Consider the following 71,096-nt stretch of genomic DNA (forward strand, 5'->3'; position numbering starts at 1 on the left):
CCCGTGGTTCACAGGTGGATACGGTGGTGGCATCGACGGCAGTAGCAACATTGATAGCATCGACGGCAGTGGCGGTAGCAGCGACGGCAGCGGCGGCAGTGGAAGCAGCAACAGCGGCAGTGATGGCAGCGACGGCAACAGCGACGACGATGGTAGTGACGACGGAGGTGGTGATGGTAGCGGTGGAGGCTCAGGGTGTGGGAGATGCCGGATCCGGAGAAGATTTGAAGAGGTGCAGACGGTCGGCAGTTGAAGAAGTTTAGGGATTGAGATGAGACAGAATAAAGCGTATTCATGGAACAGAGGGCTCTGATACCATGTTGAAAAACAGAAAAAAAAATAGAAGAAAAGATGAAGACGAGGATTTCAAAAGAAGAAGGAATACTTCTCTAGGACCAAAAGGGTCCTTTTTATTAATTTTCAGGGGCTCAATTTATGAATTATACAAATATATTTCTCTCTAATTAGAAGATTATATTCCTAATCAGAGGGATCTACAGCTCATTTTAACAGCTCATTTCATCAGGGCTCAATTTAGGAATTATACAAACATATTTCTCTCTAATTAGAAGATTGCATTCCTAATCAGAGAGATCTACAACTCATTTCAACACTAAAAGATACCTGAATTGAGGTAGGAGGTAATTGAACCTATTCCAAATCCAGCTGAGCCTGCCATCGCAGCTGGAATTAAGAAATAAGATAATTTCTTATGCTCTCCTCATTCATAATACAGATCCCTTGGTGATCAGTAATCTGGGTAATGCGGTTGTACCTCCTTCTCAGCATCGTGGCCCGATGAAAGAACCTCGTGTTAGCATCACCCTCTTGCAGCCAAGTCAATCTTGATTTTTGTCTCCAGAAAACCTCTTGGAGATGGAGGTTCTTATGATACTATCTTAAAAGCCATAGCAACTGTTGATGTTCCTGCGAAGAAAGGCCGCCCAGGTACTCTTCCTTCTCCCGTAACTTAAATAACATCTCATTTAACTCCTGTCCTTTCTTGAAAATATTGGCCATGAATCCTTTCCACTTCCGAAGGGCTTTTCTGGTTTGAGCAAGAAGCTTGGTCAGTTTATCCACAGGAGAATTGTCCCCATGAGTCAACCAGGCCCGACGGATCCTTTTCTGAATTCCCTCCGCATACATCCAGATTTTTTCAAATCTAAAAGGAGGCTTCCTCCTACTGCAAGTGGCTGATGCTGTAAGTAGCTATGGCTGATGATCCGAACCAAATCTAGTCAAATGCTGAATTCGAAATTCTGAAAATAAATCTAACCAGCTCTCCGAAGCAAAAGCACGATCCAATCTTTCCCACACTCTGTCTAACCCCAACCAATTGTTACACCAAATGTAGGTGGGGTGTCACGCCTCCGATTCGAGATTGTGAATCGAGGGTCATGGCAACCGCCGCATACTCATAGAAAACTCTTCCCATAAGTATGCAAGGCATCTTATCATACTATCATAAAACAACAGCGGAATAATTAGTCAATAATTTAAATCCAAAATATAACGATCTAAATTTTTTTCTTTAATGTCTCAATAAATTCAACAACAATTCAAAGGCTTTACATCAAATTCAATAAGCCTTTCAATCGCAAATAAAAGTATAAAGATTCTGCTTCTGATCACTCTTCCATTCATATCTTGTATCATCTTAATTCCTCAACATCTGTAAAAACAGTAAAATAGGAGGTAATGAGCTCGACAACCCAGTAAGCAATGATCACTTCTCAACAGATTTCATCAGGAATTTAAGTAAATAATCATTTATAGAAATAAGCATTAAGTAAATAATCATTTATAGAAATAAGCATATAGAGTTTATCAATTCGAAATCAATTTCAATTATGTAACATAATTCATGCCAAATTCATTTCTTTTTAAAAAATTCAAGTTTCTTTCAAGATTTCAATTTCTTTCATTCTTAAATTCTTTTCGTCAACCATGAGCTATGACCACATTTTCTCTATGGCAGGATCATAATACCGCGTATCTGCTTGCGGTAGGCTGCGAATCATCTGACAGCCATGTCCTTTGGAACTATTGGTCTCGCTGGCGGTTTGTCGCTGGTCTCTCTGGCGACATGTCGCTGGTCTCGCTGGCGACATAAACCCTCAAGACAATCAATTGCCAACGTATATGCCCCCGTTGGCAGGGTCCTTTACATAATCAGATTGTCAATTCATAATGTTTCTTATATCATAATTCTTCATAAATCATATTTCATATTCTAATTTCAATAATAAAACATATAATCATGTAGTATTCGAAATAAATCAATATAATGCATCATGGAATCAATATTTCAATCATGCTTCATCATAACATTTCAAATAAGATATTTTGATAACAAAATACCATTCATCCAATTCATGCATCGTTTCACAAATCATGTCAGAAAAATATATTATAATTTATCGATAAATCTAGAAAAAGTGAAACATTACTTGCCTCGAATATATTCCAATAAATCCACATAATTCTATAAATTTTCTTCCAAAAATTCTGTTCGTAGATCATATTGCGATATCCCATGATCAAACATCCACAATCCTATACAGAATCAATTTCAATAATTAGAAAGAATACGAACACCATATTTCAACGGTTTAGATTGGGTCCGATCATCTAATTTCATCTAATCAAAATCTAATTAGGACCTAAACGATCCAAAATTTGACTATCAGATCAAATCGGATTCGAAGTGATAGGATCGAAGTTTCTTCATCGATTTCATAAAATCAAGTGGAGAGAGAATTCATGAGGTACCATTCGAATTGATCAGGTGACACAATCCAACATTACGATTGATCCAATATCTCGATTGGTGAAATCAACATGATCAAATCAAGTCATGGTTAGATCAAAATCATGGATGATCAAATCTAAAGATTCGTGGTCTGATCAAGGTGGGTGCTAATACGCTGTCTGACAACCATGGATCAGTGTTCTTCATTAGAATCAGATCAAGACTATTAAAAGAAATTTCTTCATTCACTAACCTTTTTAGAGAGAGAATCAATCAAGAGAGAGAATATTTTAGAGAGAGAAAATTCTAGAGAGAGAAAACTCATCTTGAATTCTTCAGACAATATGATTCAACAAATTCGATCGATCAGATCAAATCATACTGAAATTATCATGTGGACAATTCAATAAGATCACGAAAAATAGAATCTTAAAATACATGATCTGATCAAAGTGGATGTCGGTGTACCGTCCGACAATCACAGATCAAAAATCCATCACGAGGATCATTTAAATTCATCATCATTCTTCTCAAAATTCTAGAAAATCTTAGGAGAGAGAAATAATCTAGAGAGAGGATTTTAGAGATAGAAAGTAGAGAGAGAAAGTCCAATTCTAGAGAGAGAAAATACTAATTCAAGCTGAAGAGAGAGAGAAACTCTCTTTCTCATATTTTATTATTTATATCATTATTTAATAAATTTTTTTTCTTTTCTTTTCTTTTCTCTCTCTTTTTTTTTTCTTTTTCTTCACAGAAGAGAGGAGAGAAAATCCTATTATTATTATTATATTATTATTATATTATTTTTCTTCTTCTTTTTCCTTTTTTTTTTCCTTTTTCTTTTTTTTTCTTTTTTTTTCTTTTCCTTCTTTTTCTTTTCTTTTTCTTTTCTTTTCCTTCTTCTTCTTCTTTCTTCTTCTTTTCTTTTCCCGTGGTTTCATTTGGGCCGAAACAGGGGACCGTGAGGTCCCCTCGTTGGCTGGCCGGCCGACGGCGCAGCCGGCATGGGGCGGCCGTTGGCAGAAGGGGAGACGATCTGACGGCAAGAGGAGGCCAAACCGGTGGTCGGTGGTGACCACCGGCGTCGGAAAAAATGGCAAAAAAGAAGGTTCTTCCGCAATAAAATCCGACGACTCCGGTCGCCGGCGAGTGTGCACATCGGCACGGGAAGGAGGGGGAGAAGAGAGGAAGGGGAGGAGGCTTACCTCCGATGCCGGCGAAGCTTTTTCGGCGAGAAATTGGACGGCACAGGGATGGTCTTCCGTGGTGGATTTTCCGGCGATTGCCGCCGATTGAGCTTAGGATTTTCGGTGGAAAGGAGAGAGGAGAGATCTCCTCCTTAAATAGGACCGGAGGGAAATCGTTTCCGACTCCGATTGGAAGCCGGCGAGAGGAGGGAGTCTTCTCCCCTGTTTTCTTTCTTTTTTTTTTTTTTTTTTTTGGACTTTGTTATATGGGCTGGGATTTGTTATCGGGCTGGGCCATCACATGGGGCCTTGAAAACTCAAATCAATAACACCGAATCGCCTAAGAAAACAACGGAACTCCTGAATCCACCATGTGCAATTGAATGACTTCCCTCCAGCATTAAGAATACAATTGAAGTCACCAACGATCACAATAGGAAGGTTCAGAGTCATAACCGACAAAATCTGTTCCCAAAGTGTTCTACACTCAACACCACAGGTGCTGGCATAGATGACACCCAACATCCATTGTGGGCCAACAGATGGTGTGAAAACTCCGAAAGCTACTTGTCGATTAGTATGAACAAAATTAATCTGACCAACATTCAGCTTCCAAGCCACGATAATTCCACATGAGAGACCTCTGGACGGAATCAAGTAGACCCCCCACCTAGGGCCCATTAATCTTTGAACCCGACCAATAGCATTCTCAGACAACCTTGTTTCTAAGAAACAACAAACATCCGGATTATACTCTCATCAAAGCCTTAGAATAATTGATGAAAGGGGGCTTAGCTGCCCCCCCTGCAATTCCAAGCCAAAATCCTCATTGAGATGTATGAGGCCTATTAGAATCTCCAACACCAACAGACTGACAACCAGAGAGCTGTTGGGTAGAACGGCCCCCGGAAACAGACAAAGATACTCGATCCCCTGTAAGGGGTTGCACCTGCAGACTATCTCCCCCTCGCCCCAAACACCCAATAACAGCCTTTAATTTAGAAGAGGAGAAATTATGAGTACCTGAAAAATCAGATGATTCCACCATCCCTTGAGGTTGCTCACATTGCTCTTTGACCTTCTGAAGGCATAGTACTTCAAGCACCTACAGGACGCCAGACTTCTTTAACACAAAAATCTTGCGTAACCTGAGGTTTATTTGGAGAATAAAGCACCAACTGCCTGCCCTTATCATTAGAGACATCATCCTGCTCCCTAATCAACGCCTTTGTTTGTGGAGGGGATTGAGATCCAGAAGAACTTCTTTTTGACTGAATTTTTGATGGAGATCTTTTGCGCTTTTCTTTGGATGCACCTGATATAGACGACTCAGCTTTAGCCAATGATGAAGGTCCTAAGTCCATGGGTTGCCCAGTAGATTCTTCTTCTTCGTGCGTGAGTGGCGCAAACCGGGAACCCTTTCCATGAACTGGGGTCTGCTCTGGAGATTGATGCTTATTTGGAGATGCCCTCTTCGAAGTTTTCCGTTGTTGCATCCAGGAAGCAGAGCCTTGACCCTCAGGATGCGGAGGAGTGGGCGACCTCCGTGAGCCCCATGCAGCCTGAGGATCCACCGGCACTCTCAAGGCACGTATCCATGGACCATATACCAACTTAGCCCGAGCACTATCTTGTCCCTTTGAGCACACACGTCTCAGAGTCAAGGACAAGCCGACCACATATATAACACAGTTCGGATAAATCCTCATATATAAACTCCTGCCAGATAATCTCATCTCCAACCAGAATTCTAGTACCTGGACAAATTATTTGGTATATATCAATCATTACACAGGCCCATGCAAACGGCAACCTGGAAGAAGATTCAGTCCATCCATCCAGAAACAAAGGTTCTCCTGCTGCCGCAACAATCTTGAAAATTTTTTCCTTTTCCCAGAGCTCCAACGGTAGATCAGGCAGCCTTACCCAGACACGGGCTTGCCGGATGCCATCACGCCTAGGCTTGAAGTTCGGACTCCATTTCTCCAAAGCCAGTTCACGGCTCTCCAAAAACCTGTGAATGGCGGTTTGGAGATATGAACTGGCACAGCCCGTCTCAAGAGGGCCGGACTGGCATGCAAGCCATGCCGTGCCTGGCCTATAGGTCGTCGGGTCTGAGCCGCGGGTCAGAAATTTTAGTCCAATTTGACTCCCTTCTTATGGGCCATATCAGGTACACTCCGTCACTATAGCTGACGGGTCATGTCTGCCCATCTTCTATCGGGCTTGGCCGTGTCCTAGGCGGCCCGATCTGTTGCTCATCCCTACGACTTTCAGGATTAGATGGCCGGGTTTGGAAGGAATATCATATTAAATGTGCATTAATTGAGTTGGATTCAGTCATTATTAGATTAAATTGGCACATACAAGTTCCTGCAATTGACATCGTAACGATCCATCCGCTTGACCAGTAGCAGGTCATGGTTGCACAATATTTGAATTAGATTTGGGTTAAGATCTGATAATTAACTTGCCTGAATGAGCGGTCTTATCCGCATCCCGACTTATCAAATACAATTTGTATTAGCCTTAAGCCACCAGACGCAACGTGTACCGTGGAAGGTCATGCTGAAGTATTCTGGCTTTCATTTTATGATTGCCTGGGCGCCAGCAACGAGTGTTTTATCTCTAGTCGTTCGTTGGAAATTCTAAGACCTGACTCAATTATCCAAATTCGCGTCCTATCAGAGGCTCAGAGTAGTTAACAGACTGGGAACGTGAGACAAGTCGAGACCTGATCCACTTTCCTTCCCTCGGATCCACCAAGCGCTACCGAGTCGGTACGAATCTACTCACCACCCAAACAGTCCGTCTTTGGAGGCCAATATCCGTGCGGATACTGGTATGCTAGTACCACCATTCCACGAACCGAGCCAAAGCCGCATCCCCAACCACCGAGACCCGCGCGCCAGGTGTCCCTCCCCATCGCAAGGCTGCGAATACGCGCGCCATTTGTACGGAGCTGGTATGCTTGGTACGCTGCGCACCTACTCACGCCCAACGCCAAAGGAGCGGAGAAACCAAGACCAAAGGAATGGCTGAGGTCGGTCGGGCGATAATAATAGGAGCCACGAGTGCAAGAACTGGCTCTGAATCCCCAAGCGTGGCTCGTCCCAACATGCGAAAAAATATTTCTTGCAACGGTGATATTATATTAAATTTATAATAAATTAATAAAAATTTTTATATTTCATCAATTATCATATATTACATCAATTTTCGTAGATAATATTTCACATTATTTCATATATTTTATTTATTTTTAATTTTTTATTAATTTGTTACAACGGTGATGTGGTATCACCGTTGCAACGAATATTTTCTCCCAACATGCACGAACCTTTGCATGCCGCCTTTCTCCGTTCACCTGCATTGCCTCGTTCTGTCGTTCACATGTATTGCACGAACCCGCGCACCCCTCCCCCCGAGGAATTATTGCATGCACCAAATACAAGTGAACCAAGGCAAATCCCAAAGGATATGCACGATGGAGAGCGTGCAATCGAGAATCGGTGAAATACAAGTAGCATGGCTTGTTATCCACCGTGGAAGGGATTTGCTCGGTCCAATCGCACCTGGTGCATGCAATACGTGGGCCCTCCCCCACACCACCCACCCCCACAACCCCACCTCCTTTACAGGAACCCCCCATCTTAATCGCCTCCTCGCTTTCCTCGTTCTCACACTTTCACCCATCCCTACTACTGCTCCTTTCCTTCTGATCCTTGTATCTACTCTTATCTGTGATTTTCTCTATCCGAGAGAAAAGGAAAAAAAGGGAAAAATGCCTACTGTTTGCACCGAGCAGCATCAGCAGCAGCTACTCTACTATGGAAAAAGCGCTCTGCTTGATCTTGATGCCCCTCCAAGAAAGCTCCTCCATCGCCCTGGCCTCACCATTTACGTCCCCGACGATGACCAAGACAGAGAATCGAAGCAGGAGTTAGACGAAGAGCAAGAAGGCGAGGAAGAACAAGAAGAAGAAGTGGATACTTACTCATGCGACGATTTCCGAATGCACGAGTTCAAGGTGCGTAGGTGCATGCGGGGGCGGAGACCGAACTTCCGGCGGTCGGGGGCGTGCCCCCGCAGGGATGCCTGCGAGTGGGCGCATGGGGTGTCCGAGTGCTGGCTCCACCCCGCCCGCTACCGCACCATGCCCTGCAAGGACAGCCGCCGCTGCCGCCGCAAGGTCTGCTTCTTCGCCCACTCCCCTCGCCAGTTCCGCCTCCTCCCCTCCCTCGCCACGGCCAACGCCACCACTCCCATCCCCTCCCCTGGTTCGCTTCGCAAGCCCTCAAGTTGTGCCATTTGGCCCACCGCCTCGTCACCAACTTCGACGCTCAGGGGTTTCTCTCCACCTCTATTTCCACCGATTCCCCCATCTGGTAGACCGCTGCAGCCCTCTAGATGTACTACTGCTGGCAATAACAATAACAAGAATACTATTACTGCTAGTAGTACTTACAAGGGGTGCGGAGTGTTGTTTTATAGTGGAGTGATGGGCTACGATTCACTGTACGAGGATCTGATGAGTTCCTTGGAAGCGATGGAGCGTTCTGGAGCTATTGCTGCTGCTATTGGGATTAATGGAAATAGCGGTCGCTCCTCTTCGAGTTTCTCTACTTCGAGTTTTACCGGCCAGATGGAGGAGAAGGATTTGGTGGAGCGGCAGAGGAGCGACAGCAGTGGACTGGATCAGGAATGGGTAGTGTTGCAGCCCATCGTAAACGGGATAATCGGATGGAAGCCGAGTTGTTGCTTCTGGACGTTGAACTGTAAAAAACTTACAAAAACAATTTTTTTATTAAAAATTACCTGATGAAAAATCTTTCAATATCTAAATTAGTCTGAAAAAAAAAATAATCAGTGAACCAAAATGAAAGTTCAAAAATTTATAATTAGCAAAATATTAATTACTTGATCCACCGTAACTTACCTCTTTATATAGAACTAGAAAAGTCGTTACTGTGTAACTTCCATCCCTGAATATTCGGAACATAAAAGTTATAAAATTTAGTGAGTGATTACTTCATTAACCGCTATTATGATCGAATTATGAACTACTCGTGGGCGACTATTACGCTCCACATTCGCATGTAGTTAATACTCGTACCGAATAACCATCGCTTGATCTTCAGATGTATGGGATTTAAATAGTCGGCATGACGTCAAGTATGCCATCTGTCGAGTGCTAACTTGTTGCTAATCACAAGTCGAACCAAATCGATCAAATATCGAATATATACCGAATGATCGTCGATCAATCATCGATTGTATGTTGGATCAAATTGATAGAATGCCGATTTTGTTAGATTCTATCACTCTGAATGCCGATGATCAAATTCCGTCGATCTAAATTAGTTTGATCCATAATATAGTACTTAATCAACTGAATTTATAACTAAATCGATGTGGAAATGAGAAAGTGAGATAATTAACCTTCACCTATTTAATCGCATTTAGTCGGTGGAGAGCTGAGGGGGAAAGATAGTCGGCTGGGAGACGGGAATCTATCCCAACAGGTAGATCAGCCGCTGACGTAGTAACTGGTGATGATGTAATCACAGTTGTTGGATCGGTGCGATTTATGGTGTACGCCGTACAGGAATGGGTTTTTTTCTTTTTTTTTTGGATGCAAGTGGGAGGCGTCATCTTCACGAATGGGGTGAATATCTTAGTTTTGTTTTGTTTTCTTCGTTGTTTTCGTTTACTTTCTGGGGACTTTTATGCGGGGCCGGAGGGTTTCTGTGCCGTGTGTCGCCCCTATGCTCTGTTTTGGAAGAAGGGGAAATACCAGCAAGTTTGGAGAAAACGGCAGAAGAAACGGAGAGTTATCGTCCAAAATGGCCGAGTCCATTCTCGAAGGTTACTCCACTACCTCTCAAGTCGTCGTACTACAAATTAGACGGTCATTAATTTGAGTCTTATCCAGGATAGAGTGACGCACAATGGTCATAACAGAAAACAACAGAGATAAGTTCCCATCAAATAAATAAATAAAATGCTAAGTTGCTGACAGAATTCAATACTCATAAACATATGCAACGCCAAAGCAAGAGATGAAGCAGCAGCCAGAAAGAGAGGGGGTTGAAAGACCGAACGCATCATACACGTGGAGAACTTAAGAGTAGGGTAAGTGAATTATGAGAGAACTTATATACAAAACAGTTACAATTAAGGTGCATGTGGCCACATCGATCTATTTAGAATCTGGAGGTTCTGAGCCTAAGTAATTATAATGCACCCTACTTGTCTCTCTTAAAAAAAAAAAAAAAATTATTCTATAAGTAAAAGGTATATGTGATGTACATGAGTAAAAGAAAAACGAAAACACAGAAAATTAAGGACATAAGCAGAGGTGGAAATGGTTTCCGAACCCATGTTTGTTCTTCATTCTATTCTTGAATTATCATTGGTTGAGAAATAATTTAAGTCATAAAATTCTAAAAATTTTTAATTGTGACAATTATTCTATTTTCTTTCCTTTTATGTTGGTGGGTCCAGCAATGTGGACTTTTTTTTTCGGTAAGAAAGAAAAAAAAAATGCGTACATTTGTAATAAGATCGTGGATGGACTCACTTGGGTCTTTGTTTGAATTTGGCCAGAGACCGAAACCTTGGACATAATATTTGCACGAAATCTTTATTGCAATGCGAGTTTAACGTGCTTCTTCGACTTGTACAAGCATTGGACAATCTGATGAGGTCTCATTAGGGGCGGCACAACGTATGGCAATACGTGGGGTCAGGTTGGTTTTGGGCCAAGTTCAGATCAAAAACTTACTAAGCTCATAACAACTATTTATACTCCGTTTAAAAAAAATAGATCCATTCCAAGAATTATCTTGGAGGATTGCTAAATTGGATCATCCATCTGCTTGACATAAGAGCATAATAGATTGGATAAAAGCCTTTGGACACAGTTTAATAAGGCCCACTGAACTTCAAGTTAAAAGACTCAATCTTTGAAAATATCCAACTTGATATTATGCTTGGATTGGTTACTGTTGGGTATAAAATATCTTCCAACCGAAGTTCGTGACAGGAGTGACCCTCCGGAGATTCTACCGACTTCCGACCTTCGGCGACATCTCTCCGAACATCTCTGGCGGCCGAGCCTCCGCAACACTCCCAAGATTTGCCGACGGATAAGCCCCCACCAGCGTCGACCGAATTGTTCGCGATGGACGGACTCCACCCAAGTTTCCACGATGATCGACCACCTTCTAGGCTTCGTCCGGACCTCACCCTCGACTTCAATTGCAGGTAGACTCCGTCCGGACTCCTACAGGAGCCGGACTCTGTCCCTGACTCCAACTGCAGGAAGACTTCGTCCGGACCCCTACGGGAGCCGGACCTCGCCCTCGACTCCAACTGCAGGAAGACTCCGTCCGGACTCCTACGGAAGCCGGACCTCGCCCCCGACTTCAATTGCAGGAAGACTCCGTCCGGACTCCTACGGGAGCCGAACTCCATCCCCGACATCAATTGCAGGAAGACTCCGTCCGGACTCCTACGGGAGCCGGACCTCGCCCTCGACTTCAATTGCAGGAAAACTCCGTCCGGACTCCTACGGGAGCCGGACTTCGTCCCCGACTTCAATTGCAGGAAGACTCCGTCCGGACTCCTATGGGAGCCGGACTCCGTCCCCGACTTCAATTGCAGGAAGACTCCGTCCAGATTCCTACGGGAGCCGGACTTCGCCCCCGACTTCGGTTGCAGGTAGACTCCATCCGGACTCCTACAGGAGTCAGACTTCGTCCCCGACTTCGGTTGCAGGTAGACTCCGTCCGGACTCCTACGGGAGCCGGACTCCATCCCCGACTCCAACTGCAGGAAGACTCCGTCCGGACTCCTACGGGAGCCGGACCTCGCCCTCGACTCCAACTGCAGGAAGACTCCGTCCGGACTCCTACGAGAGCCGGACCTCGCCCTCGAATTCAATTGCAGGAAGACTCCGTCCGGACTCCTACGGGAGCCGGACTCCGTCTCCGACTTCAATTGTAGGAAGACTCCGTCCGGACTCCTACGGAAGTCGGACTCCGTCCCTGACTTCAATTGCAGGAAGATTCCGTCCGGATTCCTACGGGAGACGGACTTCGCCTCCGACTTCGGTTGCAAGTAGACTCTGTCCGGACTCCTATAGGAGTTGGACTTCGTCCCCGACTTCGGTTGCAGGTAGACTCCGTCCGGACTCCTACGGGAGCCGGATTCCATCCCCGACTCCAACTGCAGGAAGACTCCGTCTGGACTCCTACGGGAGCCGGACCTCGCCCTCGACTCCAACTGCAGGAAGACTCCGTCCAGACTCCTACGGGAGCCGGACCTCGCCCTCGACTTCAATTGCAGGAAGACTCCGTCCGGACTCCTACGGGAGCCGGACTCCGTCCCCGACTTCAATTGCAGAAAGACTCTGTCCGGACTCCTACGGGAGCCGGACTCCGTCCCCGACTTCAATTGCAGGAAGACTCCGTCCGGATTCTTACGGGAGCTGGACTTCGCCCCTGACTTCGGTTGCAGGCAGACTCCGTCCGGACTCCTACAGGAGCCGGACCTCATCCCCGACTTCGGTTGCAGGTAGACTCCGTCCGGACTCCTACGGGAGCCGGACTCCGTCCCCGACTCCAATTGCAGGAAGACTCCGTCCGGACTCCTACGGGAGCCGGACCTCGCCCTCGACTTCAATTGCAGGAAGACTCCGTCCGGACTCCTACGGGAGCCGGACTCCGTCCCCGACTCCAACTGCAAGAAGACTTCGTCCGGACCCCTACGGGAGCCAGACTTCGTCCCCGACTTCGACTACGGGAAGACTTCGTCGGGGCTCCTACGGGAGCCGGACTCCGAGCCCCTACTGTAAGCGACCCACTACGAGTTTCCGCTGCGAGCGATCTGCTTCAAATTTCTGCCATGAGCGGTCCGTGTCGGATTCCCACCATGAGCCCTCACCCAAACTTCTATTATGGACAAATTCCTTTCGGATTTCTGCTGCAGACAGGCCTTGGCCGAGACTCCTCGACAAACGATCCCCATTCGGGCTTCTACGGAGATCGGACTCCGATCGAATTTCTATAAGCAGGCAAATGCCGTGCTCACGTAACCCAGTAACTGGACCCCTCCGATGGACGAACCTCTCCAGCACCATCCGACACCCACCGTCGGTCGACCCTCGGCCAAAGTTTGCGCGAAATCGGGCTACGCCTGTGGGAAGCCTCTGACCGAGCTCCTACGGCGAGTGGTCCTCGTTTGCCGCTTCAACCCCCAAGGCACCCAACAGGATTTGCAGCATCCGAGCTCCTCTCAGGTGGGTAGCTAGACACCTCTCTCCGCCAGATACCCCAACCGAACTTCGGCCGACAGGCCTGGACCCCCTGGCAGGCCGCAGTAACAGCCACGACCCTGCTCCACTTCCTGCAACGGGTTCCGCGCGGCTCCATCACTCCCTGACAGGCCGCAGTAACGACCACGACTCTGCTCCACTTCCTGCGACGGATTCCACACGGCTCCATCACCCCCTGGCATGCCGCAGTAACGGCCGCGATTCTGCTCCACTTCCTACGGCGGATACCGTACAGTTTCTCCATCCTCTGACAAGTCGCGACAACGGACGCCGCTCCACTCCCCACAACAGGCTCCACATGGCAGGCCACAGTAATGGCCACGATTCCGCTCCACTACTCTTCGTAACAGACCCCTCCTGGCTCCGAACGGCCCACTGACAGACGGTTACAAAACGTCACCATCAGCCTATTGCACCCTCCGCCTATAAAAAGGGGGACCCCAGATACGTTATGCTCTAAGCTCTAATTTTTATCCCAAAAACTCTGCTAAAATTTTCGTTCGAGCACTCCATTCTTGTTGAGACAGAGAACTGACTTGAGCGTCGGAGGGTCTTGCCGGAGCAACCCCAACTCTGGTTTAGACTTCTTTTGCAGGTCCCGACGGTGACGGCGACTCCCTCGACTCCAGCTTCTCCGACGCAGACGAATTTTTGCACCAACAGGATTGGCGCTAGAAGAAGGGCTGTGTCTTCGCAGTACCCTTGTTCTTAAAGGAGCGCTCAGCGGGACCACCTCTGGTCACCTTTTCCGACATCCTCTCCTCCTTCCCTCACTAGGTCTTCGCCCGATGCCTCCCCGCAGAGCGTCCACGCGGTGATCTACGGCCTCCGCGGCTAGATCTCAGGCTCCGGCCTCACCGTCAGTTTCCCAGCCTCCTCCCCCTCCTCCGGCAACGGTGGTTGGCGCGGAGCAATTCGACCTACTGGTGCAGCAGGTCAGAGGCCTCACTGAAGCCGTGCAGGCCATACAACAGCAACAGCAGCCGCAGGCATCAGCGCGGCTGGAGAGAGCGTCACCAGAACTCCAGCATCCGGCGGTAGGACGGGCCACTTGGGCCAGCCGCCCCGTCTTTCTCAGAAAGACGAATCCGAGGGTGGAAAGCCCTCAGTCGGATCACGATTCCACCCCCGAAAGATCTCTACCTCCATTCTATCAGAAGACCCTCGAGACCCGTAGTCGAGAGGATTTCCTGGACCGGAGGCTCCAGGAGATGAACCGACGGATCGAAGAACTCCGCCACGCTCCCCCCGCTCATGGTGAGGACATTTGTACTGACCCTCCCTTTTCTCAAATGATCATACAGGAACCGATCCTGCCAAACTTCAAGCTCCCTTAATTTGAAAGCTACGACGGGACTTCGGACCCAGTGGACCACCTGAAGGCCTTTCGGACAATGATGCTGCTTCACGACGTGCCCGACGCCATTCTATGCTGAGCCTTCCCATCCACCTTGAAGGGAGCGGCGAGAAACTGGTACTCGACGCTGAAGTCGGGTACCATCTTTTCCTTTGATCAGATGAGCCACCAGTTTGTGGCTCATTTTGTTAGCAGCCGGCATCCCCGGAAGGGTTCGGAGTCCCTCATCAACATCAAGCAGAGGGAGGAGGAGTCCATTCGGACCTACATCAACCGTTTCAACGTCGCCGCGTTGGAGGTCCGAAACTTGGACCAATCAGTCGTGATGGCCGCTCTGAAAGGCGGCCTTCAGAAGAACGACCTTTTATTCTCCCTGGAAAAGAAGTATCCCAGAAATTTTGCTGATCTGTTGGCTCGGGCCGAAGGGTACGCCCGAGCAGAAGAAGCTTTCAAAATGAAGGATGAGGAGATCGTGAGAGAGCGGCAGGCGGAAGACTCGAGCAAGCCCGCAATTGAAAAAGGGCCGAGGGAAACTCGGCCACGATCCCGAACTCCTCTCGGGCACAAGCGCGCCCAGACTCCTCCCCGGGCACGTAGGCAGAGAAGCCCGGAGCGCCGGGTTCGGCGGAGCTCTCCCCCAGGAAGGTTCCGCAGCTATGCCCCCCTCAATGCATCGAAGGCCCAGGTGCTGATGGAAGTCAGGGAGCAGCTCCCGAGGCCCGAAAGGATGCGCACGCACCCTGAAAAATGCAATCCTAATAAATTCTGCCTCTACCATCGTGACCACGATCACGACATGGAGGAATGCATCCAGCTCCGAGATGAGATCGAGGAGCTCATCCGACGAGGTCGACTTAATAGGTTCATTCGGTGCCGGCCTGAGGATAGAGAAGATCGGCCAAGGGCCCTGCCGCGGCCTGAGCTGCCAAGGAGAGAAGAGCAGCCCAGAGATCGGCCCCCAATCAGAATCATCAACTCCATCTCTGGAGAACCTTGACAGGAAGCAGACCTTCCACAGCCCTAGGGTTTGAAAACTTGTAAATGTACAACGAACGACCCTACTTTAAATCAAGATTTCTTTCAGATCTGCACATCTTTTCTTTTTTGGCATGGACTTGTAACGACAGGGGACGACCCCGTCGGACAACAAAAATAAATCCCAATGTGGGCAACGTCGAAGGTCCGATTATTTGTAGATCGGATGGGGGGAGAGGCCATACAGCGTCCTTATGCGCCCCCACAGCCATGTTAGGGACAGGAGGAGAACCTCGTCCTAACATGAGCAAGGTCGAAGGCCCGGTTATTTGTAGACCGGATGGGGGGAGAGGCCATACAGCGCCCTTATGCACCCCCACAGCCATGTTAGGGATAGGAAGAGAACCTCCCCCTAACATGAGCAAGGTCGAAGGCCCGATTATTTGTAGACCGGATGGGAGAAGAGGCCATACAGCGCCCTTATGCGTCCCCACAGCCATGTTAGGGACAGGAGGAGAACCTCGTCCTAACATGAGCAATGTCGAAGGCCCGATTATTTATAGACCGGATGGGGAGAGAGGCCATACAGTGCCCTTATGCATCCCCACAGCCATGTTAGGGACAGGAGGAGAACCTCGCCCTAACATGAGCAAGGTCGAAGGTCTGATTGTTTGTAGACCGGATGGGGGGAGAGGCCATACAGTGCCCATATGTGCCCCCACAGCCCCGTTAGGAACAGAAGGAGAACCTCGTCCTAACCTGAGCTGAAACCGATCACACCAGAAATAGGAGAAGAACCTCGTCTCGACACCAATTAAGGCCCGGCCATTCGAGACCCGGCAAGAAAGAAGAAGGAGGAAAATGTGAAGGAACAGCGGCGGGCTACCCCAACGAAAAATGAAGGCCGAACTCCACTAAAAGCACAAAGGACCTCATCTCCATGAAGAGGAAGGAAGAGAAAGTAAGATCTACGGTCACGAGCAAAAAGGCAAATCGACATGGCGGTGTCTAGGAACCTCCAAGCAGCGTCGACGCCGAACCAATCAAAAGCACAAGAAACTCGGTAATGACGACCTAATATAAGGATGAACAAGGAACCTTCGAACAACATCTACCTCGCACGGGACAAAAATGAAAGAAGTCCGGTGCACGACAATTCAACACGACGTACGGGTAAGGTAGCAAAGACCTTTTCATTTCATTAGCAAAATGTGCGTTACAGGGCCTTGAAGACCGAAAAAAAAAAAAAAAGAAGACAAAAACAAAAAACAACAACAATGACAACAACCACTGCGACAACAAACAGACAAGTGGCAAAAAAAGACACTTAGAGGGACGAGGGACAAAAAGAGCCCTAAGGGGGCCCGGCTTCCTCCGACTTCAAACTTTCGGCTTCGACTCTCATCAGAGAGTGTCTTAAGCTCTCGACTTCTTCTTCCAATTTCTTCTCTCTCATTAGTATTTTCGTATATCTCTGATGAAGCCACTGGCTTTCATTCTCCGCCTCTCGACGTCTTTTTCTTAGGACCTCAGATTCTGCCTCTACGTCCTTGACTGCCCGCTGCTCGTATACCAGCTGAATCTTCAATTACTGCAGTTCGACCTTCTCCTCCCTAAGGGCGACAGATAGCTCCTCTACGGTTCTTCTCAGGGATTGGAGTTCATCGGAATCCCGAACGGAAGCAAACTGAGCCCCTTCAGCTAGCTGCCTTTGAAGGCGAGCAACCTCGTCGGTCGCCATCCTGAGCTTCCCCCTGTATTCGTCCACCTGCCTGCTCCAGCCGGTTCGATATGCGTCATAGCTCGCCTCGACATCCTGGAGCTGTTGCTGAAGGTCGGAGAACTTCTTCGACCATTCCCGATCGCAGTCGGCCCGAGTCGGAAGCCGGGACGAGCTTCCTTCCAACTGGCTAATCCTCTCCTGCGCAGCCGACAGCTCCACTCTAAGAGAGCTGATCCTGGCAGCTTGAGCCCAAGATCGGTCGCTAGCGCACTTTTTGTGTTCCTCGAGCTCCTTCTCGAAGTTCGCTTTCCTCCTGCTGTACTCCAAGATCCCCTTCACGTGGAGGTTCCGAAAGCGGGTGGCCTCCGTGGTAGCTTCAGAGTGGCTCTCCCTCAACCTGCGAAGCTCGCCATCCATCTCTTTCGACCTTTTTGTTAAATGATGAACTTTCTTCTTCAGACGCTGGATCGCGGACTTCAGTGGAATCCCCTGTGGCAGGGGAAGCACTTCGGCAGGACACTGCCATCGGGAGACAAAAGCGTCAAGGTGCATCTCATGGCATAAAGCAAAAAAAAAAAGAGAAGGAGTAGAGTGGAGAAGCCCTCCAGAAGGAGAAACCCAATTTTATTAATTGAATGTTTCTTGAAGACAAGCGACAAAGGAAAAATCGCAATAAAAGAAAAATACAAGGTCAGAGGTCTCAGACCTCTGAATTAGGAGTTGGGGAGCTCGGTGTTCCTAGAAGGAGGGCTGCGGTGGCGGTAGCAATGGGAGAGGGACCGGCTTCATCTTCGGACGCCTCGTCCAAGAAGCCGAGGTCGAGCTCGAAAAATTTCTTGGCCACTTTCTCCTGGCAGAGCTCTAATCCTTTGATGAATGCCTCTTGGCCGAACTTGACGTTCAGGTCCCTCATCTCTGCAGAGGCCTTGAACTCCTCCACTGCTAGAGCCCTGGCCTCCGAGACCAGGACCAGGATCTGCTCCACCAAATTTGCAACCTCGGCCTCCGCCTTCCTCACCGCCTCCTCCGAGATCTGCTTTTCTTTCTCCAGGGCCTGCTTTTCTTTCTCCAGGGCCTCTTGGAAGGTGACCACCTCGGCTGCCTTCTCTTTGAGGCGAGCAACTTCGGTCCGGTGACTCTCCTCCGCCTGGATGGCGTCCCTCCTTGCCCGGTTCGTCGCCTCGATATTGGCAAGGAGCTGGTGCCCGATCTGCAAGGGTGGCTAGGAGGTCAGAACGAATGTTGAGAAGCTAATTAAATGAAGGCGCGAGGGGAAGGGGGAAGGTAAATCTATTTACCTCGAGAAAGGACCCTAGGGAGTTCCAAACCCGCTGTTCGAGATCGGCGCGATCAATCCTCTGGACGACCTCGGGCAGAATGCAGCCATCAATCAGCCGCTTTATCAAGTCCCTGTCATTGAAGGGATTCTCCTCCGGCTCTTCTTCGGAACCGTGGGACTCTTCGATGGCGATCCGACGGCTACTCACCCTGCGGGCCACCGACTTCCTTCTCCTCCCCCTCTCGACCCCGGGTGCCTCCGCGGAACGGACCTCCGAAATGGGAACCTTAGTGGGGAGACTCCTTGAAGAGGCCCGGGGAGCCAGAGGTTCGGCATCCGAAGGAACGTCGACTGCGAAGGCTACCTGGGCAGGAGTGGCTGAGCTCGTCTCCTCCGTTCTTGCCTTCTTAGCCGATCCGGAGGCCGCGACGCCTTTCCTTTTGTGGGCCTTGAGACCCTTGACGAGCATCCGTGCTGCTTCGGCGTCCATTCCTAAAAAAAAAAAAAAGAAAGAAGAAGAGAAAAGAGAAAAGATCAATGATGGGGTGAAAGAGGAAGAAGTGGCACAAAAAAAAAAGAGAGAGAGAAAAAAAGAGGAAGAGCAGGAGAAAAGAAGAGGAAAGGAAAGATGAGATACTCGCAGGATCCAGGAGACTCAAGCCGATATTGAACAAAAACTGCTCCTTCAGGAGGTTGGGAAGGGAAGGAGCCGAATAACCAAGAAGCCTCCGGGCAGCCTGAAGGTCGTCCTCCCCCAGGCTAGGAGCCCGACGGACAGAGTCTCTTAGGGAGCCCCAAGGGGGCAATCCCAGCCTCAAGGTCGGGCAATGGACGAAGAGGTACTTTCCCTTCCAGTTATGGATTGAAGAAGGGGCACCTTTCAACAACTCCTTCTTGCCAAACTGGGGGGAGAAATACCACCAGTCCTTTGTCAAGGGGTGACGCTTGAAGGTGTAAAAATGCCTAAATAAAGAAAGAGATGGCTGAACTTCGACTACGTGGCAAAGGGAGAGGAACCATACCTAAAATCTAAAGGAATTTGGCGCAACTGAAGCTAAAGAAATGTCTAAAAAATGGAAAAGGACGACGACGAAGGGCGGAAGCGGAAGCCAGAGTCCGGCACAGAAAGCCTCTTGATACAGGCAGAAACGGCCAGGTGGGGGGTGGTAGCCCGGTCGGAGGGACTAGGAAGCTCCAGATCATACTCCGGAGGAACTCCATACTAAATCCTTATCAGTAGAAGTTCATCCGGAGTCAGAGAATAAGGAATGGCATCCGGCGCAAAAATCGGACGAGGCCCAGCCCTAGATGTGGGCTCGTCTACAGTGTGGGGGTTCTGGGGGCTGAGGTGGATGAACTCCTAGAACCACTAGAGGCGGAGGTGCCAGAAGACATTTCGAACAGAGACCCTAAAGATCCTGAAGAAATCAGGTGGGGCAAGAGGCGAAAGGTTTACGGGGGACCCAACCAGAGGAATGCGGCAGAAGGAAGATGGAGGGAAAAGGACACCAAGATGGCAAGAGGAGAAACGAAAGTTTCGAGACTAACCTAGATCGCTTCGAAGGATGCAGAGGGGCGAGGACAGGGATGACTCGAAGGACGCTTAAGGCCAAGGTGGACGCCAAAGAGGGTCAGGGCTCTCGGAGAGAAGGCAGACACCGACAGAGCTCTCAGACAGAATGAGACTCCTGAAGGCAGAAAGGCGGGTTTAAATAGACCCTGGGATCCGGCGCTATAATGATCGCGGATCTCCCCAGGCCGGCCCACGCTCGCCACGTGTCCCACTCGCCACCGCAGGCGGCTAAAAGCGACTGATGGCTGACAGAGCCATTACTGCACCGTACCTGGGCCAACGCACCAGCGAAAATTTCGAAAGGTCCCTTCGGATCGCCTCGATTTGAAAAGGCTCCAGCACGCGTGCATTGAATGCCAGAATATCTGAGGGCGATCGTGCTCGGGATTCGAGGGGACAACTTCGACTGCGAGAATTTCTCTGTACTTCCTTCATTCAAAATTCAAACTCGAAAGTAAGGGGACTGGTGTTGGGTATAAAATACACCCCAGCCGAAGTTCGTGACAGGAGTGACCCTCCGGAGATTCTACCGACTTCCGATCTTCGACGACATCTCTCCGAACCTCTCTGGCGGCCGAGCCTCCGCAACACTCCCAAGATTTGCCGACGGATAAGCCCCCACCAGCGTCGACCGGATTGTTCGCGATGGACGGACTCCACCCAAGTTTCCACGATGATCGACCACCTTCTAGGCTTCGTCCGAACCTCGCCCTTGACTTCAATTGCAGGTAGACTCCGTCCGGACTCCTACAGGAGCGGGACTCCGTCCCCGACTCCAACTGCAGGTAGACTTCATCCGGACCCCTACGGGAGCCGGACCTCGCCCTCGACTCCAACTACAGGAAGACTCCATCCGGACTTCTACGGGAGCTGGACCTCACCCTCGACTTCAATTGCAGGAAGACTCCGTCCGGACTCCTACGGGAGCCAGACTCCGTCTCCGACTTCAATTGCAGGAAGACTCCGTCCGGACTCCTACGGGAGCCGGACCTCGCCCTCGACTTCAATTGCAGGAAGACTCCGTCCGGACTCCTACAGGAGCCGGACTCCATCCCCGACTTCAATTGCAGGAAGACTCCATCCGGACTCCTACGGGAGCCAGACTCCGTCCCCAACTTCAATTGCAGGAAGACTCCGTCCAGATTCCTACAGGAGCCGGACTTCACCCCCGACTTCGGTTGCAGGTAGACTCCGTCCGGACTCCTACAGGAGCCGGACTTCATCCCCGACTTCGGTTGCAGGTAGACTCCGTCCGGACTCCTACGGGAGCCGGACTCTATCCCCGACTCCAACTACAGGAAGACTCCGTCCGGACTCCTACGGGAACCGGACCTCGCCCTCGACTCCAACTATAGGAAGACTCCGTCCGGACTCCTACGAGAGTCGGACCTCGCCCTCGACTCCAACTGCAGGAAGACTCCGTCCGGACTCCTACGGGAGCCGGACCTCGCCCTCGACTTCAATTGCAGGAAGACTCCGTCCGGACTCCTACGGGAGCCGGACTCCATCCCTGACTTCAATTGCAGGAAGACTCCGTCCGGACTCCTACGGGAGCCGGACTCCATCCCCGACTTCAATTGCAGGAAGACTCCGTCCGGATTCCTACGGGAGCCGAACTTCGCCCCCGACTTCGGTTGCAGGTAGACTCCGTCCGGACTCCTATAGGATCCGGACTTTGTCCCCGACTTCGGTTGCAGGTAGACTCCGTCCGGACTCCTACGGGAGCCGGACTCCGTCCCTGACTCTAACTGCAGGAAGACTCCGTCCGGACTCCTACGGGAGCCGGACCTTGCCCTCGACTCCAACTGCAGGAAGACTCCGTCCGGACTCCTACGGGAGCCGGACCTCGCCCTCGACTTCAATTGCAGGAAGACTCCGTCCGGACTCCTACGGGAGCCGGACTCCGTCCTCGACTTCAATTGTAGGAAGACTCTGTACGGACTCCGTCCCCGACTTCAATTGTAGGAAGACTCCGTCCGGATTCCTACGGGAGCCGGACTTCGCCCCCGACTTCGGTTGCAGGCAGACTCCATCCGGACTCCTACAGGAGCCGGACCTCATCCCCGGCTTCGGTTGTAGGTAGACTCCGTCCGGACTCCTACGGGAGTCGGACCTCGCCCTCGACTTCAATTGCAGGAAGACTCCGTCCGTACTCCTACGGGAGCCGGACTCCGTCCCCGACTCCAACTACAGGAAGACTTCGTCCGGAACCCTACGGGAGCCAGACTTCATCCCCGACTTCGACTACGGGAAGACTTCGTCGGGGCTCCTACGGGAGCCGGACTCCAAGCCCCTACTGCAAGCGACCCACTCCGAGTTTCTGCTGCGAACGATCTGCTTCAAATTTCTGCCACGAGCGGTCCGTGCCGGATTTCCACTGTGAACCCTCACCCGAACTTCCATTATGGACAAATTCCTTTCGGATTTCTGTTGCAGACAGGCCTTGGCCGAGACTCCTCGACAAACGATCCCCATCCGAGCTTCTACGGAGATCGAACTCCGACCGAACTTCTATAAACAGGCAAATGCGGTGCTCACGTAACCCAATAACTGGACCCCTCCGACGGACGAACCTCTCCAGCACCATCCGACACCCACCGCTGGTCTGTCCTCGGCCAAAGTCTGTGCGAAATCGGGCTACGCCTGCGGGAAGCCTCTGATCGAGCTCCTACGGTGAGTGGTCCTCGCCTGCCGCTTCAACGCCCAAGGCACCCAACAGGATTTGCAGCATCCGAGCTCCTCTCAAGTGGGTAGCTAGCCACCTCTCTCCACCAGATACCCCAACCGAACTTCGGCCAACAGGCCTGGACCCCCTGGCAGGCCGCAGTAACAGCCATGACCCTGCTCCACTTCCTGCGACGGGTTCCACGCGGCTCCATCACTCCCTGGCAGGCCACAGTAACGGCCACGACTCTGCTCCACTTCCTGCGATGGGTTCCGCGCGGCTCCATCACCCCCTGGCATGCCGCAGTGACGACCGCGATTCTGCTCCACTTCCTGCGGCGGATACCGCACAGTTTCTCCACCCTCCGGCAAGTCGCGACAACGGACGCCGCTCCACTCCCCACAACAGGCTCCACGTGGCAGGCCACAGTAATGGCCATGATTTTGCTCCACTACTCTTCGTAACAGACCCCTCCTGGCTCCGAACGGCCCACTGACAGACGGTTACAAAACATCGCCATCAGCCTATTGCACCCTCCGCCTATAAAAAGGGGGACCCCAGATATGTTATGCTCTAAGCTCTAATTTTTATCCCAAAAACTCTGCTAAAATTTCCATTCGAGCACTCCATTCTTGTTGAGGCAGAGAACTGACTTGAGCGTCGGAGGGTCTTGCCGGAGCAACCCCAACTCCGGTTTAGACTTCTTTTGTAGGTCCCGACGGCGATCACGACTCCCTCGACTCCAGCTTCTCCGACGCAGACGAATTTTTGCACCAACAATTACCATCCAACCTATGTTCCCAGATACATACGTAGCTGACTGAATAAGAAAACTGGCTTTATTAATTAGTTAGTATTTGAAATTTTAATTGAAGAAGTAGGTTTGATGCTATGGATTTGTTTTTGGTAAAAATAGTCATTTCTTTCTATTTAAAGCAGATTTTTTTTGTTCTTGTTGGGATATACCGACTGACCTTTGTACGCCGACTTACCCTCGGACTGGTCCGACCGATGCCTGACTCTACCGATCGGACCGACGGACGATTCTGACAACGACTCCGATGGACAACTGCCGACAATGGTTACCGACAGTATCCGACCGAAGGTGTGTCGGCCAAACAGACCCATACTGTTTCCGACCGACCGAACGGCCGAACCCATACCACCGACTCACTGTCGGAGGTGGCAGCCGACATCTGACTTCCGTAAGGCACCAGATCAGCCGACGGTGTCTCCAAGTCATCACCTGACGTCCCGACAGTCGAATACCGACATATAGTCGGCCAACCGCCCAAACACCGTACAACCGCTATGAGCAGTTGTCCTATCAAGGACATGCGGTATGGCCGCTCTGGGGTATTGTCCTGTCAAGGATATTGATTAATCTCAGTGACTTGACAACCCACGGTGATTTGATAGTCCCCGACGATTTGACAACTCCCCAGTTGTCTGCACCATTAATGGCGGGACCATACCGTATTCTACTATAAAATGGGGTAAGGCAACAGTCTTGGTAAGTTTTAAGCAAGCTTTCTCAAGCTCTCTGAGGCACCTTTAAGCTCTTGAGCTCTCTCTCTCTCTCCCTCTCGCTGAGTTTCACTGTTGTCTGGTCTCCTCTCTGACTTGACCGTCGGAGGGTCCCCACCGGAGGCATCTCCGATCAGTGAGGACTTTTGTTGTAGGTGAGCGACACCGACGATCGAGCGACGGGGGGATTGACCGCAACAGATTTGGTGTGCCAGGTAGGGGCGTCATTCGACAGAAGTAAGCCAGCGAGCTCCATAGAGCTTAAAAAAATCTCTCGAGATGATGAAAATCAGGGCTCAGCGATCGAGAGCTACCGGATCGACGAGGCGCTCTTTCCATCGGGAAGAGGCCCCTCCTTCGCCTTCCATGACGGAACCCAACTCTCCGCATCTAGTGGTAACCATGAAGGTACAGATCGCGACGATCGTACGGCAAATGATCGTTCTGACGGACGCGATCAAAAATCTCCAACAGCAACTGACTCAGCTGCCGCAACTGCCGGCGGAACAACCGGTGGCACACCCTATGCCGTCCAGAAGCAGCCGCCGATGCCCGCGTCAACTTTCGTCTCCTCCTCAAGAGCAGCCGTCTCAGCACTCCCATCGAGAAGGAGTAAGGCAGCCACGACGCGACACCCACCGATCCCGACGTCCTTCTCCTTCCCAGCTGGAGCGGGCGAGGAAGGAGAAGCGGCCGCGAACACCGTCCGCCTCACTCTCAAGTTCATCGGGAGGGTCGACCCCTGGGGTTTCACAACACCGACAGTTGGATGACTACGAACGTAAGTTCGAAGAAATCAACCGTTGGCTTGCCCAACTCTAGACGGACGGTCAGAAGTCTTCGAACAACATCGACTTCTGAACCACCCAACCTCTCTCCCGATTTGTCCTCGACGAATCGATCCCTAGTCGGTTCAAAATGCCTCACGTGGAGCCTTATGACGGCTCCATCAACCCAGTTGACCATCTGGAGAGCTACAAGGCTCTCATGACAATTCAAGGGGCAACCGATGCCCTCCTTTGCATCGGCTTCCCCGCCACGCTTCGTAAAGCTGCCAGGGCTTGGTACTCCGACCTCCGCTCAGGGAGCATCCACTCCTTCAGGCAGCTCGAGCATTCTTTCGTGGCCTATTTCAGCACCAGTCGAAAATCGCCACGAATCTTGGACAGTCTTTTCTCTCTCAAACAGAGAGAAAACGAGACGCTCCGATACTTTATGGCCCGATTCAACGCGGCCACACTTAAGGTCCGGGACCTCAACGAGAACATGGCTATTTCGACCATGAAGGGGGGCTAAGGGGGTCCCGATTCACGTATTCCTGGGATAAGACCCTCCTCCAGACGTATGCCAAATTGCTGGAGCGCACGTACAAATACATGCGTACGGACGAAGGAGCTTCCGACCGGCGTCTGATCGAGGATGCGGGCCAGAAGGAGAAGCGGAAGAAGAATTGGGCTCCTGCTGAACCCAACAGGCCCCTCACTGATAAACGGATCTCACCCCGACAATGGAGTCCGAGATTACCTCGATGGCGGAGTTCGAGACCGACGCATCGCAGGTATGACTCCTACACTCCTCTCTCTGCTCCTCGTGCGCAGATCCTGATGGAGATCGAAGGAGCAGAATATCTACGACGGCCTCCGCCTTTGAAGGTAAAAGGCCTCGATCGGAGAAGGTACTGTCGGTTCCATCGGGGCCACGATCACAACACCGAGCAATGCATCCAACTCAAGGATGAAATAGAGGCCTTCATACGATGAGGATATCTCGGAAAGTACCGAAGGGATCCACCGGCTCGACCCCTTCCCGATCAACGACCCCAACTGACTGAAGAGGCAGTGAATAACCAGCTTACTGCTGGAGTCATCAACATGATCTCCAGACGACTGGATCGAGGAATGACTGCTGAAGGGAAGTCGACGAAGAGGCCACGCCAGGACGATGTAATCATCTTCACAGATGAGGATGCTCGGGGAATAGCGAACTATGATGTAAAAAAAAATTTTGTTGATAATGGAAGCTCCACTAATGTTTTATTTTACTCGACCTTCTTCCGAATGCGGCTGTCGACCGACCGACTCAGGAGAGTCTCTACGCCCCTAGTGGGTTTCGCCGGGGAAGCCGTCGCGGTGGAAGGAGAAATTACTCTTCCCGTGACAGCAGGGGCCGAACCACGACAAAGCATCGTCCATATGACATTCATGATCGTCCAAGTACCTTCGACCTATAACGCCATACTTGGAAGATCCAAACTAAATACCCTCAGAGCGATAGTCTCGACATACCATTTGCTGGTCTGATTTTTGACTAAAAATAGAGCCGGAGAAATATGCGAAGATCAACAGCTCGCCTGGCGATGCTTCCAAATCTCTACTCAAAGTAATGAATCGAAGGACTCTCTGACGATCGACAAGCTGGACCAACGGGAAGAGGAGGAGCGGGGTGAACTGGCTGAACAGCTGATTTTCATCCCGATGACAAAGAATCCTAAACAGATCGTCTGAGTCGGGTCGCAGTTGTCCGACCTGGAGTGATGGCAGCTGATAGAGCTGTTGAAAGCAATGCCGACATATTCGCTTGGTCGGCAGTGGATATGTCCGGCATACCTCCGAAAATAATGACTCACTGACTCAACATCGCCCCTGGCATGAAGTCGGTGAGATAGAAAAAATGGACTTTCACCCCCGAAAGACAGAAGGCCATCGATGAGGAAGTGAACAAGCTACTCGAGGTGGGCTTCATCAGAGAAACCACATATCCCGACTGGCTCGCAAATATCGTCATGGTGAAGATAGCCAACGAAAAGTGAAGGATCTGTATCGACTACACCGATTTGAATCGGGCCTGCCCGAAGGACAGTTTTTCACTGTCGAAGATCGACCAACTGGTGGATACGACATTCGGTCATCGACTGCTCAGCTTCATGAATGCCTTCATCGGATATAACCAAATCCGGATGGAATCTGAGGACGAAGAGCATACGGCCTTCGTGACCGCCAAGGGCCTTTACTGCTATAGAGTGATGCCCTTCGGTCTAAAGAATGTCGGAGCCACCTACCAATGCCTCGTCAATAAGATCTTCAAAGATCAAATCAGGCGCAACATGGAGGTGTACGTGGATGATATGCTGGTGAAGAGCGCATAGGCTTCAGATCATGTCCAAGACTTGAAAGAAACCTTTCGCACTCTTCGACGACATCGGATGAAGCTAAATCTGACTAAGTATGCCTTCGGGGTAGCTTCAGAGAAGTTTCTCAGGTTCTTCATTTCTCAATGCGGAATCGAGACCAACCCCGAGAAGATAAAGACGATCATCGACATGCGGCACCCGAACATCAAAAAAGATGTGCAGCAGCTTAATGGAAAGATCATCGCACTCCGCCGATTCATCTCTCGATCGGTTGAGAGGTGCCTCCCATTCTTCAAAACCCTGAGGCAGACGAAGGATTTCTCTTGGCCGAATGAGTGCCGGCAAGCCTTTGAAGATTTGAAGAAGTACCTGACTTTTCCACCCCTGCTTGTAAAGCCAGAGGTTGGAGAAACATTGTACCTTTATTTGGCTACCGCCCCAGAGGCGGTTAGTTTGGTATTCGTCTGGGAGAACGAGAGCCGAACCCACCAACCCATATACTATACCAGCAAAGTGCTCCACGAGGTCGAAACTCGGTATTCAAGGGTGGAGAAGATGATATTTGCCTTAGTCATATCCGCGCAACGACTCTGTCCGTATTTTCAAGCACACGCCATCGTGGTCCTCACCGATCAGCCCCTGAGGGCGATCCTCCACCGCGCCGACACATTAGGATGATTGGCGAAATGGATGGTGAGGTTGAGCGAGTTCGACATCCAGTATCGACCGTGACCTGCTTTGAAAGCCCAACTCCTGGCCGACTTTATCACAGAATGCCCGACTGCCGACCAAATATCGGAAGGTGGGAGCTCCAAAGAAGCTGCGACCTCTGAATATGACCTCGGGTCAACCTGGGTGTTACACATAGATGGAGCTTCCAATGCCCAAGGAAGCGGGGTCGGGTTCCTGCTCATCAACTCGGAGGGAGTGGTTATCAAGTATGCCCTCCGATTCAACTTCAAAGCTTTCAATAATCAAGCCGAGTATGAAGCGCTTCTCGTCGGTTTGAGAGTGGTGAAGGAGCTCGGGATCGACAGCCTCAGAGTCTTCTCTGACTCCCAGCTGATTGTGGGGCAAGTCAAAGATGAATTCGAAGTGCGAGACCCGACCATGGTGAAATATTTTCGGAAGGTGAGAGATCTCGTGGCATACCTCAAGTATTTCGAGATCTCCCACATTCTCAGGTCGAAGAACGCTCGGGCCGACGCACTCTCCAGGCTTGCGACGTCCACCTATGGCACCTTGGGCCAGATGTTCGTAGAGAGTCTCGAGCAACCGAGCATCGACAGGGCTGAGGAGGTGCTACAACTGACGACCGAGCCAAGCTGGATGGACCCGATCATTCAGTATCTGACTGACGGAACCAGCCTCGAAAATCTCGCAGAAGCCAAGCAACTCCGGTGGATGGCCTCTCAATATGTAATGATGGACGGGCGACTCTACAAAAGGTCGTTCTCCCTTCCCTAGCTACGATGCCTGGGACCGACGGATGCGGACTACGCACTCAGAGAGGTGCATGAAGGGATCTGCGGGAGTCGCCTAGGGGGCAAATTCTTGGCCTACAAAGTCCTGCGGCAAGGTTACTACTGGCCCACCATGAAGAAAGATGCGGCTGACTTGATTCGGAGGTGTGAGCCATGTCAGAACGCCAACTTACAACACTGACCCGCCAACCAACTGACTTCCATCGTCGCCCCATGGCCCTTCGCCCAATGGGGGATCGACATACTCGGCCCTTTCCCTCCGGCATTTGGTCAAAGAAAGTTTATAGTTGTCACAATCGACTACTTCACCAAGTGGGTGGAGGCCGAACCTCTGACGCAAATCATCGAACGTAAGATGGAAGATTTTGTCCAAAAATTCATCATTTTTAGGTTTGAACTACCGCACACCATTATCACCGACAATGGACGACAGTTCGACAATAATGATTTCAGAGAGTTTTGTGCGAGATTTCATATCACGCACAAGCTGACCTCGATCGGGCATCTACAGTCCAACGGAGAAGTCGAAGTAACCAACTGGACCATTCTGCATGGGTTGAAGACTCGACTGAATGAAGCCAGAGACCTTTGGGTCGAAGAGTTGCACTCGATCCTGTGGGCATACTGAACGACACCCCGGGTCCCGACCGAAGAATATTCTTTCAATTTGACCTATGGGATGGAGGCAATGATCCCACTGGAGATCGGACTACCATCGACTAGAGTTGAGCAATACTGTGAACCGAGTAACTCCGAGTATCGGAGAGCTGACTTGGACCTCCTACCTGAGCTCCGACGTGAGGCTCAACTCCACATGACTTCCTACCGACAAAGAGTGGCCCGATACTACAACGCTAAAGTTAGGCCAAAGTCTTTCAGATCCGGAGACCTGGTTCTAAGGAAGGCGAAAGTCTCGAAGCCTCGGGATCAAGGGAAACTGTCCCAGGACCCAACAAGATAGCAGACACTTACAGGCCGGGCACCTACCGACTTGAAACCCTAGAAGGGACTGCCATTCCCCAGACTTGAAATGCTGATAACCTGAAATTGTATCATCAATGAATTCTATATGTCCTTGCACGGAATACAATTCAATTTTAAAACTCCGGAGTCTATAAAGTTTGGCTCTCCATCGAGGGTTGGCCCTCGCCAGAAGTACGAGCCTCGATGCCCCGACTTGGGCCCAACATCTCGTTGGGAATCTACAACTCGATTGTCAACTCTATGCGGAGTCTACGTCTCGATCGCCGAATCTACGACTCGATCGCCGAATCTACGGCTCAATCATCGTCGAATCTATGGCTCGATCGCCGACGACACATGACTCTTACGAGAACCGTTCTGTCTACACTAACGGAAGGTCAGCGCTGGCGATGAAACCTCTCTAAGTTGAAGCTGCGCTCCTTCCACAGTCGACTCTCAAGCAACGCGGCTGGCTAACTTGCCGACTTAGCTTCGACTAAGAAGAGCAAAATACCAAGACAACCACGACGTACCCGCCCGACTAAGGTCTGGACAACGGGTATTCGACTTGCGACATGCCGACTTGGTTACGATCAGTCGAAGGATATTCGGCTTGCCAGCGTTTATCATGCATCGTGACGTACCCACCCGATCAAGGTCCGGGCAACGGGTATTCGACTTACGACACACCGATTTGATCACGATCGATCGAAGGATATTCAGCTTGCCACCGTTTATCATACGTCCTGACGTGCACGTCCGACCAAGGGCCGGACAATGGATATTCGACTTGTCATCGTTATCCTATCCGAATACGTCGGACACTACTCGACTATCAGACTCTACGGAATGATCGTGTCAACGAGCTACGTTCGGTGATTGGCCGACACTCAGCCTGACTACAGGCCCGACCAAGGTCCGGGCGACGGACACTCGACCTACAATCGGTACGGCTCTCAACCATCAGATCCTACGCTATTTGTATGACGTTCGGGATGTTGGCCTACGATCGGAGCTTGCGCTGCCCTTAGCACGGCGCACGCTACTGACTACTTTGATCGGCTACGCTAGATCCTATCGAACATCCTAACGAGATATGTCGGAGCTACGACCTATACTCTCAAGGATGGCTCGACAAATCAAACACTTTGAACCGCACGCGAAAAAAAAATTTGAAAAGTCTTTGATTTTGTTAAGTTGAAATGACTTACAAAATTGGATCGAAGTCCGATTACAAAATTGGGATGAAGCCCGATTACAAATATTAAAGAAGAAACATAAACAAAAGAATACAAAGATAACGGAGCAGACACTCCGACTATTCGTCGGAGTCGACTTCTTGCACCGGGGAGAGTTCGGGAGCAACCGGTGTGCCCGCTCGGGTCGGGGAGGGACCGGAGGTTGGAGCCACCTCACCTTCGGCAACTCATCCCGTCGGCAGTGGGTCGGCCTCCTCCTCTGCGGCTTAGTCCTCCGACCCTGGAGGGACGATGTCGCTCAAGTCGAGCTCCGGATGTAGACTCTGAATCGTATCTCGGGCATCCTCGTACCCCATCTGATAGGAGGCGATGCCGCTCTCGAGAAGCTCCTCCCGGTACTCATCCGAGCCACGAAAGTCCTCCACTGCCCGACTCAGCGCCTCCTTGGCCGACTCTGCCTCCGCCTTCGCTATGTCGACGTTGGCTTGGGCGGAGGACAAGTTCTCCTCGGCCTTAGCCAGGTTCTCTAGGCTAGCCCGAAGTTGCTCGCGTTCGGCCTCGAGCTCCCTGACGCAGCCGTCCCGCTCACACCGCAGTCGGTGAACGGAGCGGGTCTTGCGCTGGATCTGCTCGCGAGCCGACTGAAGTTCGACCTCCGAGGTGGCTAGGCCATTGGAGAGTCGGGAGATCTCCTCCTCGAGCCTAGCCTGACGATCGACTGACAACTTCAGCTGGTCCACCAGTGTCGCCTTCTCCGCTTCGGCGGTTTCGGCCCGATTCTTCCAGGCTGCCTGGACGTCGCCGAACCTTCGGTACCCGGCCTTCAGCTCGAACATGCTGTAGATCAACTGCAAATAGAAGGCCGGTCGTCAGAAAAATGAAATGATAAAATTAACAATGAAGGAGAAAGGAAAAAAAGAAGAGCTCACCTGGATCATGATCGGGTAAAAAGAAGAAAGCATATCGGACACCGGCCGACCCTTCAAGAGCTCCCGATCGGCCGGGAGAATGATTACCTGACACAACCTCCTAGTCAAATGGTGGTTGGCCAGGGCCGACGCTCCTTCGAAAACCTGAACGTCGGACGATGCGACGTGGCCCGCCGACCTTGTGTCGTCCGCCGACGCCATCAGTGCCTTCCCCCAGTTCGGTCGCCCAGGCCCGGAGGTCGGAGAGAGACGGGAAGCTCGAGCTCGACTGGGTCCCTCCCGAGGGTGCGATGGGGACCGCCGCAAGTTGTTCGAGCTCACGTGCTTCAGCCCGAACCTCTTCCGTGGGTGGGGGAGCCGACACTCCTTCGGCTGCCCCCTCAGCTGCCCCTTCCTCGGACGGTGCCTCGGGTGGCACCGCCGGCGCCGACAGGGCGATGACCGGCTCATAGACCGACGCACGTTCGGTGTCGGGCTGCACCGCCGCCACCGCAATGTCGGTCGGCGATGATATCTGAGGCCTCTTGGGAGGCCGCGAAGGTCCGACTCCGGGCGTCGGTCTCTTCCTCGCCGCATGTTGCCGAATATCGATATCTGTCAGTCTCACTCTCGACGGCATGCCTGCAATTTCAACAGAGGATCAGGACAAGTCCAAAGATGGATAAAAAAGATAAAAAATGATCGATAGACCAAACTGTACCTAAACGGAGAACCGAACTTAGGCCGACATCGTACAGAGCTTGCTCGGTGACGAGCTCCCTCTGCTTCGGCACCGACACATCCTTCAGTCGGTGAAAGTCCTCTCGATCTCCAGCCTCCACCCGACTGTTTTCGTTCGGCTGAGTCCGAGGGTCGCCCCAGCAGGAAGGGAACCCCCAAGGTAGCGAAGAAGAAGCAAAGAAAAATTGGTTCTTCCACTCGTGGATCGACGATGGAAGACCCGTAATGAACGAAAAACTCTTTCGGAGATTAAAGAACCACCACCCTCAGGCTTTCGGATGGGGTCGGAGGACGAAGAACGCCCGGAAGAGAGAGATATGGGGAAAGGTCGGCAAAATCCGACACAACAGAGCAAAGCTGATTATCAACCAGACTGAGTTCAGCGCCAGTTGCGCCGGACAAAGCCCGTAATAATCCAAGACATTCCGGACAAACTCCAGAATCGGGAAGTGAAGACCTGTCCGAAGGTCCTCGACATAAAAGGCCACCTGGCCCGGAGGCGGGTTGTTAATCCGACCCTCAGCCCCAGGGGTGAAGAGTTCAAACTACTCCGAGATACCGTATTGCTCCCTGAGCCGTTCGACATTTTCCTTCGAAAGTGAAGAAACCTCCACCTCCGGGGTTGACTGAGAATCGTCGATCGGGTTCTCCGACTGACTTCCTCGTGGAGAGGTTCTAGCCATAACGCTAGCCCCAAAAAGGAGAACAAAAAGAAAAATAGCAAAGGAGAAAGGATGCAAGGGAACAGGCATGGAAAAGAAAACTTCGAGAAGAGCTCTCAAAGGAAGATGACGGAAACAACTACCTGGAATTGGAGGACAACTCGACAGGGCCTCAGTGCTAGGAACAGATTTGCAGCAGAAAGTGAAGTTTTGGATTTAAGTGGCCGCATATATATAAAGCCCTTCGACGGTCGAGATGAAAGCGTGCCGAACGAGGGTTTCCCAGATGTCGATACGTGGCAGCACCCGGGCCCTTCCTCGGTCCGACGGTTCGACGCACCTGCCCCCAGATCGAGCCACGTCGCCTCCATCCGCGTGAACGGTTCTGGCCCAATAGCCTCCTGACACATGACGAAAAAATTGCATCTCGAAATTCATTAACCGACGGCGGTTCGTGTTCCCAAGGAGACGGCGATTCGCATTCCCAAAGAGATGGTGGTTCGCGTTCCCAATGAGACATCTGACACTGGATCGTTCGTTGGTACGGTCATCAGAGTCAGAGCATGACGTGATGGAAAACCACTCCTTTCACCCGAAGTCGTCGCCCACGTGGAAACGCTGGCCAACACGACATCCGACTCAGGAGTGGGGGGGCAACTGTTGGGATATACCGACTGACCTCTATACGCCGACTTACCTTCGGACCGGTCCGATCGATGCCCGACTCTACCGACCGGACCGACGGACGATTCCGACAATGACTCCGATGGACGACTCCGACAACTACTCCGACGGACGACTGCCGACAGTATCCGGCCAAAGGTGTGTCGGTCGAACAGACCCATACTGTTCCCGACCGACCGAGCGACCGAACCCATACCACCGACTCACTGTCGGAGGTGGTAGCCGACGTCCGACTTTCGCAAGGCACCGGATCAGCCGACAGTGTCTCCGAGTCATCACCCGACGTCCCGACAGTCGAATACCGATATATAGTCGGCCAACCGCCCAAATGCCGTACAACCGCTATAGGCAGTTGTCCTGTCAAGGACATGCGGTATGGCCGTCCTGAGGCATTGTCCTGTCAAGGACATGGATTAATCCCAGTGACTTGACAACCCACGGTGATTTGACAGTCCCCGACGATTTGACAACTCTCCAGTTGTCTGCACTATTAATGACGGGACCATACCGTATTCTACTATAAAATGGGATAAGGCAACAGTCTTGATAAGTTTTAAGCAAGCTTTCTCAAACTCTCTGAGGCGCCTTTAAGCTCATGAGCTCTCTCTCTCTCTTCCCCTTTCGCTGAGTTCCACTGTTGCCTGGTCTCCTCTCTGACTTGACTGTCGGAGGATTTCCGTCGGAGACATCTCCGATTAGTGAGAACTTTTCTTGCAGGTGTGCGACATCGACGATCGGACGATGGGGGATTGGCCGCAACAGTTCTTATTTACCTTAACCAGCATTTTGGCATGCATGAGACTCCTAAAAAATAGCACAAATGTATAATTCTTCTGCCAAAACTTCTAACGGGTCATTACATGAGATAAATGAAACGAATGATGAACCATCCCTCCTAAGTTCTTTTTACATATAAGCATAGACAGATGACAGAAGCCCTGGTTGTTCTATAAAAACATCACTTGAAAATTTCTTATATCAAATACTTGAGGAAACTTCTTTCACTTTAGCATGGTTTGCATCTGAAACTCTTTCGAAATATATATATATATATATATATTATAAAATAGAGTAAACGCATCCCTGCATCTCCATCCGCCGTGTGGGCATGTCTCTGTCTGCCATATGTGTACAAGAGAAAAAAGTCGAGAGCAAATGTGTCATAAAAAAGTCGAAAGGAGGTGTGTGAGGGCTCGGTCAGGCCATTGACGAAGACGCGCTCCGTCCACCATTTTTCTCTAGCAGAGGTGGGGATAATGACGGTGGAGGCATCCGCGGAGGTAGGGATAATAGTGATGGAGGCATCGACAGATGCGGAGATGACGGCGGTGGATGACAACAGCGATGGAGGCATGGGCGAAGGCGAAGGGTTTCCAGCAACAAGAAAGACCGCCGAAAACCACCCCTTGCGCCCTCACTATACCTACCACCGCTCCCTCACCGTACCCCCCGTTGCTTCCTCACGGGATCATCAAGGCAAGCCAAACCACCGTTGGTCCGCACAGTAGTGGAAGAACAGCAAGATTACTGCATTTTTTAGATAAAAGGAGATCGAGCGAAGAGGCAAGATGTGCCGGAAGAGTTTCCTGTCTGGTCGGTCGCTGAGCAGCCATATGAGATCCCATATCCACACGATGATGGTTAGGAGGAGGCGACAGTAGAGTGGGAGGAGGAAGCGCGGGATGAGGAAACTGTTCCGCAACGGAGAGGTATCTCGGAGGTGGGCTTGATGGGAGTATGGGAGCGAGGCAAGGATCACCACTATGAGATCGTTGGGGAGGCCAGCTACTAGGGTCTGGGCCTCATCGGGTGGGGGCTAGGGTTCCGACGTTAGCAGAGGAGGAGGAGGAGGCCATAGGTCGAAGATTGGATCCGGAAGTGCAGTTCCATGTCTTTCCAATCCTGGCCTCCCAATGCCCTTCTCCGCCTCTTATCACCACCACTGCCACCCTAAGAGTTCAGGCTTAACCCTTCTCTACTTCTCCTTTTTGGATCCATTGACGGAGAGAGAGGAATTGCTCCAGAAAAAAAATGATGATATCAGTAGATTCTGCATCCATTTCTGCGCAGATTTAACAAAATCAAAGGCACATACTTATGTGTCGATGTTGGAGATTGATGGGAAATTCAGATGATGCACAATTCTTCTTCGGGACCCTGACGAAGCCTAGAGTGGGATCATCTTAACCCTTTAAAGCTTTTTTTAAATGTACCGTTATTTTTTTTAAAAAAATTAAAATTAAAAAATATTAACATTAAATTAGAAAAGATTTTGAATTATCAAATTTGGTAAGACTATGACTAAATATATTATGATATCTAATCTAATATATCTAATATATATATATATATAAATAGAGACCTCTCAATGGAAAAACCTTCATTTGACACGTATTCGAGCCAAACTCTTACAATTCATTAATTGGAGGTACACTCACCAAGATTCTGATCAAAACTATTATTTATCATTATATTGCTATATTTTTGTTCCATCTCGAATTCGAAGATGCTGTAGCCATTGATGATAGTAGTGACCGACAGTCGATATTGTCAACTTTACTATTGAAAGAATTAGAGGATGTGCGAGGAGAGGATTAAAAGAGAAAGATAATGAGAGATAGAAAAATTTAAAAAATAATTAAAAATAAAAAATAATAAAAAATTATAAATTTATGAAAGAGCTTTATGAAATCAAAGTTGTTGATTACCACAAGATTTATTTGATAAAAAATAATCACATATCGTGTATCTTACGAGATTCTAAATTAGTATATATATATATATATATATATATATATAGAATAAATGTTCAGCCTTGCATTAACTAAAAAATATAATCAAATTCATTATACTTTAAAAAGAGAAACATGAGACTGCAATGATCACAAAAATTTGGAACGTACATCAGGTTAAGTTAACTTTATTATATAAAACCCTCTTTATAATTCGTTTCTCCAAAAAGGCATCTTATTCTCTTCATTCTAGAAGAAAGTCTCTATTTCTCCTGCACAAGAAGTGAATGGATAGCAGCGGAAGTAAAATTTGAAGAACTATAAAAAAGAAATTTTGATTTCAAACATTTTAATAATTGATGAGATCAGCAGTTAATGAGATTAACTCCTTAAAGTCTCACACGCTTTTTTTTTTTGTTTTCGTTGTTGGAAATAGGAGAGACCAGAGCCAAGGCCTGAACTAGGCTCTCTGTCAGATCAAGCATACATTTGCAGAACCATAACTCTTATTGTGCGCAAGAGATTTGAGGGATCAGACCTCTTAGAATCGAATCCCGAGTTGTTGCTCAAGCAGACGAGAGTGTATTACCGAGCTTCACGCTCAGGAACAAATTTACACATGAATGTTATGTGTCACACACACTAGCTCTCACTATGCTCTAATGGTTGCTACTGCACATTCCTTTTGGAAGCCCTGGACACATCAGCATACACCAACCCAAGTCTACTCGGAGAGCTTACCTAGTTTTCAAATAATGAACCACTCATTTTTGGAATATCTGAATCAGTGCAGGCATTCCATGATCCCTACCAGGGACCTACCACATACTGCCACACCACCTTAGGTGACGAAAGCTCAATGATTAATCATGGAGTGCATAATGGTCTTTACTGGTCATCTAATGCTTTTTAGAGGACATTAATTGCTTAGGCCTCCTAATGAAATCAGCAAGCATCTTCTACTTAAACATCAAACAGAAATCAGAAAAAACACACTTTAGCATTATATTCTGCAATACTAGCAGATTGTTTACTTTTGCAGTTTATTGTATGCTATGGCCATTAGATCATAGCATAATCCTAATAGATAGTTTATTTTTACAATTTATGTCTTGTATTCTGCAAACATGATCGATATCAACGTGAATATTCTCAAGCAATCAGGTTACAACCTTATCTGGTAGCCCACATATAAAATATATGTCAACAAGAAATTCAACTCCAGATGAGTTTAATTGAACCTTACAACTATACAAGAGATGTCATCTGAGCTCTTCCGGGCAACAGCTGCCTCTGTCAGATGTTTGGCTGCCGCCTGAGCATCCTTTATATCTTTGATCGCATCCACTGCCTCCTGGTTGGACATCACCTGGACCAAAATAAGCTTCATGAAGCTAACCTCATTGTTATCACTTGAACTTCGGTAAGTTTTTTAAATCGGACTCCATTATTTTAACGACAGGTGATGCCTGTCGTATGGGGACAGGACAGACCATACCTCGGTTGGAGGCTCACCATTGAAATATGGGAGTTCAAGTCTAATGGTAGAATGCTAAGTCTAGTGACGCAAGAATCTTTCTTAGATCAGCAGAATTGAGTTTACCTTCCATAAACCATCGCTTGCAAGGATTAGCATCTCTGTGCCATCATCTATCATCTCTTCCCCCACATCTGGCTCGGAACTGAGATGTACTTTCAAGCTGCGGTCTCCAAAGGCTCTGGCCACGGCCAGCTGCCCATCCACACGTGGTACATCTCCTGAATCAACCAGATAATGCAATTTAAACTATCATTTGCACCTAAACAATATTCAATTGGTACAACTTTATAATCAAGTATTTGAATTTTCTTATTTTAGGCCGTGAATGATCGCATCTGTTGATCCAGGATATCATATGAGCTACTGCTGGGAGGTTGTGATAACACAATAAGACCCATCACTGGGACAAGAACATAAATACATACCTATAGCAGGCCATAATCCTTGATATATGAATCACAAAATCTGTAAACCAGGTATACCAGCACACGGCCATATATAAAGTCCAATTCTCTCATATATATCCACACCAGGCCATAATCCACCAAATACGAAAGTGATATCATAGATTTTAAGTGAATGGACAGGTCGACCATATAAAGAGGCCTTGTCTCTATCTGCACCAAGTGCACTGTGCATATTGTGTGTTTCAAGGGTTCCATGTATAACAAGACTACAGATTCATAGTAAATTAAAATCATCAAGCTGAGCATCAAATGGATCAATCAGGGACCAGAAGCACATGTGAAGGACTGAATGATACTTTCTTTTGTCATCGATGCTCTGCCCAAAACCCAAAATACCATAGAACAAAGAGATGTGTGAGTTGACAGAGACAGATGCACAAAGATTTTTGGAAGCAATAATAAGATTGCCATAGGGAGATGAACACAAAAGAAAAAAGAAAAAAAAGAGGCACAAAAGAGCAAAAATGACATCCTGACATGCCAATGAGACAAAGTCCTATCAGAAAATCCATATCAGATTTAGATTGCTCAAAAAAGTAACTTGAGGTGTTGCTTAAGGGTTTATGTAGATACAAGATACTGAAAGGTATCTATGATCAAGCATTTATACTTCTTTTTAGGAAAAAAAAAAGGCAAATTGGCTTTTTTTTGCCTTGATCGAATAGTCATTTTAATAACTGTGCAACAATGGGAAGGAAAAAGAGGAACATGACATAGCAATCTGTCCACTACTTGCTACATGTGACAAATTTACCAGATTATGGGTCTGTTGGAAGCAATGAATGTTGTCTCAAAATTGTCTACTCAAAGCAGCTTTGAAGGCTTTATTGGTTTAGAATGAAGTTTGACAACAGGGTACCATTTCATAAGGGCCAATAAGAGTCATCCAAAGGTAGAGAGCATGGTTTGCCGAACTGGTATCCAGGCCCGCACCAGCCAACAACTAGCACAATACAATACAAGCTCGTACCATGCCATTTCAGGATGAACCTTTTTTTTTTTTAGCTGATTTCAATCGGCAAGCCATTTGCCGACTTCTTTTGCTAACTTAGAGCTAGAGTTGGCAAATGGTTTTCCAACTTTACATGAAGTCGGCAAGTGGTGAAGACTTCAGTTCCAAATTGGCCAAAAAAAAAGAAAATACAGGGCATTCTCTGTTTCGAAATGAAACAAAGGAACCCTGCTAACGAGCTGAGAGGGCTTCTGAGTCCTCCCTCTCCCCCACCCCCTTCCTCCCTCCTCCCTCCCTTCCTCTTTTCTGCTCTCTCCTTCTCCCTCTGTTTTGTATTGATGTGCCGAACCATGCCAGTAACCAACCGGTCCAGTTCGGTATGCCACGAACTGGATGATTTGGCAGAATTCAACAAACCATGGTGGAAAGTATGATGGTAAGCCAATCTTGTACCCAGCAGTTACAAATTATTGTAATCATATAATGTGCCAATACTAATTCCTAGAATTATAATGTACTAAAATCAAACTTATCGAGGAATAGTCCAAATATACATCCTCATAATAAGCCACAGATTCACAAATGCTTCAGGGTGCAATTTACCTTGAGCTCTCTACAATACAGTCCATTTCCCTGACATAGATGATTCAACACTTGGTCCATAATTAAACTAATAAAATTGAACAACTTAACGATGGAACACTTTTAGTACATATCGAAAAATAAATATGACTGTGTGCATCTGTTTATTATGCAAGTACCAAAATCTAACATGTTACAGTGTATCCATCATTAATTGGTGTCCATTAATTAAACTGCTGCACAAATCAACTGACTACTTTGAAGCTGCAAGAAGTTCAAAAAGATGCATGCAAGTCCTTGCATGTTGCAGATGTTATTAGATAAAAGGCCAATATTTTCTTACTCACAAAGAAATTGGTAGGACACAAAATCAACAATCCAAGAATGATGATAGAGAATTATTAAGCAATGTACTCAAGCTGCTTATTATTGTCTGTGATAGAGAACTATTAATAATTTAATATACATAACTATCTAGTACATACAAAAAATTTTGGACGAGATTTAGATTGCAATCCCATTTCTGTGTTCATTCCTTTCAAGCTGCTTAAGCAAGCATGCTCTAATAATTCAGATAGGTGAAATAGCAGAGGATGTAAGTCACAGATGGGAAGTGAGAATATAAAATTTGGAAAACAGAAGCTGGATTTTTTTCATGGAAGGTACCATTGGGTAATGTTTCTTTTTTAATTCTGACTAATACAACAAGCCTTGTCCCATTAATCTAGGGTTGGCTTTATGCATCCCATTTCATCTAGGTTCCTAACCAGACTAGGTGTTTCAAAATTGAAAGCATTATAAATCCCTTCACAGCACATCCACCTTTATTTCCGGATATGGAATGAAGATGATCGAGGTAGCTGAGACGTCAAAGATGTAATAGGAAGCATCTGCATAAATAATATCATTTCCTGTATAACTTTTTCAATCGGTTGTATCAAGCAAAGTAAAATAATATATAATCTAATTGTGATTGAACTAAGATTGCTTTCAATAAAATGTCCTTGAGATGGGAGGAAACTGAAACATTAGGCAGTCTGTGTGAGAGGGATTCTTGTTTAATCTTCCTTTCATCCTTCTCAACTGTACGAATATGTTTCTCTGATTCCATCATCCACTAGCTCTGTTCCAATGATCCCTTATCTTTTCTTAATTAGAGGCTCTCGGTCCATTTTTTGTTTTTAAATATCTGTCAACCGGACATCCATCCTCCATAGCTTGATGTCAAATTCTTGATAATGCCAATGACCAGTAAGGAGCACTTACCTTCTTTTATTTTCGTGTCAGATCCCTGGAGAAGGTTAGTTGTGTTTAGCTATTTAACAGTCACCAAGTTTTCTGAGAGAAACGAAAGGCAGACCCAACTGTACAATAATTTTGAGCAAAAAGACCTGCCATCGTCGCAACTTGAATTGGAGATCTTCAGTTAGTGTGTTAAATTGACATGGTAATCATCTACACCATGACAGCGCATGACCACCTGCACTATAATTTTTTAGGTCCCAAAACTTGGGGATGCATCATCCAAGATTCGAATCAAGAACCCCTGGTTCCTAACCAGATGGGTATTACTAGGGCAAATTGCAGCTCATTTTAACAACATTATATATGGATATGTGCAAAATGGTTTGGGCTGAATTGTGAAATGGCATATCTAAGTTTGTTTAATAACACAGGTACTTCCATGGCTGGGCAGACTAATAGGATACAACATGAGATTGATACTCAGATAACATGATTGCTCACTACTGCTACAATGTTAACTTAACACTGTAGTAAAAATTTCATATATTATGTGATATCTCAATGTGTATCAGCAATTATATATAAAAAAGATTAAAGGCAGTTAGTTACCAGGAATATTTGACACAAAACCACCCTTGCCCTCGATATCTTGACGCTCCCTGTTTGGTTCATGATCAATGGAAAGTTGTTTAGCAACAGCATTCTTGCAAATCACTGCTCGTGAATCTCCAACATTGGCTACCACAAGCTTCACACCATCTATCAATATAGCCGTAACTGCAGTAGAACCCCCTCTTCCCAGCTCAACTGCTTTCTCCAATATTTTACTGTCAGTTATTTTATATGCTTTCCTAATGGCACCTTCTGTGTCACTCCAAAATTCAGGCTGCAGCAACACGAAACATTTGAAACATTAAACAACCTACAATTTCGTGTTGGAGCTGTGAAAAATTGCCAAGAGGATGATCAAGATACATTAAGAAAATAATTCTAGTTCAACATATAATGTGCATGGTTTGATGGAAAGAACAGAGAACTACAGTCAGTGCACTCCACCTCTCTCAAGATGTTTTCAAATAGATGAGAGCGCAGGTAATTTGGAACATCATGGCCCAAGTGACCATCAAAAATAGCAAACAGACCCAACTCATGATCACCCACTTTTTTGAATTCTGCCACTAGATAGTCCTCCATTGGATGACTTGATTTCCCCTTCACCAAGTGATATCCATGTCTGATATCCTTGCCTGATATCTTGCTCTTGCCTTTTCCGGTTTCTGATGTTGATGAACCAAACCCAGCCTTAACCTGAAAGAATAATGTAAAACTCTAAGAAAATCATATTTTTCATCCTTAAGAGAATTTAAGGATCAAAACTCCTAACATATTAGAAAATAACATATGAGCATAGCTACAATAGCAGAGAAATATAACTGCTCCAAGTAAGATTTTACACATTACTGTAATTTGATTAAACAAGCTGTAAACTTGCAATAAATGTGGAATTTCAGCATGAATGACACTTGTAAGCAATAATTAGCATGGAACAGAACAGGGAACAGTTAGTCAAGACCACAACAACAGAAAATAGGAAAATATATAGGTACAAGTAAAGAAATATAGTAATGTACGAGAATTGCTGAAAAAGAGCATGATGTTGCAACCTGCAAACTCGTAAATGGACTTTTCTTGTTTTGGAGTATGAAGCAAAGTAGTTACAATTTTCAGTTATACACAAACAGATCTCAAGGAGAAAGCCCATCCCAAGGACCTTGTAGAACCATCCGAAGCAATATACTTATGGCACTGAGGTCACGAGTACAGCATTTGGGAATTACAACACCCTGATGTGTTATCTACCAACCACCAATGGTTATGCTGATGCTATAACTGAATCTTCTGGATGACACCTAAATTTCGCAAGACAACCAATAAATTGTCTGGAGATTCAGTTCAAGACTGTCCCATATCAGCTTGCGTCAAGGCATGCTGGACAAGAATGTTGTGTTGTAAGTATAACTTATGACACCATTCTTTATTATTTAATGAGAACAGGTCCAAACCCACCTAAACTATTTGCTTTAAGTAGGAATAGTCGAAGTGCAACTATTTATCCTTCCACAACAATTTTGCCACTTTCACCTACAAACATCAGCTCCTCTACACAATCATACATGAAATGTGTTTCACTTTCATTCTTTTCCAAGACACATAAGGTATGTAGGGTTTGGTAAGTCAAGATATAACAATAGTTCGATAGGCTACGATAGGTCCACCTCTTTAGAACTTAGGAAACATGGTACCACAGAAGATGCACAACATATGAGAATAAGGAACTGCATTTTCCTTGTACAATTTCCAGCATGGTTAGCCAAACTGAATCGGTTGGTTACTGGCATGGTTCAAACCCCCCTTCAATTTGGAATATAAATGGCCCAATCACCCCTTCTTCGCTTTGTTCGCTCCCTTCGCCATGTCAAAATCCTAAACAAAGGCCCTCCGTTCCTGGCCGGTTCGATGCTGCGGCCGTACGACCCATGTATGTCACTCTCTCCCCTCTGTCTCTCTCTTGCGGGATCCGAGCCACCTCTCTCTCTCCCCACCTCGCTCTCCCTCTCCTTCCCTCCCTTCCTCTTTCAACACCCCTCTCTCTCTCTCTCGATCATGCTGTAAGTTGGTTATTCTCTTCATTATCTCAATGAAGTTGGTGAGGTTCCCTCTTCCCTTTTATGGAAAATGTTTAAATTTATAGGATCTTAAGCGCCATAATCCTTCTGGCTCGTAGTAGGCAATCTATAACTTTTATGGCTTCGGCGATTCATATATGCTAGGTATGTTCTCATGACAGCAAGCATACCATGGTCGCAGAAAAAGCATGGATGCAATATGCCTTTGTTTCCCCATCGTCAACGGATGAGTTCCCCTGGCAACCTTTTTTTTTTAGGGATAAGGAAGGAAGCCAATCGCTTCCCCTTCCCCCAATCTATTAGGTAAAACAAAGAATGATTACAGCGAAAAGAAATAGAAGAAGAGGGGAGTGGTTACTAGGAAAGTACAATGGAGATCATGGAATTAGAGAAGAGGACCTAAAATATGTCAGGATATGTTTGTGGCTTTCCAGATCTTTAGTTGAGCATACATGGCCCCAAAGTTTGAAGGTGCGAACGGGTCTGGAAAGGACATCTTTAATGGAAGACCTTTTCCTGAACGCTGTTCAATGTCCGACATGCTTCTCATAATCTAAGAAAGGCAACAACCCCAAAACCTTAACCTATTTAAAATCTATCAAAAGAAAGATAGCCCCATTTTTATATCAAAAAAGTCAAAAAATTTCTCCAAATCATTCCGATACGAGAAAAATGGATGCTAAAAGATATATAAATCTGGATGAGCAAATAAGCACTTTAATCATTGTCGTTAAAAGTGTCAGTAGAAGTACGAATGAAGGGGTAATGATGATTTATCATCGTACCTTCATCTTGTGCAAGATCTCTCTTCCCGTCATTATAATTTGTGTGATTCCTCCCGCTGCTACTGCTATTCAAGGTAAAGAATCAATCAAACGCTGAGAATTTTGCTCGCACAAATTATACCCAAAGGAGGCAGGCAAGAAGAGAAGTCTTGTATTGCTGAAGAAGAAGGGCTCCGTGTGGATGATTGAAGGAGATCCGGCTGTGGTATTCTGAGGGCTCGGTGACCGCTTTTTGTGATACAGACACCTTGCTTGCTTTGACATTTTATTTTTATCTTTATCGTTATTATATTTATTATTATTGGTAGTTATTATTATTGGTGCGTTTTGAATGTTTGATCGGGTCTACGGTGTGCCGAGGACCTGTCCACGTCACCGACTCGGCGGGCTGACGGCACGGCATCGTTAAAGTCATGGCCAGAAATTAATCCAAGTAATAGGACAGGGTCAGTTGACTCCAGTCTACCAAGATCTTAAGCCAATACTCATCCAGGACCAGGTGTCCATCTACATCAACTTCGAATGCATCGTCCCCGATGAGTTTGGTGATTTCTTTTTTGGTTTATTGTCGGGCAAAAGCGGAAGAGAGAGCAAGAGTTCTGTTAGAATATTATTATTAAACTTTTTTTACCAAAAAAAAAAGATATTATTGAACCTAATTTACAAACCCCATATGAGTATATACTTAATAACCCAAACGGTAAGAAACAACAACAGGATATCTGAACGGAACATGACCATGAAAACAGCATGGCCGCAGCGGGCTACGAATAAATCCCACTAATAGGACAAGGTCAGTTCACTCCGGTCTTCCAAGATCTTAATCCAATACACTTCCAGGTCCAGGCATCCATCTACGTTAACTTGGAATGCATCGTCCCCGATGGATGGCCGCGATGAGGTTGGTGATTTTTTTTTTTTTTTTTTTGGGTACATTGTCGGGCAAAAGCAGAAGAGAGAACAGAAGTACTGTTAGAACATTATTGAACCTTTTTTACCCAAAAAAACATATTATTGAACCTAATTTACAAACCCCATTAAATTAATACCCCAAACAGTAAGAAACAACAAGAAGATTTCTGAACAGAACATAACCATGAAAACAGCATGGCGGCAGCTGGGTAGATTAGCTTTGGTGATCATAGTAGCATGCTCTTGCATGCGGCACCCATCTGTAAAATAAGCATATAGGTCAAAAACCTGCACATCAACTCATACTTAGAGATTACTTGTTATGATGTGCTATTGAGAACTTTTTTAACGATCCTCTTTTGTAACCGCAGTTTTAGCCCTGTTATCCTCCATACTTTTTGCGCTTCTATAGATTCAGCAACTTGGATCTTTCAAAATGTTGAATAAATATATAAATAATAAATCCATAAATGCCTATCCCCCACATCTTTGAAAATCAAAATAATTCATATTTATAATCCACGTTCTTCCATAAATTCTAAGACGAAGCAACTGCTGCAAAATTTGGGCTCCAGTTCACATGGTTACTGCCCCGTCAGATTATCTCATTTTTCCGCAACATTAACAACAATCATTAGTTGTGCTTAACTTTTATTTTTAACTTAACAAACTACTTCTATCCAGCATTTTCCTTCTACCGTTTTCCTGTTTTTCTGCTGTTACAAAATCAAAGAAAGAAAACGAGTATCGTGCCGAATTTGACTTTCTTCCTCTTTTACAAAGAAAAGATTCTAGGTACGCGGTGTGTGCAACAAATTAGACTGGTTCAAGCAATCTTGAACAAATGTTACAAGCAATCATCTCATATGAGAGGCATATGATCTTTCCCCTCTCTGATTCACACGCAGCTCTGGTGACTTTGGCTTTGTTGTTTCCTTTGTTGACCTGCCAAAAAGGAAAAACATTACAGTGTTGAACCATTATGTGATCATTATAAACAGTAAAAAGAGAGTAAATTTCACGTAAACAAGACTGCTCACTTTTGTGGAAGGAATGGGTTGTCAAACTTTGGAAGTGGCCTTGCATGGGGCACCATTGTCCTCCTCAACTGTTTCACTGCCTTCTCTTCTTCAATCTATGAAGGTTGTGACCATTTTTTGATAAGAAACATCAACATCATAAACCTAGCACCAACCAAAAACATCAACATTGATAATTTCAAAAATCTTACCATTTTCGTAGTTTCAGACTCCTCTCTCATTCTCTTATACATCATTTCTTTCTCCTTTATCTGTATCAAGAGTAAGATAAAATATTGAGATTAAGATAAGCATGGTACGTGATGATTGAACGATGTTGTAAAGCCCTTGAGCATCATTAATGTGCTAGGCAATACCTAGAAAATAAACGGAAATGGATGAAAGGGATACATTAATATATATATATATATAGAGAGAGAGAGAGAGAGAGAGAGAGAGAATCCAGAACTAACAAGTTATATAAAACCGTTCCATAAATCTTGCATACCTTTTTATCAAACTCTGATCTCTGCACAGACCTATGATCTGAATGGAATACAAACTCCTGGACTTCAGTAAGAGGCTTCCTCTCTCTTTCTGGTAGTGGAACAGGATCACTGTCACCAACGTTACAAACAAGACTTCAGTATTTCTTTCCATATGAAAACTGAAGATGGAAATATTAATATTTATACAAAAAAAATATGGATACTTACTCTCTCATGATCCGTTGTGCTTTAAATATTCTCCTTTGTGCCTCTTCCTTTTGCATCTGTTCCTTCTCTGCCAGCTTCCTCTGCATCTCCTCTTCATGCCTAACTAAGCTCTCCAATTGAAAAGCCTCAGGCTTTGTACACTGCTTAGGCTCTGGTTTCGAAGGTATCTAAACGTACAAGAAAGAAAAATAAATAAATGAAAAAAAGAATAAGATACTGTAAACAACTTGTTGCAATTCATCAGACAGAATGTTCTCTACCACTGGATAATCTGTAGTGTACGGATATGGGTTAGCCTTGGGAATCCTAGCCCTCTCCTCTTCCAACTGTTTATGAAAAATCTGTGTGGCAAACTGCCTCTCTTTTTCAAATCCTCGCTCCTAAAAGAATTGCAAAACAACAGCAGGATCAGCCATTATATGAATTTAAAATGAATATACAAAGACTAAAAATAATGCACGATCCACTGCACCTCTGTTTTAAGATGAAAAGGATTTGGTTTTGTGATTGTAGGAGCTTCTTTTCTGTCAGGGTGAGAAGATTCGGAGTGCAGTGAGAGCTGAAAGAAAGAGTTGTAGTCAATTAGAAAAAAGAAAACAAAAATTCTTCTACATATAGCAATTGTAACTAGAGAAAAATGATGTCCTACCTTGTCAAAGAGCTCCGCCATAGTTGCTGAATGACCAAACCTATCATTTGTTGCAAAATGGAATTCTTGAGGAGTTGTTATTTGGTGCTTTGCATGGGAAAACAAGCCAATATCTCCTCTGCTCTCAAGTATCTGCATGATTTTTTTTTTTTCAGATACTAGTCAATGAACAACTTATTGATAAATACGAATGAATATAGAACAGCAATTATAAAGACCTTTTTATTAAGTGGCCGGGCCTTGAACTTTGGAATCTTTTCAAGTTCCTCCAGCTCTAATTCCTCTGAACTTTTGACTCTGTAACAAAGGTAAAGTTTCAAGAATATGCATGAGATGTTACATGACTGAAGTTTCCAAGTAACAGAAAATCAAAATTAAATAATATACAAAGTGTCAAAAGGAAAATAATGCATACTTTGGAGGTCGCGCTCGTAGTGACGTTTCAAGAAGGGGTGGCCTTGGTTCAGCAAGTTTCAATTGTATGCTCCGATTCTGTCACATAAAAACGTTATTTTTCTGTAAGTAGGAAAACCTAACGGCTACACAATCATGACTGAAAGCAATAGTTCCCACCTCGGTGGAAGCATTTATTGAGGAGACTGTTGATGATGTTTCAGCATGTTGATTCGCCCTCTCCATTGTCTTCAAATGGAATTCCTGTGCAAAACAAAAGAGAAAGTATTAGCGTGCTAAGACAACTGGTTTTTAGCAGCCAATGGACCATAAGCAAAATAGTCACCTGAAACTCGGGTGGTTGTGGAACAGTTCTGGGCAATGCAGGGAGTGAAGGGGCTTCTAGAATCTGTCAAGTGAATAAGAAAAATGTAAGAATAATCTTCAGAAGCTCTAATAGCAAACGAATGAATAGAAATAATGAAAAAGCTGACCTTCTTGTTTACAGGCCGAGCTTTGAACTTAGGAATCTTTGCCAACATCTCTTCCTCTAGTTCTGCAGAGCTCTTCACCCTTACTGCACGAACTCGGTGTGCTGTCTCAAATGCTGGCTCCTTTGGCCTTGTCAAGGTAAGTTTAGTCCTCCTTTGTATCATTGAAGCTGTATCACCCTGAACACTCAAGCATATCAATTATTAAGCTTCCAATGAAATATTAGCAACTGAACCATGTAATCATCAGGACCGTCTCAAATAGCAGTTAATTTCATATTATAGATGGAATTTAAAGCATCAAAGATATGTTAATTCCAATGCCAAAAGACTCAGATAGGTTCGCACAATAGCAACCATGGAATATAATTAAAATTGAACCGCCCACCCCCCCAACCCCACACCCCACACCCCCCCCCCAACACACACACACAAATAAAGGATAAAAATGGGCCCTGGAAGTTTGTGTACATTTTCACTCGGTAATAGTTCTTAAGGACAAAAAATAAATAAAACACCAAGGGATGACCCGTGCAAGATTTCCTAAGGTCCATCATCAGCCAGAGGGACCTTCATTTGTCGGCAGTAACTACTATATGCAAATGGCAATAGTAGAAAAACAATTTGGTTTCACCCATAATTACTGCCCAACAATCCATACAAAACTGTCAGTTAATCGAGGAAATTTCCAAAATTCATAAGAGATGGAGTTGGTGAACCTTTCAGTGAGGTCCACAATTTACGGGCCTGTCAAATGTTTCAGCCAATTGCAACTAGAGCAATGCCTAAGTGATAGCAATAAACCTAACTTGATATAACATTTTCAATTGTGACTACTTGCAAATTATATCTAACATATTTTGAAGATATGAAACAGCAAGATGGAATGCTAGAATAAGTTTGTCATTTTTCAACCAACAATGCAGAAAAACAATGAGGTAGAACTAGTTATTAAATGAAGAAAAGAGATGAAGTATGAAGTTATCTCTTGTACGCAGATTGTATTAATCTCAAATGACAAAAACAAAATGCTAGAAAACATGACCCAAAAAAAGGAGAAAAGAAAAAAAATCAACTGAGATCAGCAAAGTTTGAAATGCCAAAACAAATAAAGTATGCACTTACCAATATGCAATCAGATTATGCTGACGGAGACAGATTGCAAGGAGGGGGTAAATTAAGCAAGTTAGGTTACTTGAAATGAAGTAGCCCTACAAACTCATTATACGTAAAACAAATTAATAAAAAAAGATGATGCAAAGTCTGTAACTGACATGTGAAAGTGATCTATTCTGAGAGAGATCTAAGTCTCTAGTCCTTGACTGGAACTTTTTAACCAACTCTGCTGTAGACATGAATGGCGTTACTTCCTGTTTCAAAAAATAAATGTCTGTGAGTTTAAAGTTCAAACTAGTACTGCATCATCAGACCGTGCTTACTGATTGATGTGCTACATGGTTACATCAGCATACCTTCCGTAGTGATGAGTCTTCATGACACACTTTAGAACCATATGAAAATATGTCAGTGCCACTAGTTAAACCTGGTCTTGACTTGTGGGGCAACACTCTGGTTTTGACATTGAGTATCTGATAATCACAGCATTAAAACAAAGTTTTCATCAACAACAAAGTAAAAAACATCAAGTTTCAAAGTTGAATAGGAAAGGTAGCCTAACTACCTGTCTGGATCTTCCATCATCCAACTTTTGCCTCTTTATGGCTTGATTTTCTTGAGCAATATCAGTAGCCATAGCATTCTTCATGGCAACACCACCAGGACACCTACTTAATAGAAAAGGCCAAACTATAGAACCTCCCAAACAAAAATCTTTTAAACATGATATATATGCATACTGAACACTCACTTAATTACACTTTTTGGTTTGGTGCATTTTGAAGATGGGACAGAAGGTGACTTGGTTTTCGGCTTTGCAGCAGATGGCTGTTTGATCAAACTTGCTATTTTTTTGGCCGTCAAATTCTTTGTACTGGTGGGTGCTGATCCCTTTACAGAAACCATCTGTACTTTTGGAGTGCAAGCTTCGACAGTAACTTGATTCTTTACACTGGCCAGTGCTATTCTTTTTGTGGGAACCTTCTGTGCTTTTGGCGTGGAAGCTTCAATAGCGATAAGCAAAATTGAAAACTTAAATTAGTATAGAAATATCACAAGTAGTTGTGGAGAAAGATGTGAAAACTGAAGACTATCTAATAGCTATAGTTATTTCTACCTCCGACTCTTTCCTGATTTGACGAAGGAGGAAGAGGGAACTCAAAAGAAGAGTTTTCTTCCTTGTTCAAATTTGCTGCAGGAGCAGAGGAGGCAGAGCCGTCATCACCAATGGGCAAACTGTAACCAGTAAATACAATAGTAAAATTATAGACTGGTTTGGAATTTTGAGTTGCGAGAAGTAATACATTGCAGAAGGCTTAGAAATAAGAACCTATTCTCTTGTTGAGGAAGACCGCCATTTTCAGTAGGCTTAACCTCAGAATTCTGAAAGCCATAGTAGTCATTTAGAATTTGAAATAAGAATGTAACGTTTAACCTCTTTAAAAGCAAACTTCCAACTTACAAGCTCCAAGGAATTCTTTCCGTCCTTTATTTCTTGCTGTTGGCTTGCTTTAACTCCTGTGGTGACATCTAGCTCCTGCTCGTGTCTGGACAGATTAAAAGAAGAGCAATTGTGGATTAAGAAAGAATAGATCAAGAGTAACAAAGATAGAGAGGAGGACAGAGAGAGAGAGAGAGAGCTTGTCTATTAACATCAAATAATGATACCTTAAAGAATAAAGGTAAACTAGCCTACCTGATAGTGTTGTCTGCCAATATCATTGGATTGTCTCTTTGATTACCAACTTCTGCTGGCGCTGGATCCTAGCATTCAGTTAAATAAGGATAGAGAAACATGATTTGAGACGTCTGACTTAATACAGTTAATCAAAAAGAGGGAAAATGAATCACCTTCTGCACTTGATCTACATTCCCAAAGTCGCAGAGAGTCTCAATTTTAATGGATCTGCCTTCTTTGATTTTCGGCATGAAAGCTAAGCCAATACAAAGAAACACAATTAAGCCCTAAATACCAATTCGAAGCAGAAACCAGCAATAAGAAGACCGGAATCTGAAGAACGGCCTCCCAAAGCGAACCTATTAAACAAAACAAAAATCTTGATGCCCTAGATCTCTTACAATAACAAAGACACCTTCCCCATTGATCAAAACCACAAAACCCGGGACCGCCATGACCCCGATCAATAATTACGGATTCTTCCAAAAGGGCTTGGGGAGTTACGGTGAATGAAGATTCTCTTTTTCTCAGCATTAGAGATACAAATCAAAGAAAAGAAGGGAAGAAATCAGCAAGAAACGTACGAGAGGGAGCGTAGCTGAGGGAGGTCTCGAACCAGCACTCGGCCCTTCCGATGTCCTCCTCGGTCTCCTCGTTCATGAAATCAAAGAACCGGGGCGCACAGAACTCATAGGCCTCGTCTATCTGAAGGACATCCACGCCGCCCCCCGCTCCTCCGTTCGGATCGCTCGCCATGGGGATCCTTCCTTCTTCCTCCTAAATCTCGGTGGAACCAGAAGTTTAGGATTAACGCGCGGAGACGTGGGGTTTTGGCGAAGAGAGAAGGAAAGAGTGGCAAGAAGTAGTGGGGACGATCGGGGAACAGGGAGACGGAGAGAGAGGAGTGACGCGCTTTCTCGGTTTTTTTTTCCTGGGGGCCTATATTTGGGAGGAGGATCGGCAAGGGTGAACGTTATAATTCCAACGGTCGGAAAATTTGAAAAGGCGGACGAGGCCTTAAATTGGGTTGCCGTGGGGATGGACGGGTTTAACGGCTATATTCGTGTGGGGCCATTTCCGATGACTCTCGCACGTGCCACCAGCCTCCAGGCTCCGACCCCCGTTGGGATCAAGCACGAGCCTGAGGAATCAGAGCCAATATCACGACGCCCACTTTGGAGTCCACTTTTTCTTCTTGGTCTGAAATATAAGCATGCATGAAGAATTTTTATTTTTTTTCTTCTGAGAAAGGGGAGGGTAAAGCCCATCCGCTGATATTATTAGGATTATAAAATTGAGGTTAGTATACGAAGGTAAAAGTACTTCAGCTACAAACATAACAAAACCATGGGAGGAGTATTTGTACTATAGCAATGCGTTGAAGACTCCACCTCAAAGATTGCAAGTGTTGTAGAAATTATGGATTTCATTCCTTGGGATTGCTATTAAATATTCAGTTGTTCCATTCATTCCATTACACCCAAGAAGTAGTCAATACCAAGGTGATCCACCCTCGCCCGCGATCTTCAGAGTTGCACCATTGAGGGAAGCAGAGGGTCAATAGAGGAGGAAGTGTAAAAGATGCTGATTTTATGATTACTTGCAACCCAGGCTTGTTTAGTTAAATGAACTCGGATTGTATCTTTTGCACCAAAGAAGGATTCGCCTTCCTTCACGCTTTCACATCCATGCAGGTGAATGAACAATGAGATCTGCGCAGTGGGTGATCCAATGGTGGATTGGTACCAAGGAAGGTTTCACCTCCTTTCGCGCAGAAGATGCAGCTTGTTCCCCAGTGAAATGGCATTTCAGGAAGAGGAGATCATGATTCTCTTTTTCACTGTTACAAAAGGACACAGAGCCAAGCAAAGAGAAGAACTTCTGTTGGGAGGCCTACTTGCCAAAGCCTTCTTGCTCAAGAATGACCACGATGTCCCGTGCTGAGGAAAGTATATAAGATTCGACGGTAGAGCGACCATCCAAATAAAGTCCATCACCAACCAAATAAGTCTTGCCAGTGTGGGTTAATCATGTTGGCTAAGAAGCTCTTTAGTCAGCCAGTTTTTGTATATTTTACACTGTAAGGCAGGAGGATGTTTTTAAAAGAAGATTTGAGTTGCAGGGTCCTTGATGCTGAGTGAGTTCAGGACCAAAAATTTCTTAGGATGTATTTGATTCATGACTGAAATCAAATTGAAATGAAATTTGAATATTAGGAGAGAGGCCGAATTGAATTTTGATAGATTGAGACTTCCCTCTTACAATCTAACAGCTGGAATGGAAGTCATTCTTATTCCCATTCCATAGCCCAATTTCCTCCAACCAAAAAAATGGGAAGATCTACTGGAGTAGGGAGAGAAGCAACAAATGCATAGCATATTCAAAACGTACAACAAAAAATTTAAATAACATAAATACATGCTAGGGCAGGGGCAGAAGCAGCAAATGTAGAGTACATTCATATGCTGCTGTACAATGAGGTAGATGCCACCATGATCAACACCACGTGTAACATGAACCAGATATTTAATCACAACCTAAACTACGTCACCGAGAAAATTAATGCTTTTCCAAGACAAAGGAGAAATAGATGTTTTTACCTTTAAAACAAAGGAAAAAAAAAACAAAGAATCTAGAATAATTGACCTGTAATCTCCAGGACTCTTTCCCATGCTTTCTTCATTAAACCCTCATTAGGCCCTTCTCGACAACCAAACTACCCCGCATATCTGTTCACCATATTTGTCACAACAAATTGCATGCACTTCCCTTTTTACAGACATCAATTTAAGGATATGACCAAGATACATTGACAGGAGGGCACCCTCGGGTAGATCTGCTATCCACTCTTGCATCATATGAGCAAGATCACTGATGCCCTGCTCTAAATCACATAAAAGATATATGACAGAAAGAGTGCATTGTAAACTGAAATTCATTAGTGCATTATGGGGATGCTGGTATATATTTAAATCACAGACAGCAAGCTGCAGCACAATGATAGTTTAAAATGACAATATTTATTTGAAGTACCAGGATCATGAGAGTAACAGTGGCAGGAAATTTCTCTTTCGATGGTAGTGACAAGCAGAGTCTTGTGCTCTACCTTGAAAATTCTGCACTTCATCATGGATGCTCCTTCACTCCAGATCCCTATCTGTCATTCTTGGCCTGAAAGTCTGTAGCAGTGCACACAAATTAGGCCAAAGATTAATCATGATTAATAATAATCATAAATAAAATAACATTCTCAGATAACCAAGTGCTAGTAGAAAAGAAAAGGCAATGCAAGCAGAAGAGGCTCAACTCTCTATAAACACACTTTTAAGCACTCCAAAAGAGTTAAAATTAAACCAAAAAAAAAAGGATGAAGGACGGTCACTTCCTGTTTAAACTTATTAAGACCAATGCACCAACATGGTTCCTCCTTGCACTGAATTCACCTTTCAAAATTTCAATTTAATCAAAGACATTGATTTTGTGTATCAACACCTTACAAAATTTAAGATAAAATATAAGGATTTAAAAGAAAATTGCGATAACGTAAGCCACATTTAGCATCTAAAAACTCTTCAACAGCCTTAAAAAACATATGATAGTATATAATAAATGCAGGAAAGTGTCAAGACATCAGTATTAGACAAAAAATATCACTTCTAAAATTACTACATTTATCAGAAAATCAAATGTAAGATGCACATAGAGTACACAAGAAAACCACCAAAAGGCGATCAAAATAGGCAACATGTTCCAAGAACAATCGACATGATATTGAACTCGAATGCTCATGCTATCACTATTAATAAAGCAGAAGTTCTTTAAAGAGAGGGGAACTTACATTAACTGTAAATGCTAGTGTTCTGTTAACAAAGCATGTTCTTGCATCATATGAGCTAGATGACTAGATCACTGATGCCCTGCCCTAAATCACATAAAAGATATATGATAGAAAGAGTGCATTGTAAACTGAAACTCATTAGTGCATTATGGGGATGCTAGTATATATTTCAATCACAGATAGCACACTGCAGCACAATGATAATTTGCAATGCCAATATTTATTGAAAGTACCAGGATCATGAGAATGATGGTGGCAGGAAATTCTCTTTTGGTGGTAGTGACAAGCACAGTCTTGTGCTCTTACCTTGAAAATTCTGCACTTCATATGGATGCTGCTTCACTCCAAAGAACCCCATACTGACATTCTTGGCCTGAAAGTTTGTAGCAGTGCACACAAATTAGACACAATTATGACTAATAATAATCACAAATAAAATTACAGAAGAGGCTCAACTCTCTATAAACACACTTTTAAGGGCTTCAAAAGAGTTAAAATTAAACAAAAAAAAAGGGATGAAGAGCAAGTCACTTCCTGTTTAAACTTATTAAGACCAATGCACCAACATGGTTCCTCCTTGCATTGAATTCATTTTTCAAAATTTCCATTCAATCAAAGACATTGATTCTGTGGATCACCACTGTAGAAAATTTAAGATAAAATATAAGGATTTAAAAGATAATGGTGATAACAAAAACCACATCTAGCATCTGAAAACTCTTCAACAGCCTTAAAAAACATATGATAGTATATAATATATGCAGGAAAGTATCAAGCCATTAGTATTAGACAAAAATATCACTTCTAAAATTACTACAGTTGTCAGATAATCAAATGTAAGATGCACATGGAGTACACAAGAAAACCACAAAAACCCAATCAAAATAGGCAACATGTACCAAGAACAATTAACATGATATTGAACTCGAATGCTCATCCTATCACTATTAATAAAGTAGAAGTTCTCTAAAGAGAGGGAAACTTATATTACCTGTAAATGCTACTGTTCTGTTCATGAAGCACTTGCTTGAGCAGGCTGTGGATACATTAAGTGCAAACAATGATAGGATATAATTAGACACCACCTCTTCTTTCAGTGAGCTTTCAAAGTCTTATGGGTTTCAGGACAGCAATTCCTGTCTAAATACTAACCAGTTGAAAACTTAACAAGACTCTGCCTCCAAGCCAATATGGAACAGAGCAGGGGTAGAAATCAAGCACAATTTCTACCTCATTCCAGTAGGATGTCCAATAAAACATTAGAATAACAAAATAGAAACTCAGAATTAAAAAAATAGAATAACAAAAATGGCATAAATACCGAAGAAAACTACACAATGCATCCATATAGTAACTATGGTTTCAACAGCTAAGAAGCATTTTCGCATAGCAAACTATGTGACAAATAATAGTTTTAAAAAGATAATTATGCAGAAGAATAGTGAAATAAAGAAAGTAACAATCTAACATATGACTTCTGTAGTGAGTGTTTAAGGAAAGAACTTCAAGAAATTAAAAATGGTCAAAATTAAACTAACAGAGATTATTAGCAAAATGAAATTTTCTTCCTAAGAAGCGAAGGAAAATAAATAAAAACTCAAGATCGATATAAAAGAAACCTGGGGAAAAAATGTCCAACATAGCAAATTCTCCTCAATTTCACAGAGATAAGATAAAAAGATTCAGGCGTAAGAAAGAAAAAATGGTGCTTCCAGATATAAATATAGTTCACACTACCAATGTTTTTAAAGAAAAGAATACAAATACTGTTCCTATGCAAACAAGGGTAATAGGTGAAGAAGAACAAGAACCGATTATGTGAGTTTGGGTGACAGTGAGTGAAAAGAATAGAACTTCAAGAAATATTACCCACAATATTATTGCAATTGCAGCAGTGATATTAAAACTAAGTTCGCTGGCATCAAAATACATTAGTTTCAGATTTTTTTAAGATTAAAGATTAGAACAGAAGATATTTTCAGCTGACCTCTTCCAACAGAGTCCCTGGAGGTTGGAGAATTTGTCACTCCTTACAATATCCTATTCCTTATTGTTGCGGCCAATCGCCTCGTCGCCCGATCGCCGGGAAGCGTGCACCTGAAAAAGGAAGTCCGCACTGACCGGAGGCGGCTCCGGCGGGGACCCTCCGACGGTCAAGTCAGAGAGGTGACTGGGCAACAGTGAAATGCAGACAGAGAGCTCTGAGGAAGAGAGAGGGAGAGAGAGAGAGGAGCGGGCCTGCGTATGTGGGAGAGACGGGCGGATCCCCTTTCCACTGTTGCCTTCCCCGGTATATATAGTGGAGCTAGGTATGGCGCCGTCATTAATGGCGCGGACGAGTGAGGAACTGTCAACTCACTGTAGACTGTCAGAGCCGCCGTGAAAATGTCATGTCGCCGTGTAGCCGTCTAATCACCAGGGTTGACCCGGCTCTCGGCGGGACAATGCCCCTGGGTAACTGTGCCGCATGTCCGTGTCAGAGCTGACAAGGTCTGGCGGCTGTACGGCGATGGGAGGAGACGGCCGACCCTTGGTCGGCGGCCAGCAGAGTGGCGTCGGGTTCCTCCGTCAGTCGGCGAGTTTCATGTGAGTCGTCCTCTGGGTTTGGTCGGTCGGGATGGATACGCCCGACATACCTCCAGTCGGCGATGGGCCATTGAAAAGCCGTCGGTAGCGTCCGTTAGTCGGGCACTCCCGGCTTTCAGTCGGGGCGCTCCGACCGTCAATCGGTCGATATGCCCGTCAGTCGGTCGGTCGGCCAGTCAGAGACGGTCAGTCAGTCGGTCAGCCGATCGGTCGGGCGGTCGGCCAATCGGAGACGGTCAGTCGGTCGGCCAGCCGGTCGGTCGGTCGGTATCCCACAACAGTTGCCCCCCTCCACTCCTGAGTCGGACGGCAAGCTGGCGACTAGGAGTGGATTTGTCGTATGCGAGGGTCCGACCGTGCCGCCGGCCACCACGGCGCCAGGCGCCTCATAAATGTGGAGAGGCTTACTGGCGCCCGACATCCAGTCGGCGCCAGGCGTCTCGTCCCATCAGCATCAGGCGTCGGTCGGCGCCGGACGTCCTGCCGTGCCGGATGTCCCGCTGGTGTCAGCGATAAAACCGGTGCCAGGTGTCACGTCCCATCGGGAAGTGGAACCGTCGTGTCCCATCGGGAAGGGGAACCATCATTCCCGCCGTTCCCTCGGGAACTCCAAACGTTGCGTCCCGTCGGGAAGACAAAACGTCGCGTCCCGCCGCGACACGTGGCGCGTGGCCATCGGTTCGCGTTCGGTGGAGCGGATGGAGGCGACGTGGCGCAATCTGAAGGGGGGTGCGTCGAACCGTTGGATCGTTGGACGGCCCTGATGATGCCACGCGGCGAAATCTGGGGAGTCTTCGCTGGGCGTGCCTTCATCTCGACCGTTGGGGGGCACTATATATATGCAAGGTTACCCCCACATGGTTTTTTACCCCTTTTATTTTCACAGTCGAGATTTTGCCCGCCCGAGCCTCCGTTCCAGGTACTTCTCCATTCTGTCGCCCCCTTCGCGATTTTTTCCTTCCAAGGGCTAAGGTTTCTTTCCCCCTCCTTCTTTCTTTCTTTCTTGCCGTTTTCTTGTACTCATGGCAAGGACATCCCCGCGAGGTAGTCGGTCGGGAGAGCCGACCGAAGACACTCGGTCGTCCCCGGAGGTGGAGGCATCTTCACTTTCGGGGCCGAATGTCGACCAGATCCGGGAGCAGTACCGCATCCCGGAGCTGTTTCGGCTGTTCGCCCCTGGCGCCGATGGTCGGGTTAATAGCCCGCCCGAGGGCCAGGTGGCCTTCTATCTGGAGGATCTCCGGGCCGGCCTTCGATTCCCGGTTCCGGAGTTCATTCGGAATGTTTTGGACTATTACGGGTTATGCCCGGCACAACTTGCGCCGAACTCAGTTCGGCTAATAGTCAGTTTTGCTCTCCTATGTCGGCTTTTGCCGACCGAACCTCGGATTTCTCTTTTCCGAGTTTTCTTTGTCCTCCGACCCCATCCTAAAGCCCGAGGGTGGTGGTACTTTATCCCTCGGAAAGGGCTCTCCTTCATCACTGGTCTTCCGACGTCCATTCACGGATGGAAGAACCAGTTCTTCTTCGCGTCTCTTCCGCTCCGTGGGGGTTTCCCGCCCGTTGGGGGAATCCCCGAACCGATCCCAATGAGAACAGTCGGGTGGAGGTCGGTGATCGGGAGGACTTCCATCGGCTGAAGGACATCTCGATGCCGAAGCAGAGCGAGCTCGTCACCGAGCAGGCCTTGTATGATGCCGGCCTTAGCCCGGTCCCCCGTTTAGGTCGGTTTGCATTTTTCCGACATCTTTATTTTCTTTTCTGCCTTTTTCCTTTGTTTTGACCATCGGTCGTATTTTTTCAGACATGCCGCCGAGGACACGACTGTCGGCTGCCGACATTCGTCAGCATGCCGTGAGGAAGAGGCCGGCGGCAGGAGCCGGACCGTCGCAGCCTCCCAGGAGGCCCCGTGTTGTTCCGCCGAGCGAACCAGCAGGGTCGGAGGCGGAGCCAGTGATCGCACTGTCGGCGCCGACAGCGCTGGCAGACGTCCCGTCGGAGGGACCATCAGTCGGGGGAACAGCTTCGCCCGACCGGCGGGTGGCTGATTCTGCAGGGGGCACGCCGACTGCCCATCAGATTCCGGAGGTTCGGGAGGAGGCCCCCGAACCTGAGCGGCCGACGCATGCCACCGCCGCGCCATCGGCCGAGACTCGGTCGGGGTCGAGCTTGCCGTCGATCTCCGACGTCAGGGCTTGGGCGGCTAGCCGAGGTAAGGCCCCAATGGTGTCGGGTGCCGAAGGTCGGTCGGCGGGCGGGTCGGCCGACCTCCCGCTTCCAGAGGGTGCGTCGGGACTGGCCGACCATGACCTGGCCAGGAGACTGTGCCAAGCACTCCTTCTTCCCGCCGACATCGAAGCAATGAAGAACCAGCGTGTCTCCGACATGCTGTCGTCCTTCTATCCGATGCTGATTCGGGTAAACCCTTCTTCCTCCTGTTTTTAATTGTCGCTTCGCAAGTTCGGCTCACTAACAGTCGGCTCTTTTTGTGCAGCTGGTCTTCAACATATCCGAGCTAGAGGCCGGATATCGGAAATTCGGGGATATGCGCGCGGCCTGGAGAGATAAGGTCGCGGGGCTAGAAGCCGAGAAGACCATCCTTGTCGACCAATTCCAGCAGTCGGTTGAGCGGGAGAACCGACTCGAGGGGGAGGTCTCCCGACTCTCGGAGGAGAACTCCCGACTCAAGGAGGCCAAGGCATCGTTAGAGTCGGAGCTCAAGTCGGCGAAGGATGACGCGACCAAGAAGTCCCGGACCATCCGTCGGCTCCGACACGAGCGAGATAGTGTCGGCAAAGAGTTGGAGGGCGAGCGCGAGCAACTTCGGGCGAGTCTCGAGAACCTCGCTAAGGCTGAAGAGGGCCGTGCCGCCGCTCAGGCCGACGCAGACGTTGCCAAAGCCGAATCAGAGTCGGCGAAGGAGGCTTTGGGTCGGGCGGTCGAGGTCTTCCGGGACTCAGAGGAGTACCGCGAAGAGCTCCTCGAGAGCGGCTACCTCTCGTACCAAGTCGGGTACGAGGATGCCCGGGAAGCCGTTCGGAGCTTGTACCCCGAACTTGACCTCAGCGGCGTGGTTCTGCCAGGGTCGGAGGCCCCAGCTGCGGAGGAGACGGCCGGACCAGCGTCGGATGGTCTCTCCACCAGGGCGGAAGCCGAAGACGTCGCAGAGCCGGTTGCCGAAGACCAGTCGGCTCCGACGGCTGAAGTCGGAGCAGATCTTCCGTCCAACTCGCATCGTCGTCCAGTGGAGGACGTCGACTCCGACGATTAGTCGGTTTTATTTTGTCTTCTGTTTTGCTTTGAACTGTAATCGGGCTCCGGCCTTTACCTTGTAGACTTTCCTTTGTTTATGGAAAAAATTTCTTTAAGTCTTGAATGAATTCTTCTTTTGCCTTCTCCCCTTGTTTGCAATGCCAAACATGTCTGCAATGTCGAACGCGAGTCGCTACCTTAGTTAAGTCACTGACCCACGCAAGTCGGTAGGACTTCAGCAACTTGTGAAGCCCCGAAAGCAGAGTGCGTTCCGACTTCAAGTCAGCTTCCGATAGTCGAAGTCGTCGTCCGGCGCAGTGTCGGGGAAACAATAGTAAGTCGGGTTCCCATACCCCTGCGTCGGGTTCGATGTTTTCCGACATCCGGTGGTAAGCCGAATGTCGTTCAGCCGGCCGTTGGTCGGTCGGCAAGTCGTAGATGCGACAAAGGTCGCGTCGTGTGATAGACGGTGGTAAGCCGAACATCCCTCGACCGGCCGTAGCTCGGTCGGAAGTCGCGACAATAGTCGCGTGGGCTTTTTGCCTTTCTTCGGTCGGGGCCCGTCGGCCTGTCGGCCGACGGATTTTGCCCGAAAATTCGACCGTAGAGGGAGCATGAACTCCCGTTCATAAGAGTCCGTCGGCCCTTTGTGAAGGTCCGACGAGTCGTCGAAGGAGTATTGACTCCCGTCGTTGTAGATGCATCGGTCCGTGTAAGGGGCCGATGTGTCGTCGGGGCTGAGCGCCGATCGGTAGCGGAAGAGTTAGAACTCCAATTTTTCAAACTGAACATGTATTCCGACAATTGAATTACAGAATTCACTGGTAATACAGCTTCAAGTTGTCGGCGTTCCAAGTCCGGGGAATGGTTTTTCCCTCAAGGGTTTCCAGCCGATAGGCTCTCGGCCCGAAGGTGTCAGCAACCTTGTAGGGTCCTTCCCAGTTGGGAGTCAGCTTCCCCTGGTCCAAGGGCTTCGACACTTCTGCCTTCCTCAAGACTAGGTCGCCCGGCTTAAAGAGCTTTGGTCTGACCTTGGCGTTGTAGTACCGGGCGATCCTCTGTCGATATGAAGCCATTCGGATTTGAGCCTCATCCCGTAGTTCGGGGAGGAGGTCTAGGTCGGCCCTCCGATTTCGGAGTTGTCCGGCTCGCGGTACTGCTCGACCCTTGAAGATGGCAGGCCAATCTCGAGCGGGATCATGGCTTCTGTCCCGTAGGCCAAACTGAACGGCGACTCTCCGATTGGGACGCGGGGGATCGTTTGGTAAGCCCACAGGACGGAGCCCAGCTCGTCGACCCAGAGACCTTTGGCTTCGTTCAGTCGGGTCTTGAGTCCATGGAGCAGGGTTCGGTTCGTCACCTCAACCTCACCGTTGGACTGTGGGTGCCCGACTGAAGTTAGTCGATGACGGATGTGGAACCTGGCGCAGAAGTCCTTGAAGTCTTGGTTGTCGAATTGCCGTCCGTTGTCGGTGATGATGGTGTGCGGCAATCCGAATCTGAAGATGATGGACTTTTGGACGAAGTCCTCCATCTTCCGCTCGGTGATCTGCGCCAAGGGCTCGGCCTCGACCCACTTCGTGAAGTAGTCGATGGCGATAACGATGAACTTCCTTTGGCCCGACGCCGGTGGGAAGGGGCCGAGAATATCGACTCCCCACTGAGCGAAGGGCCACGGAGCAATAATGGGAGCGATTTGGCTGGCCGGTTGGCGCTGAATATTGGCATACTTCTGGCATGGCTCGCACCTTCGGACCAACTCTGCCGCATCCTTCCTCATGGTCGGCCAGTAGTAGCCCTGTCGTAAGACCTTGAAGGCTAAGGACTTGCCCCCCAAGTGATTCCCACAAATTCCTTCGTGGACCTCTCGGAGGGCGTAGTCAGCGTCGGTCGGTCCCAAGCACCTGAGCAGAGGAAGGGAGAACGACCTCTTGTAGAGTCGGCCGTCCATGATCACATATTGCGACGCCGACCATCAGAGTCGCTTGGCCTCCGCGGGATCTTCGGGACTGGTCCCGTCGGACAGGTACCGGACGATCGGGTCCATCCAACTTGGTTCAGACGTTAGCTGCTGTACTTCTTCGACCCGATCGATGCTCGGCTGTTGGAGGTTTTCGACAAACGTCCGACCCAAAGAATCGTAGGCCGACGTTGCCAATCTGGAGAGAGCGTCGGCACGGGCGTTCTCCGTCCTGGGGATGTGGGAGATCTCGAAATGCTCGAGGCGGGCCACGAGATCCTTTACCTTCTGAAGATACTTGATCATGGTCGGATCTCGCGCCTCGAAGTCGCCCTTGACCTGCCCCACGATCAGCTGAGAGTCGGAGAATGCCCGGAGGCTGTCGACGCCCAGTTCCTTCGCCATCCTCAAGCCCGCGAGGAGTGCCTCGTATTCGGCTTGATTGTTGGAGGCCTTGAAGTCGAACCGGAGGGCGTATTCGGTGACAACCCCATCCGAGTTCGTGAGCAGGAGCCCGGCCCCGCTTCCCTGAGCGTTGGAGGCTCCGTCGATGTGAAGTACCCAGGTGGGGATCGGGTCTGGCTCAGAGACCGAATCTCGTCCCGTGCCTTCAGCTCCCGACCTTCGGTCGGTCGTCGGGCATTCAGCGATGAAGTCGGCCAAGACCTGAGCCTTCAAGGCAGGCCTCGGTCGGTACTGAATGTCGAACTCGATAAGCTTCATTGCCCACTTAGCGAGTCGTCCGGATGTGTCGGGTCGGCGCAGTACGGCCCTCAGGGGCTGGTTGGTGAGTACCACGATGGCGTGGGCCTGGAAGTATGGTCGGAGCCGCTGCGCGGAGACGGTCAGGGCGAAAACCATCTTTTCCGTCTCCGAGTATCTGGCTTCGGCGCCGTGGAGCACTTTGCTGGTGTAGTAGATGGGCTGATGGGTTCGGCACTCGTTTTTCCGAACGAGCACCGAACTGATCGCCTCAGAAGATGTGGCCAAGTAGAGATACAAGGTCTCCCCGACCTGCGGCTTTACGAGCAGGGCGGGGAAGCCAGGTACTTTTTCAGGTCTTCAAAGGCCTGTTCGCACTCATCCGACCAAGAGAAACGTTCGCCTGCGCAGGTCTTGAAGAACGGGAGGCACCTTTCAGCTGATCGGGAAATGAATCGGCTAAGAGCGACGATTCTTCCGTTCAGCTGTTGGACCTCCTTCTTGGTGTTCGGATGACGCATGTCGAGGATCGCCTTTATCTTCTCAGGGTTGGCCTCGATCCCTCTCTGAGAAACGAGGAATCCGAGGAACTTCCCCGAGGTCACCCCGAAGGCGCATTTGGTCGGGTTGAGCTTCATTCGGTGTCGTCGAAGGGTGCGGAAGGTCTCCTCGAGATCCTGAACATGGTCCGGGATCTGCGTGCTCTTTACCAGCATGTCGTCCACGTATACCTCCATGTTACGCCCGATCTGGTCTTTGAAGACCTTATTGACGAGTCGCTGGTAGGTGGCGCCGGCATTCTTCAATCCAAAGGGCATCACCCGATAACAGTAGAGGCCCTTGGGGGTCACGAACGCGGTGTGCTCCTCGTCTTCAGGCGCCATCCGGATCTGATTGTACCCGGCGAAGGCGTCCATGAAGCTGAGCAGTCGAAATCCGGACGTCGCATCCACCAGCTGGTCGATCTTCGGGAGTGGAAAGCTATCCTTCGGGCAGCTCGGTTGAGGTCGGTATAGTCGATGCAGATCCTCCACTTTCCGTTGGCTTTCTTGACCATGACGACATTGGCGAGCCAATCGGGATACGTGGATTCCCGAATGAAGCCTGCTTCGAGCAGCTTGTCCACTTCTTCGTCAATGGCCTTCTGCCTTTTTGGGGCGAAGGACCTTTTCTTCTGCCTCACCGGCTTCATTGTCGGGTCGATGTTGAGTCGGTGAGTAATTGTTTCTGGAGGGATGCCCGACATATCTGCTGCCGACCATGCGAATATGTCGGCGTTGGCCGTCAGCAACTCCGCCAGTCGGTGGCGTTCGGTGTCGGGCAATTGAGACCCGACCCAAACTTTTCTGTCGGATTTTCTCCTACCGGGATCGCCTCGAGCTGCTCGGCCGGCGAACCCCGCTCTTCCTCCTCCCGTTGATCCAGTTTGTCGATTGTCAGGGGATCCTTTGTCTCGTCGCTTTGGGCGGAGATTTGGAAGCATCGTCGGGCGAGCTGTTGATCTCCGCGCATCTCCCCGACTCCGTTTTTGGTCGGGAATCGAACAAGGAGATGGTACGTCGAGACGATCGCCCTGAGGGCGTTCAGTCCGGGTCGCCCGAGTATGGCGTTGTAGGCCGAAGGAACTTGGACGACCGCGAAAATGAGGGAGACTGTGCTTTGCCGTGGTTCGGTACCGACCGTCACGGGCAGGGTGATTTCTCCTTCTGTCGTGACGGTGTCTCCGGCAAAGCCGATCAAGGGGGTGGAGACCCCACTAAGTCGATCAGTCGGTAGTCGCATTCGAGAAAAGGTCGAGTAAAACAAAACATTTGTCGAACTTCCATTATCAACAAAAATTCGTTTTACATCATAATTGGCTATTGTCGCCGACACAACAACAGCGTCGTCGTGGGGAGTCTGGATGCCCCGAACGTCGTCTTCTGAGAAGGTAATCACGTCGTCCGGGCGCGGCTTTTTCGTCGGCTCCCCCTGTAGACGTCCCGATCCCAGCCGCTTGGAGATCATGTTGATGACTCCAGCCGTCGGCTGGTTAGTCGGCGCCTCTTCAGTCGCTGGGGGCGTCGATCGGCAGTCGGTCGGGTCGGCGGACCCTTTCGAAACTTGCCGAGATACCCCCGGCGGATGAGATTTTCGATCTCATCCTTCAACTGGATGCATCGCTCGGTGTCGTGGCCGTGGCTCCGATGGAACCGGCAGTACTTCCGATGGTCGAGGCCCTTTGCCTTCAGAGGCGGAGGCCGTCGCAGGTATTCTTCCCCTTCGATCTCCATCAAGATCTGCGCACGGGGAGCGGAGAGAGGAGTGTAGGAGTCATACCTGGGACACACCGACCTCGGAGTCTGTCGGCGGGGTGATTTTTGGATCTGTCGGAGTGGAGAAAGCCGACTATCGGCCGGGGGCCTGCTTGGTTCGGCGGGATCCCAACCCTTTCTTCGCTTCTCCTTCGGACCCCTGGGCTCGACCAAGCGTCGGTCGGACGCTCCTTCGTCCGCGCGCATATACTTGTATGCGCGCTCCAGTAGCTCGGCGTATGTTCGGGGGAGGGTCTTGTCCAGAGAATAAGTAAACCGGGACGACCTCAGGCCCGCTTCATGGCGAAACCGCCATGTCTTCGTTGAGGTCCCGGACCTCGAGCGTGGCCGCGTTGAATCGCGCCACGAAGTGTCGGAGCGTCTCGTTTTCCCCCTGCTTGAGGGAGAAAAGGCTATCCGACGTTCGCGGCGGCTTTCGGCTGGTGCTGAAATGGGCCACGAACGAGTGCTCGAGCTGCGCGAAGGAATGGATACTGCCCGATCGAAGACCGGAGTACCAAGCCCTGGCAGCCTTGCGAAGTGTGGCGGGGAAGCCGATGCAAAAAAGAGCGTCGGTTGCCCCTTGAATTGTCATGAGAGCTTTATAGCTCTCAAGGTGGTCGACTGGGTCGGTGGAGCCGTCGTATGGCTCCACGTTCGGCATTTTGAACCGACTGGGAATCGGCTCATCGAGGACCAGTCGAGAGAGAGGCTGGGCGGTCTGGAAGTCGACGTCGTTCGAAGACTTCTGGCCGTCCATCTGCAGTTGGCGAGTCGGCGGTCGATCTCCTCGAACCGTCGCTCGTAGTCGTCCGCTCGTCGATGCTGGGAGACCCCGGGGTGGAGCCTCCGGAGGATTCTGAAAGAGAGGCCGACGGTGTGCGCGGCCGCTTTTCCTTCCTCGCCCGTTCCAACGGGGAAGGAGAGGGCCGCTGGGACCGTCGGTCGTCGCGCCGTGGTCGCCCCTCCTCCTCTCCGTGGGAGCGCTGTTGGGAGCGCTCGCATGGAGGCGACAGGGGTCGGCGCGGCCGTCGGCGGCTGCTCCTGGAAGGCATAGGTCGGGCCGCCGGTTGTTGCTGGAGGCTTTTGACTGCGTCGGTCAGTACGGTCATCTGCCGTACGATGGCCGCAATCTGGGCCTCCGTGTCACTGCAGGGGCGGAGAGCTAGGCTCCGCCGCGGTGTGGTGGAGAGGCCTCTTCCCGGCGGGAAGAGCGCTTGCCGACCCAGTGATTCTCGATCGTTGAGCTCTTGTCTTTGTCATGTTGCCCCTACCTGGCGCGTCAATCTGTTGCGGCCAATCGCCTCGTCGCCGATCGCCGGGAAGCGTGCACCTGCAAAAGGAAGTCCGCACTGACCGGAGGCGGCTCCGGCGGGGACCCTCCGACGGTCAAGTCAGAGAGGTGACTGGGCAACAGTGAAATGCAGACAGAGAGCTCTGAGAGAAGAGGAGAGAGAAAGGAGCGGCCTGCGTATGTGGGAGAGACGGGCGGATCCCCCCACTGTTGCCTTCCCCGGTATATATAGTGGAGCTAGGTATGGCGCCGTCATTAATGGCGCGGACGAGTGAGGAACTGTCAACTCACTGTAGACTGTCAGAGCCGCCGTGAAAATTCATGTCCCGTGTAGCCGTCTAATCACCAGGGTTGACCCGGCTCTCGGCGGGACAATGCCCCTGGGTAACTGTGCCGCATGTCCGTGTCAGAGCTGACAAGGTCTGGCGGCTGTACGGCGATGGGAGGAGACGGCCCGACCATTGGTCGGCGGCCAGCAGAGTGGCGTCGGGTTCCTCCATCAGTCGGCGAGTTTTCATGTGAGTCGCCCCTGGGTTTGGTCGGTCGGGATGGATGCGCCCGACATACTCCAGTCCGGCGATGGGCCATTGAAAAGCCGTCGGTAGCGTCCGTTAGTCGGGCACTCCCGGCTTTCAGTCGGGGCGCTCCGACCGTCAATCGGCCGATATGCCCGTCAGTCGGTCGGTCGGCCAGTCGGAGATGGCCAGTCGGTCGGCCAGCCGGTCGGTCGGTCGGCCAGTATCCACAACAAGGTTTTTTATTAATGAGGCAACTAGCCACAATAGTTCTGGAAAAAGTTGCAACAGTTAACCAAGAAACTATGACTATTGAAAATTATCTCAAAAGAAAGTTGTTAAATTGTTTATCAAGAGGCTATATTAGAATGCGTCAACTCTATATATAATAGATGGATTGTTCAATAAAATATTATTTCATGGAGCTCTCTTTCCTTTCTTTCATCCCTATATTACCGATGTGCAACTTAACATCCATCACATGATTAATATGATAAGTAAATCTGTCATTTGGTCATTGTTTGACATTCACTTGTTCAGAATAGGGCGTTGCTAGTTTATATTCAAACTTTTGTATCCTTCAGGGATGATAATTTTTATTCGTCAAGTGGCACAAACTCAGCACCCAGATCTGCAAAGAGAGCTATATAGCAGGGACTTTTTCTCTAGGGCATCCAACAAGTGAGTAGATACAAAGCTGGAATTATATGTTTAGGATGGTGCAAAATGCACATAATTTCGGCTTTATCAGCTCATCCACATGCAGTCTTACAATTGTCTTCTCCCACGAGACTTGCAGTACTCTTCATAATTTAATAATTATTGCATCATGGCTGTGATTAATTATGTCATTATAAATGCTTTTTTTCCCATTTGTATGTGTACTTTGTCTGACCTATAAAACTCACCAACCACACGAGGTGAATTCCGAATCCTAGACCCAGCATACATTATAGCCATGTTGAAGTTAGGCTGGGCTCAGTACAACCTCCTGAAATAGTCAAATAAGACTACGTTTATACGCTATTTCTAAATATAATGTTGTCGAATTTGTCGTTGAGTTGACTGGGTCTTCTCTCCCCTTCACGTCCCCTCTTGCCATCCCATCCACCTCACTGGCATGGTGACGCAGACTCCGTCTTCTCGTCCCTGGAGCCCACACTTTGAGCCCACCCAAACACTTCCGAAGGCACTGAAGATTCCAGGCCTATTTCCTATTGGGCCTTTTGAACCGGCCTGAATTCCAGCCTGAACTTGGCCTACCTTTACAAGGGTATGTAAAGAAAAAGAAAAAATTAAAGGGCTTAGAAAGTTGGAGGTCCGCTAAATACTGCAGTTCCACCTTCTCTCTCTCTCTCTCTCTCTCTCGTTATTTTCTGTTCAAAAGGTATCTGCATACCTAGTAAAAAAATCAATAATTACTTCTTTGAAAAGCATTCCTCTTTTCATGAGAATTGATAAATATTTTTTATAATTTTTTGAATAGAACATATCGAGAAATAATCAAAGACTCTTCTATCCCAAATATTAATCCTCAACATTTTAGTAATGTTTGAATATTTTTATAGATTGGACTGAGAATTACATGTTGGCCGATCCACTTATATTTCTAAGAGCTCATCCAAATTCAATCTAAGTTATAGTCATTGAATTAAATGGAGATTTTTTTTTCTTACCATAAAATTTATTTGTGCCTCAATAGTATTTGATTGATACACAGCCATATATAAATGGACAGCTTTTCATGAATCCATAAAATTTTCAATTTAATCTATAAAAAAATATTCAAATAGACACCTAAACATATCGATAATGAAAATTATCTTTGAAAGATTGACTGAAGTAATTTCTCTCCTGCAAGACTATAAATACTCTTCATGTTTAACACTCATGTTTATCAAAAATAAATTAAGAATGCATTTAGTTAATTATTAAAAAATATTTTTTATTTTAAAAAATAAAAATTAAAAAATAATATTTGGTAACATCATAAAAAATCAAAAATCAAAATCAAAATAATTATTTTATATATAAAATAAAAAAATTTATTTTTAAAATTTTTTTTATTTTTTTTATTTTCACACATCTAAAACGCCAAATCAAAAAGTAAAGAGTCCGAATCCTTCTCTATCGTCGAGCTCTTCACCTCTCCACCTCATTTTTTTTTTCCTTCTGAATTTTTTCTCTCGTCGAGCTCTTCACCTATCATTTCCAAACGTTACTCTTTATTTTATAATAATATAGTTATCAAATATATTTTATTTTTTATTTTTATTTAATAATAAAAAAAAAAAAAATAAAATAAAAAATAATTATACTTTCTCTCGTCGAGCTCTTCACCTATCATTTCCAAACGTTACTCTTTATTTTATAATAATATAGTTATCAAATATATTTTATTTTTTATTTTTATTTAATAAAAAATAAAAAAAAATATTTTTTAAAATTAAAAATTAAAAGTATAACAAAATGTACCCTAAGCGAATCGGAGCTTACAACAGGAGCAATGTTTTTCCTTATAAATGCATTCAGCTAGCCA

The 71,096-nt window shown here is 47.5% G+C and overlaps 3 protein-coding genes across 4 annotated transcripts; 1 reads left to right on the plus strand and 2 right to left on the minus strand.

Moving 5' to 3' along the window:
- Positions 1-7,726: 7,726 nt before the first annotated feature.
- On the plus strand, positions 7,727-9,850 carry LOC114914727 (uncharacterized). The gene is made up of 2 exons (XM_073251195.1): positions 7,727-8,720; positions 9,585-9,850. Exons 1-2 carry the CDS (start codon positions 7,727-7,729, stop codon positions 9,848-9,850), a joined length of 1,260 nt encoding a protein of 419 aa, XP_073107296.1.
- A 28,011-nt stretch (positions 9,851-37,861) lies between these two features.
- Positions 37,862-45,395, minus strand: LOC105050776 (probable protein phosphatase 2C 62). Of its 2 annotated transcripts, none has more exons than XM_010930936.4 (5): positions 45,143-45,395; positions 42,832-42,978; positions 42,280-42,556; positions 38,488-38,642; positions 37,862-38,253 (listed from the first exon to the last, which is right to left on the minus strand). In XM_010930936.4, exons 1-5 carry the CDS (start codon positions 45,173-45,175, stop codon positions 38,116-38,118), a joined length of 750 nt encoding a protein of 249 aa, XP_010929238.1. In that variant the 5' UTR covers positions 45,176-45,395; the 3' UTR covers positions 37,862-38,115. The 2 variants fall into 2 exon arrangements, with proteins under 2 accessions (XP_010929238.1, XP_010929230.1); XM_010930928.4 differs by having other exon boundaries at positions 42,727-42,978.
- Positions 45,396-46,072: 677 nt separating this feature from the next.
- Positions 46,073-53,019, minus strand: LOC105050790 (protein TPX2). Its single transcript, XM_010930947.4, has 23 exons — positions 52,701-53,019; positions 52,290-52,372; positions 52,135-52,202; positions 51,901-51,985; positions 51,769-51,821; positions 51,556-51,674; positions 51,190-51,442; positions 51,004-51,106; positions 50,795-50,911; positions 50,597-50,692; positions 49,326-49,502; positions 49,178-49,240; positions 49,012-49,095; positions 48,854-48,930; positions 48,657-48,735; positions 48,439-48,570; positions 48,262-48,348; positions 48,050-48,169; positions 47,790-47,956; positions 47,582-47,690; positions 47,286-47,345; positions 47,095-47,189; positions 46,073-46,999 (listed from the first exon to the last, which is right to left on the minus strand). The coding sequence occupies exons 1-23, from the start codon at positions 52,870-52,872 to the stop codon at positions 46,912-46,914; spliced, it is 2,487 nt and encodes an 828-aa protein (XP_010929249.1). The 5' UTR covers positions 52,873-53,019; the 3' UTR covers positions 46,073-46,911.
- Between the last annotated feature and the right edge of the window lie 18,077 nt (positions 53,020-71,096).

This window comes from Elaeis guineensis, chromosome 2 (assembly GCF_000442705.2).
Source record: "Elaeis guineensis isolate ETL-2024a chromosome 2, EG11, whole genome shotgun sequence".
Classification (NCBI taxonomy): domain Eukaryota; kingdom Viridiplantae; phylum Streptophyta; class Magnoliopsida; order Arecales; family Arecaceae; genus Elaeis; species Elaeis guineensis.

What these genes read in the sequence shown, in the direction of transcription:
- LOC114914727 (XM_073251195.1), top strand. Translation starts at nt 7,727, where the DNA reads ATGCCTACTGTTTGCACCGAGCAGCATCAGCAGCAGCTACTCTACTAT. An exon ending in TTGCTTCTGGACGTTGAACT is followed by an intron (nt 8,721 to 9,584) that starts GTAAAAAACTTA and finishes TTTGGATGCAAG; the next exon opens with TGGGAGGCGTCATCTTCACG.
- LOC105050776 (XM_010930928.4), bottom strand. Translation starts at nt 45,175, where the DNA reads ATGACGGGAAGAGAGATCTTGCACAAGATGAAG. An exon ending in AGATCTTGCACAAGATGAAG is followed by an intron (nt 42,979 to 45,142) that starts GTACGATGATAA and finishes TTATTCTTTCAG; the next exon opens with GTTAAGGCTGGGTTTGGTTC. An exon ending in CAAGCGATGGTTTATGGAAG is followed by an intron (nt 38,254 to 38,487) that starts GTAAACTCAATT and finishes ATTTTGGTCCAG; the next exon opens with GTGATGTCCAACCAGGAGGC.
- LOC105050790 (XM_010930947.4), bottom strand. Translation starts at nt 52,872, where the DNA reads ATGGCGAGCGATCCGAACGGAGGAGCGGGGGGCGGCGTGGATGTCCTT. An exon ending in CACAACCACCCGAGTTTCAG is followed by an intron (nt 49,096 to 49,177) that starts GTGACTATTTTG and finishes TGTTTTGCACAG; the next exon opens with GAATTCCATTTGAAGACAAT. An exon ending in AACCCATTCCTTCCACAAAA is followed by an intron (nt 47,000 to 47,094) that starts GTGAGCAGTCTT and finishes CCTTTTTGGCAG; the next exon opens with GTCAACAAAGGAAACAACAA.